Raw genomic sequence first — 72,089 nt, forward strand, 5'->3', positions numbered from 1 at the left:
CAAGAATGGTAACTTTCAAGATGGCAGTTTCTTCATCAGCCCATGTTTCATAGGGCTTGCAATGTAACAGAAACCTCTCTAAACCTCATAAAGCATTGAGCATGAGTTAGAAAAAAATCTTATTATAAGACACTAATATTTTTGAGGGTTTTTTTTTTTCTGTAGCCTATTTTGATGTTAGAAACATACTCCATTTACATATCCAATTCCTTACAATATTTAAAAGTACTAGCTATAATTCCACTACTTCCTTTCGTGTTCAAAAACAAATATTGAATCCATGTGAGGAAGAGGAACATCTCAACAGAGGAAATCCAGACCCTAATCTCATTTTTTTACAAATAGATTATTCAAAATTACTATTCTTTAACAATACCAACACCTCGTGACAAACTTCAAAACTGATTAGGATAAACCAAGATATTGCAGTTGAGAAAAGTTGATATAAATAATATAGTTCTATATAGAACTGGTACTTTTGCTTTGCTTTTCAGAAACTTTTGTGTACAGATAACACATAGATTGTCATTATAAAAGAATCAAACTATACATAATGATTCAAAGCAAAAAATGAAGTTCTTCTTTCATTCCCTTTCCACTCATCTTCTTCCTTCAAGTCCTCTTACTGTGTATATTTATATATATACATACATACACACACATACACACACATACACATTGCAGATGCTTACAATTATTTTTCTTTATATAAATGCTGTTATTCTACTGATGCTCTTCTTGGACTTTCTTTTGTCTCTTAAAAATAGACCTGAAAATTGTTCCATGTTATTATTTATAGGTCTCTATCATTTTACTAAACCTTGTCATAGTTTCCCATAGTCTGGATCTACCAATTTTTACTTAACCACTGTCATATTGATGAGATTTAAGGAGCTTTTATTTTTAACATTATAAACAAAGCAATGCTGGGTTGCACATCCTCTAAATAAATCTTTGTCTGGTTTTATCCTGAGTTACTTTAACCTCATGAACCTCATGAGTTTTCAGGTTTCATTTTTTTTATATAACATAGAATTTATATCTGAGTTGCTTGGAGATTTGCCTTATGCCCTAAACACTCTGGACCTCTTGACTTTTTTTTTTTTAAAGTAGGTTGATTATTTTTAATTTCTTTTATGGTTATTGAATTATTCACATTTTCTTCTCCCTAGTTGAAACAAACTTAGTAAAATAGTTTTTTTTTTTTCAAGTGGATTGCCCATTTGTCTAGATTATGAAAGTTGCCGTAAAGTTGCATATCCGATCTGTTATAATTTAACTTCCTCTCTACCAGTAGTATATCCTCATTATAATTTTTCATATTCTTTCTTATCTTTTCATTTTTTAATATTTGAATATAGTTTGTGCATAGAACCTTGGGTTTTTATTGATGTTGTAATTCAACTGCTTTTAATTTATTTTGACCTTTGAACTGTGGTTGGATGCATTTAACTCAGAATATTAAATACTTCTGACATCTATGTTTTGTAAATGAAAACTTTACTCTGAGTAAGCTTGGAATCACTTTTTTTTTTTTTTTTTTAACATCACAATTCTTTAGCTACTGCAACAGTAACTTTCTGGTGTTCAGTTTATCAGAGAAAAAAATGTGCTGATACTATTTTTGTCCCTGTGTAGGGTCTTATTATTTTCCTCCATAAATTGCATGTATTTTTATCTCTTCATTTAAAGTGATGTGGTGCTTATTCAATTACTTTTACCTGAAAGAGTCAATTCTTTTAATTTACAAATTCAGGATGTTTTCCAGCTCAGGTACAATTTAAGAGATTTTGATCTGGATTATTTTCTCTGCTTCAATGTCCTAATTTCAACTATAAATGATATTATTTTTCTGGTTTAGTTTTTCCATTTTTATCATCCCCCATATACTTCTTACATTTACTAATCCATTTTTAATTACTTCTTCTTGTGTTTTGCTTTCTTTCCTTTCTGGAAGAGTAACTCAAGTTAAACCATCATAACAATTATTTGATTTTCTCTTCTACTGGTTCTACTCTTCACTAATGAAAACAATAATTTTCCTCCTATTTATCCACTTAGGTTTCTTTGTACTTTATACTTTTCTGATTCAACTTTCTTTTCATTTCTGTCTCTCTGTTTTTCTAGTATTCATTCTTGGAACTCAATTTTCTTATTCCTATAGAGACTGTCAAATATTCTTTTTTTTTTTTTTTTAAGATTTTATTTATTTATTTGAGACAGAGAGAATGAGAGACAGAGAGCATGAGAGGGAGGAGGGTCAGAGGGAGAAGCAGACTCCCTGCCGAGCAGGGAGCCCGATGCGGGACTCGATCCCGGGACTCCAGGATCATGACCTGAGCCGAAGGCAGTCGCTTAACCAACTGAGCCACCCAGGCGCCCGAGACTGTCAAATATTCTTGCTAATCTTTAATTCCATTTTCTATCACAAATAAATTCCATAGATCTATCTCTTTGAGACTTTACTATAATGTTCATTGTATACAAGGAAAACCAACCACCTTTTTTACAATTACACAAAACATTAGAATCTGTTATGATATGACATTATAATGTCAAACATTGGGGTTAATACAGAGCATGAAATCAGCGATAATACCTGACTTGCTAAAATGTTAACACAGAGGCCGCTGAGGGCAGGGAAGGTTTCAAAGAAGGGCGTGGGCCTTTGGACTGCTGACGCCTGCCTGAGCACTCTGCTGTTGGAATGCTGCAGGGAGTTGACTTCCTGAAGCTTTCTCAGCCCAACAGCCGCGCTGGGAACTAAGAGATGTATGCATTGTCCCTTAGACTCTGTTTAGCAGAACTCCTAGAACACGCAGATTAGCATATCTTTCCCGTAAACAGATCCTCCTAGTCTCAGTAAGACCCCTAGTCACACATCACGTGCTTGAGAAACGGTGATAAGGATCTGTGATTATCCTGAAGGACTAATAAAAGCCGGAGCAAAGAAGGGCAAAGGGTTTTCGTTTCTGAGCATTGACCCCCTTGCCTTCTCCTCTCTCTCATGGCAAAGTTTGGAGTAATCTCATTCGTCATCTGTTGGTACAGGGATTGCTGGCCATTCCCGGCAGTCAAGACTTTCAAAGTGATTATACAATTTAGTTTTTATTCTGTTAAATATGTTTATGAAATAGCTCCCATTTTATTGAGAACTATAAAAGGCATTTATGGATAATTATATATAATACTAACATAGTGGAAATGTGTTTTTTTCATAATTTACAGACAGGGGAACAATGGCTCAGAAAATTAGTGACTTGCTTAAGATCTCTTAGCCAGTATAAGGAAAAAGTTCAGATTCATAAAACATAACCTTAAGTCTTTATTTTTACTGTATATCTCATAAAGCTATTCAGTAAAAGTGATTTTATAGATTATTTTGAGCAAAAATGGGTGAATACAAAGTTAAACATTTTCTTTGTCATCTCAAGACAATAGTATTAACATTTGTATAACCATTCAAATTAGAATTTTATTTCTAATTTTTAAAAAGTTGATCATTATTACTTTTATTATTATCTTTAGTATTATATACTTGAATGTAAATATAAGGTGATAATGTTTTCTTTGACCAGAATTAATGGAACTGAAAAAAAAAAGTTACCAAGGAATAGGGTTTTAATATTTTTAAAAACAACACTTCAATATTAATGGTGATGTTTAAAGGAAAAAGCAATGTAGAGGAATGTTTTGATTTTGTAGTTTATATAAATAAAAACTATCTGAAGGTCATGGTGAGAGGCAAAATAAATATAACCTTTACAACAATTAGTTATTAAGGACTTCAAAATATATTGGTGAAATATGTTGACAATTTGTTATGATATGGAAACACCTCTAAATGGCAGAACAGATGCTTTAGATGACTTTTTCCTTGAATGACATATGACACTGTCAGGGGGAAAAGGTGAAATTTGCCTCCAGAACTGAGGGGCAAAACATTTTGCATGGAGTGAAAAAGATAAAATCATTTGAATGTGTAACTGGTCAAGGTTAAATCTGAAAAGCCAATTCTCCAAAGAGCTAAACTTAGGTCAATTTAATTTTTTATGTATAAAGGTGTTGAAAAAATTATACGATATCTTCAAATGACTTTAAGCCATTACAAAATCAAAACATTCCTCTACTCTCCCCAAGTAGGGCATGCCCTGGAGATACATTGCAAAGGCATCGCTGAAGTGGGCCATCTTGGAAAGCAGAACACAATTGTCCAGAAAGGTTTCTATCTGGAAGAATACTAAATGATACCTTAATAGGCCAGGAAGGAATTAAAATCTGTCTGTGTTGATAGAAGCTGTTCTATTGCATATGCCTTGCCTGCAACAGTTAGAGAATTTAAAATTTCTTGAATTTCGAGTTACTGTTTGACCACCACTATTTGCTCTAGTGTGTTTGGTAATACACTGCAAATCTGTTAAGTTAATGTTTTTCAAGAGGTCATGAAACTTATTCCTTGGTTTAAAATAAACGTATCACCTAAAGAATTCTAGGCAGAACAAAATCTATCTGTTGGTTTGCAGGTTCCTTAGGAGCCTCCCTGGTATAATTTGAAATCAGTCCCTGTTGGTGGAGGATAGGGAGAGACAAGAAGGAGATTGGTAGGTGGCAGATTTAATAAGCAACAAAGCTTACATACGAAGTTTGCTAGGGTGGCCACAAAATGAATAGGTCTCCTACTCACCCACTTAATTTTAAAAGTTTATACTGTGGCCTTAACTGGGTTCAGTCATGTACACTGTCTGGATAGTTTTAGGGTCTCAGTTGATGCAATACCACATCACTATCTTAAGACTATGTCCTTGGAGTGGCCTCTGAGAGCAGGGAAAGCAAGCAGAATGCATTTTCAATGATGGGGGGAGTGTAAGGGGCCTCCAACTGCTGGGGTCCAGCTCATGGGTCAACCTATGGTCACACTGTCTCGATGACCTCCCCAACACTATCTTATTTTACTAACTTTCAGGTTTTGTTATGAGAAGGGAAGCCAATCGAATATCTTGAACACAATGTATACTTTAGTGAGTGTATCTATTGTCCATGGCTGCATAACATATCATGCCCAAATTCAGTGACTTAAATTGACAGTGACTATTTTTTTATGATTCTGTGAGCTGACTGAGCTCGGGTTGCTGATTTTCTGCTCCACATTGTATAGGGTGAGATTACTTTGATTGAATCAGCTAGATTGCCAGGTGAGGCTAGAATGTCCACCTTGCTCCATGTGGCCTCTAACAGTTTAGTCCTGGCATGGACTTTCTCACTGCATGATTGCCTAGCCTTCAAGATGAAGGGGCAGAAGCTGACAGTTCTCTTAAAGCTTGAACTCAGCTATTCCAAAACATCACTTTAGTTTCATTTTATTGAATATAAGGCTGGCTCAGACTCTGTCACTTGATGTTAAGTGGTGACATGCATGTACAGAATTGGAAGGAATTACAGGTTACCCTGTTACAAGACTTCCTAGTACTGAGCAGGTGCTAAAACAAAGAAGAAAGTTGCTATCTTGGGCTTAGTTATTTTCAAATTATTTTTCTTTGGAGGACTGACATGAAACACGAGGAAAACAAAATATAATTAAGATTACCTTTATTTTTGAAATAACCTTACTAATTATTCTGATTTCAAAATAATACCATCTAATGGAAAAATCTAATTAAAAAATGAAATAAGTATAAAGAAAAATTTATCTGTAGTTCCATCATCTAATGGTAATCACTGTTAATTAGCATTTTATTAAATGCCACTCTAGAAATGGTAGTTACACCATTTTCAATTATAGAATTATAATATGATTAAAATTAAATATAGATACATAATATAATTAGATATTTTCTACTTTGCTGCCTCTAATTGTAATCATATTTAAGAATTTCACCTTGTTACATAAGTGACCATAGAAAAGAAATAAAAGTATAGTATTCATCTATTATGTATGATGAGAAAATTATCACCTTCATAGAAACTTGAGTAATTTCATGCTTTTTCCTTTAAAAGTTTTATCAGCTGGATCATGATTGTATTCCTTTTTTAACTTTTAAGAATCTAATTATTATTATTTTTTTAAGATTTTATTTATTTATTTGAGAGAGAGAGAATGAGACAGAGAGCATGAGAGGGAGGAGGGTCAGAGGGAGAAGCAGACTCCCTGCCGAGCAGGGAGCCGGATGCGGGACTCGATCCCGGGACTCCAGGATCATGACCTAAGCCGAAGGCAGTTGCTCAACCAACTGAGCCACCCAGGTGCCCCAAGAATCTAATTATTATTATCATTATTATTATTTTTGAAAGAGAGAGAGAGTGCATGTGCTTGGCGGGGGGAGAGGGAGAGGGAGAGAATCCCAAGCAGGCTCCATGCCCAGCATGGAGCCTGATGTGGGGCTCGATCTCACAACCCTGAGATCATGACCTGAGAGGATATCAAGGGTCCGGTGGCTCAAACGATTGAACCACCCAGGCACCCCCTAAGTATTATTTTTAAACATGCATGTTCAAATATTGCCATTCTTTAATTTTAATTTTTCAAGTTTGTTTATAGGTTGCTTCTAAAAATTGAAAATCAATAGTGGGACTTGTATTTTTGCAGAAACAAGTCAGTTGCCTGGACCAATAGGAAGCAAATTCGATGCTAGACACTATTTCCATGTAGGTTAAAAAAAATTATCCAAATCACAAAGTTGAATGGATTTTCTTTTCTTATTCAACAAAACTTTACCACATTTTAGTTTGCTTTATTACTTGAAAAATTTTTTCTTTTTTATATTTTTGTTATTTTTCTCACATTTTTCTAATTGCTTTTTCTCTTTTTGTACATAGGAAAGGTATATGTCTTCATCATACCATTAATATCTTTTAGGTTCAAAGTTGTAGCATATTTGAAATGGAATACACTTACTTCTTGAATAAATTTTTCATAGAATGCACTAAGTTCTTTGTTCAATTTGAACCTTTGTTGCTGTTCTTGTTTTTGGCTGATGTCCAGCTGTCATTCTAGAATTTCTATTCAGTATATAGAACAGGTATATAATGTGTTGGATTGCTTATCTTGTTTTTGTGTGGTCCTTTTCCATTGTGCCAGATTATGTCCTCAAGTAATATTTTTTTTTCTCCCCCAGAAAGAGTTGGTAAGATGTAAGTGTTCTGATCTCTTATGTTTTTTTAAAAATGGTTTTATTTTAGTGTTACAGCTTTTTGTTAGATTGGCAAAGTAAAGAAAGTATATGTTCAAAACTTTCTGTCTCAAATTTGAAAATTTTCCATCATCATAGTGAATAATAAATTCACTATTACTGATTAGATGGCTGATTCTAATTTGATAATTTTTCCATCCAGGCTCTGTGTAAGCCATTGGATCTCAGTAATAGCTAGGATATCCTTTTTTGTGTATATGTGTGAAACAAGTAACTAATCTCTAGGCATCTATAGTCTAAGGAGGACTTCCTCTCAGATTATGATTCTGGATCTATTTTGAGAGAAGATCAAAGAATATTTGCTGACAAATTGGATGTGGAGTACAAGAGAAAACATCCGTTTTAACCTTATGCTTTTTGGCCTGAGCAGCTAGAAGAATCTATTGCCCTTTATTTAGATAGGGAAGAATATATATATATTCTTTTAATGATTATATATATTATATTATTTATTATATATAATATATAATATATAATATAATATTATATTATATTATATTATATATATGGAGAGAGAGAGAGGGAGGGAGCTGTTCATTCATTCAGCAGTTTTTGTTGAACATCTGCTGTTGGCTAAGCATTTTTTTCTAGGCTCAATTTTGTTAATATTGGGTTGTCTCTTAGACATCCAAGTAGAGTTCATGTAAAGGCCTTGTTTTAAAATATAAATTTGTAAATCCTCATCATACACATGTATTAAAATCTGGCTGAATGTGATCCACTAAAGATTAAATATAACTAGAGAAGAGACCCAAGGACAGAGCCCTGAGTTACTCTGATATTTAGTAATCGGGGTTATAAGAGACCAGCAAAAGAGATTGAAAAGCAGTTGCCTGGGCGCCTGGGTGGCTCAGTTGGTTAAGCGACTGCCTTCGGCTCAGGTCATGATCCTGGAGTCCCGGGATCGAGTCCCGCATCAGGCTCCCTGCTCAGCGGGGAGTCTGCTTCTCCCTCTGACCCTCCCCCCTCTCATGCTCTCTCTCTCTATCTCATTCTCTCTCTCAGATAAATAAATAAAATCTTTAAAAAAAGAAAAGCCGTTGCCTGAGTGGTAGAATTCAGGCATATGACCTGAAAACCACATATTTTAGGAAAGAAGGTGATCAATTATCTCAAATGCCATTGATAGATCAAGCAATATGAATATTAAAATATGATCATTAGATTTAACAATATGGAGGTGCTGAGACATTGATAAGCGTAGTTTTGATGTAAAAATGGAAGTGAGGGGTGCCTGGGTGGCTCAGTCAGTTAAGCATCCAACTCTTGGATTTGACACAGGTCCTGATTTCATGGCTCCCAAGACTGAGCCCTGCATTAGGCTCCCTGCTCAGCAGGAGTCTGCTTCAACGTTCTCTCCCTCTGCCCCTTCGCCCAGTCTCTCTCTCTCTCTCAAATAAGTAAATAAATCTTTTTAAAGAAAAAATTGGGGGTGCCTGGGTGGCTCAGTCAGTTAAGCATTTGCCTTTGACTCAGGTCATGATCCCAGGCCTAGGATGGATCCCCTCATTGGGCTCCCTGCTCAGCAGGGAGTGTGATTCTCCATCTCCCTGTGCCCTTTCCTCCACACATGGCCACTCATGCTCTCTCTGTCTCACATTCTCTCTCTCAAATAAATAAATAAAATCTTTAAAAAATAAGTTAATTAAAAATTAAAAAATTAAAAAAATAAAAAGGAAGTGAAAAAGTTCCTTAGAGTGACAAAAAAAAATAATGTAAGATGAAAAATGAGATATCATATATATAGATAACCATTTCAATAAGATGAACAATGAGATAGCATATACAGATAACCATTTCAATAAAAATCTTTCAAGGAAGGAAAGTTATACTAGGAGGCATATCCTTCAACTCAACAATTTTGTCTGATAATTTTATTATAATTCTAGATAGGTATATATGTATAAGAGAGAGAAACGCATTTCACAGTGACTGAGCTTATAGTATCTGAGGAAAACAAAGCAAAAATTAGTATTTAAAGTCTCTAATGATGCAGCTTGTATCACCCCAAAAAAAAGGATCTGAGAAAAGTTAATAGATCAAAGTAAACTCCATCCACTTGAGAACCATTCTTCTCTCAACTTAAGCAAGCTAATTTTAATCATAGGTCAATGATATGTTAGTACTATGAACCCATTTCTTGACAGTGGAGGAAGAGTTCAAGACAAAATATTAGCTTATAATATGAATGTATCATAAACATGTGGTGAAATTATGACATAATATACACTATGACATAATGTTTAAAAAGGCATTTTTCTAATGGTTATACAAGCCGACTTCAGACCATCTGAGGGAATATGGGATAAGATAGTGATTGGAGGGTTGTGATCTTGAAAAGGGCTTCCGCTCTCATGGCAGTTTATTAGATTTCCATTTAAATCACGATTAAAGAAACATTTTCATAGCTAAACCAAGTTTAAAATAATTTGAAGTAGTGATGAAGAAACAAGTTTTGCATTTAAGCTATACAGAGTCACACAATGTAGGTTTAAAAATTGCAGAGGAACCATCTAGGACAAAGTACGGTGGGAAGAATCTCCTTCCTAAATGGCTGGAGCATAGTGAGCGTGGGGTGGGGATTATGAGATGAAGGTTGTGAGATAATGAAAGCCCAAATTATGAGAACACTGTTTACCCTAACCTTACTGGTTGGTAGGTCTAAGTTCCAAGGGGTGGATTTGAACATGGGGAATAACATGATCTGATTGACAGTTCAAAAAGAGCGTTCTGACCTCTGCACAGAGTGTGAGCAATTGACACAAACAAGCACAAAGATTAGTTAGGAGGGTATTCTGTCTCTCAATGGAAAGATAGCAATGGTTTGGATCAATGCTGTCAAGCTTCATTAAGAGTGTGGAGTGAATGCCCCTTCCATATTAAGGCAAAGCTCTCAGGAATAATGGCAGTGCCCAGGAAAAATGATGCCAGGACAAAGGAGAAAACCCTTTAAAAAGCAAGAGGAAGTGAAATACTGGCTACATATACTAGAGAAGTGAAGAATATGAAGTACTGATAGAAATATAAAATAGAGAAATCATATAGATTTTATTTCCCTCTGAATTCTCAAGGAAGAGGCAGGGTAGAATATTCACTTGGACATCAGGGATACTGTGCTCTCTAGACACAAGACTATGATGGCTCCTCATTGGCAGGTTTCCTTAGGAGAAATTGGAGAGCTTACACAACTCAGGGACGAAACTTTCTTCAAACCTAAGATGATGAGCTATTGGTAGATCATCAGCAGCATTATAAAAATACAGTGAAACAAAACAATACAAAATAAACTGCAAAATCTTCATTGTGTTTTGAATACATGAGGTGATAGGTTCTGAACACATATCTGGTAATATCTAGCAACAGGTAAAGGATTACTTTCTTTTCCCTCAACCACATCAACACTATCCTTCCCATCTAGCCCCAACATTAGCTTTGAACAGCAACAAAAGCATTCTGATAAATGATACTCAGGAACAGCTGGACAAAGATGGACAACAACTAAACATTCCTTGCTCATTTGCTTCCCTTACAAACTTCCTGGAGAAACACTGTCTCCAATATGAGTTTATTCATTGCTGACAGTTGAATAAATTTACCTCAGGTACTCATTTTGTTGTCCTTTCTAACCTTCTCATTATTTCTCTATCTTGCCTCAGGATGATCATGAGCCAAAAACTTACTTGTGTTCGTAAGTATAAGAGAAGTATGAGCAAAAGCAGTATATTCAGAAAGAAGAAAACCCACAAATTGTCAAGTAAAATTGACCATAATAATTAATCTGTGAAATTTTTGTTAGTTTAAAGCCTTTTTGAGAATATTTTCTAAAACATCCATCCACTCCCTTTTCTTAAAAATCTCTTGTTTTACTCAAACGTTAGCATTCAGGATATATTAATAATCTATTTCTGTTTTAATTAAATAAATTCTGCTTGCTCTAGAACTAACTGAAGGTAACTAATCGATACCCCTTGATGTGACAACTAGATTTTAATAGTTTTATTTACTATATTAAAAAGCACAAATATCTATTTTAGGTATATAATTACTTCGCTTGTTTACAAAACTACACTTCATATATACTACTGTTCCTGTGGAAACCTGCATACACAAATTGTACCAAAATGATTTTACAATACACTATTTTTCTTTTTCTCTATCATTCTACTTTTATTTTTATTTCTATACGTTCAATATAGAAAAATTTTATGCTGCATGTTTGCTCTCCTAGTGATACAATTTTCCATGAGACAGTAGGAGCTTAACTTCACAGTAGAAGAGGAACAAAGCAACATATGGTCCAACATTTTCATGCTGGGAAAGGACAGGTTCACCCTGTGAGGAAAAGAATGGATGGAGAGCTTGAACTATGGTTTAGTCTAGGGTTTTCAAAGGTGAAAAGAAGAGACTCAGTGAATACAAATATAGAGAAGCAATAGATTCAGACTGAGCAGAGGAAATCCACCATTTTAGTTGTTTGTTAGGTTTTTTTTCCCATTGTTTCAACTAATTTCCTAGAGTAAGCCAGGGCTTTTAGAAGCACATCAATTTCTCCCATACACTGTCATTATATCTGAAACTATTTGAGAATGCTTTAGTAATTATGCTGAGATTTTTTGTGGTTGATACTCCTCTTGGAAAATAATGTAAGCACTGGGTAATAACTTGAACAACAATTAGTATATTTAATTAAAAATATTAAAGATATCTCATGGGTGCCTGGGTGGCAGAGTCGGTTGAGTGTGGGACTCTTAGTTTCCACTCAGGTCATGATCTCGGGGTCCTGAGATCAAGCCCCAAGTCAGCCTTCCTGCTCACTGGGGAGTCTGCTTGAAATTCTGTCTCTTCCTCTCCCTCTGCCCCTCCCCCTGCTCGCACGCTTTCTCTCTCTAAAAAAAGAGAAAAGGAAAAGAACCCGCTCTTTCCATTCTTTCTATGAACTCACTTCCTCCAAATTTTAAAAAAGAAAAATATCTCATATCCGCTTTTTTAATAGGAATAAATGATAATGTATACTATAAAATATTGTATAACTGTTAAATAAAGTTGCAAATATATATATGCTTGTTGAAAAAATACACCATTTTAAAACTGGCAAGTTTTAAGTAGTTAAACAAGTGTTAACTTACTCATCAAGCACATATGGAGTAGGCTCTGTACATCTTTTGCATAGAATTATCATATTTAATCCCATGAGTAATCCCAAAGGTACATATTAATCATACTCACTTTTTTGTAAGTTAAGAAACTGTGGCTAAATGAAGCTAAATGTCTTATTCCAAGTAAAAGAGCAACTAAGTGGAGGAGATAGTTTAGAACTATCTGAACCCAAAGTTCATTGATTTCCTTTTTTATGACACTACTTAATGGATCACTGTGATACCTAATAGGAAGCCCCGATGACATTTTTTGAAGCTCTAAAATAATTCACGTATATATAATGGGTATGTGTATATACATACAATTTGAATTGGGGCTATGAATATATATTTATGTATATATGTCACTTTATAAAGTATATGTTTCTAACAAGATATTAGGAATTACTCTAATTGTAACTTTTATTTTGTAGCATGTGATGATTGTGATGATAAAAGTTCTTTGGTGAACAAAATGTCCTAATTGTACTGTATTCTTCATCTTAATTGTATCTGACTTCACATAATAAATAATAGGCAATAAAACAGCAGTATGATGATAATGGTATATAGAATTATATATTAGAATATTTAAATCGATTACCTTTATGTAATTAGTGGCAATTTATTTATATAAACAAATCATAATCAATATCTTGTCACAGGGAAATCTAATAACACTCCTGACATGTGACCTCTGTTCAAGGAAAAGAATTTGGTCTTGGTCATTGTTTTCTAATCCTTTTTTCTCTTGACACATTGTAAAATGAAGTGAGCATAATTAATTAATTGGCCCTAGAAATCATTTGTAAGTAAAAGTTTGTATCTGGATAATTAGACAGTGAGGCCTATTTTCCTTAGAGTGAGAATAATTTCCTCCTTTACATTCATAAGTGATTTGACAAAGACTGGCAGAGGAACAATGGGAAAGACCAGAAAATGATCCCATTCTTCTCTATCTCATATGCAAACACTTGAGAAGCCTATTTAAAATCTCCACCTAAAGACAGAAACAATGTCAGTTGAAATGAATGGGAACACTGAGATCTTTACTTCAAAAAGATTAAGAATCTGTCAAAGGTAATTCTGATAGTTCACGCTGGTAGAGAGTTGCTTAGAATGTAATATATTTCCACACGGTAGGAAAAGAGGGACCTGAAGGCTGCACTGAAGAATCATGAAGCAGGGACGCCTGGGTGGCTCAGTCCTTAAGCGTCTGCCTTCCTTCCGCTCAGGTCATGATCCCAGCATCCTGGGATCGAGCCCCGCATCGGGCTCCCTGCTCCGCGGGAAGCCTGCTTCTCCCTCTCCCACTCCCCCTGCTTGTGTTCCCTCTCTCGCTGTCTCTGTCAAATAAATAAAATCTTAAAAAAAAAAAAAAAAGAATCATGAAGCAATTACAAGGATGGGTGGGCAATGTGACCATTAGGTCCTCCCCTGGCCTCTAACAGAGTTCTAAGGAAGCCTTGACTTTCTTGAAGAGCGGCAGACAGACCGAACTTGTGGCCCGGAAGCCTAGTCAGCAGCAGGTTGTTTCACAGAGCTGTGCCCTGGTGGGACACTGATGAGAGCGGGCAGGAGAAAGGCAGGGGGTGTAGATAAGCAGATTAGAAGAGCCTGGCTTAGAACAATTACCAAAGATGTGTTAATCACTCCCTCTTCATTCTCCCCCGGAGTCCTGTGCAGTCCACAGAAATTAATATACCAGTATTAGGAGACATAATCTAGTTTCGGAAATACCTAATTTACAACTAGCCTGTGGGAGAATTTGCCTTACCACTTCACTCAATTCTCCACCTTTTTTTATGAGGTATTAATATTATCGCTGACACAGTGGAAGAAACTGCAGCTAAAGGAGGTGCCATGCTCAATTATTAAACAAAACTGAATCTCTATTGTCTGCCTTATTAAATATCATCAGAATAATGCTGATTTAACCTAAAATGAAAACTTTCCTTCTACCTCAGGCCACAATTTTTTTTTTTTTCCCTAATAAGACAAATATCCAGATCTATGTCTAAAGAGTCATGGTGTATAAAATAGCTCTCCTTTCTCTGACCGTGTCCCCAGAAGGATCTAATTCCCTTAGATGATTACTCAGATAATTACCAATTGCTACACTTTTTTTTTTTTTAAGATTTTATTTACTTATTTGAGAGAGAGAAAGAACGAGCAGTGGGGAGGGGCAGAGAGAGAGAGAGAAGCAATAATTGCTACAACTTTTTGAGAACTTTCTCTTCCCTGTTAAAATAACAGCTAACATTTGAAATTTGTTATGTGTGGTTTTAAATTGTTTTTTTTTTTTTTAAAGATTTTATTTATTTATCTGAGAGAGAGAATGGGAGACAGAGAGCATGAGAGGGGGAGTGTCAGAGGGAGAAGCAGACTCCCCGCCGAGCAGGGAGCCCGTTTAAATTGTATTTTAACTCATGTCATCTCCACAAGGACCTTATTATTCCTGGATTACAGATGAGAAAACAGGGCCAGGGTAGCATGCCTGAAATCACATAGAGAGTAAATGGGGGACTCAGACTCACAGGCAGGCCATTTAGAATCTGCAGTCCATTATTGTAATCACTGTATCATGCTAACTGTATGTTTGTCTTTGAGCGTTTGTACAGATTCTGCCAGTGCTAAAAGGCTCTTCATTATTCACTTCATGCTTGCCCTGCCCATGCTAACGTATGTTAAATCGATTCCAAAGAGATAACTGATTTCATAGTCCTCTCCAAAATTTAAATTTATACCCAGGTTGTGCTTAAAAAGTTGGTCTATAATTGGGACGCCTGGGTGGCTCAGTCGGTTAAGCGACTGCCTTCAGCTCAGGTCATGATCCTGTAGTCCCGGGATCGAGTCCCACATCGGGCTCCCTGCTCAGCGGGGAGCCTGCTTCTCCCTCTGCCTGCTGCCCCCCCTGCTTGTGCTCTCTCTTTCTCTGTCAAGCAAATAAATAAAATCTTTAAAAAAAAAAGTTGGTCTATAATTAATCCTGTGAGTTACTATTAAGTCTTGCCCGGATTATCACCTCCTCAATGTGGCCACCAGCACCTCCTACCTCTGGCAATCCGGTATTTCCCTTTACTCACTGTATTTATTTCCGAGAGCTGCCATAACAAATTACCACAGATGTGGTGGCTTAAAAACAACAGAAGTTTAAATAATCAGTGGCGTGAAGGCTACAAGTCTGAAAAAAAAAAATGTGTGGGGAGGGTATGCTCCCTCTGGAGGTTGCAGGAAATACCCTTCTTTGACTCCTCCTTTATAGGGACTTCAGAGAGTCATTGGCTTGAGGCTGCATAGCACCAGTCCCTGCGTCCACCTTCCCATGGCTTTCTTCTCCGTATATCTCTGGGTCTCAAATGTCCCTCTGACTTTCTCATACAAGGACACCTGTTACTGTTGGGGCCCAACCTAAGTCCAGGATGATTTTATCCTGAGATCCTTAACTTAATTACATCTAAAAGGACTCTTTTTACAAAGAAGGTCATGTTCACAGGTTCCTGGATTAGGACTGGGACATAACATTTTGGGGCCACTATTCAACTCACTACACTCATCTTGTCTTTTCTATTATCAAATCACTTACTACCTTTCATTAAAATTCATACTTATTAGATATATTGCTTATTGTTTATTTTTTTCCTTGATAGCATATACACTACCTAAGTCAAGAATCTTTGTTTATACTGCATATAAAAAAATAAAATCCAAGTTCCTAGAATAAAATGTATATTAATGCATATTTAGAAAACATATTTTAGAGCTAGGATTCAAAATACAGGCATGCTAAATCTCAATGAAAATCTATTCTTGGAGTCAAGTTTCTTCCTTCCCGCAGCTTTTCCACAGCTTCAACAGATCTGTATATTCCTAACAGAATGACAAAGCCTCTACTATGCATTGTGTACCCCCCGCAAGCCTGGATATTAGTGGACATTCAGCCATGCAACAAGAGCTTAGCAATGGTTACACGGAATATTTAAACCTTTTCTAAGGCAGAGATACCGTGTTCACTAATTCTAGAAATATTATGGAGCACCTTTTATAAAGTAAATCTTGTGCTTGGGTTTAGGACAAGTTAGAAGAAGATGGGCTCATCACCAGACTGTTGTATTCCCTTGAATACGGGGCAATTACATGGAGGATTTCCAAGCAGTTAACAAAAAGTATTTTGACTAATGATCAGCAAAAGTGAATCCAAGAACCCTGACTAGAGGCCTGGGAGAGCTTTGGTACCTCCTCCAGCTAGAATTATTCTTAATTCTAGCATAAACACTATGAGTTAAAAACCTGAGATCTAAGAAGTTGTACTGCTTTCATATCCACCTAAGGAGAGCTTCAGAGGTAAAACATAACTTCTTTTCCATATTCTTTCAGAAGCCATCAGCAAAAACCAGAGTCTGCTGAAAGCTCTGGTATCTTCTGAGAGTTCAGCCTACTCTAACTTTTAATCTTGAAACACTTAAATTATATGCAGTTCACCCATTCATTCAAAAGTATTTGTTGAGCACCTATTATGTATAATATATTGTTCCAAAATGCCAGGTATAGAGCAGAGAACAAAATAGATAACAATCATTGCTTTAAATAATCTGATGTCTATATATTAAGGAGACAAGATAAGATAAATAAATAAAACGTAGAGAACCATAAGTAGTGACAAATGCTGAGGACAAATAAACAGAGAAAGGACAGAAAGTGTGAACGTAAGGGGAAAATGTTATAAACTTAGAGCTGACAGCGAAGTCAATGTTTTCTTGTATAATCCCTTTAAAATATGAAATATAAAGAATTGTCACTGATTTTATTTAATAATAGTGACACTTTAAAATGCTACTTAAAGCCTATGGGAATAAAATAATCCAAGCATAATTATTGATCCAATACAAAGGCCTAAATAGGGGGATGCTGATTAGGTTGAAAATATCATTCTGCAACATTACCATGACAAAACAAATATTTTCAAAATGTTGTTGCAGTATGACTTTGAGTAAATCACTGGAATCAAGATAGCTCATGCTAGCTCCTTGAAATGATAAGCATGCAATTTCATTTGCATTAATTCACAGATGAGAAGCAATTTTCGAGGCAGATGAACTTATTTCAAGGTTATTTTGTGTTACATCCTCTTTTGACCAGAACAGAAATCTCTCTTAAAAGAAGAAATACTAGATGCATGTGCTAAGCAAGGATTTCTAGTCCCCAATTTTATCCATTTGCAATACTTAAGAGGCATTTGTTGAGAGTTTAAATCAAAAGAGTGACCAAAAGAGATGATGGCTGGTATTCTTTTTCCAAGCAGAAAATGGCAGTTATATTATAAGCTTTTATTTTCTAAGTTTATCACAATAATTTATAATTATTTGCTCAAAAAGCAACAAACATCTGTTATTTTCAAGACTCCATTCATAGGCAATAGTAAAATGTACTAAATAAGCATTCATTAAGAACTAAGTTTAAGAATTCCACTGACAGTTTGGAGATAGACATGGAATAGAAAATGATGTATCTTTTGTTTCGGTAAACATCTAATCAAATATGTCAAAAAATATGTACATGCCTAAGTTTTCTTTAATTTTTAAAACTTTTTATTGATGTAAAATATCCATGCAAAAAAGTACACCTATTCTAAGTATATAATTAGATTAATTATCACAAACTGAAGACATTCAGATCATCAGCATGCATATGAAGTTACCAGCCCCTCAGGAGTCATCCTCATGTCCCTTTCTAGTCATTAATTCCTCAAGACATTAACTGTCATGAACTTTATCACTGTCTATTAGTTGCCTGAATTTGTTATGTAAATAGAATCATGCAGCGTATATTCTTTTGTACCTGGAGTTGTTACTTCAACACACAGTTTATGAGATTAGATATATCATTGCATTCAGATCTAGATTTTTCAGTCTCAGTGTTGTATAGTGTTCCCTTGCAATGAGCACACCCAAAACTATTTTTCTCATCTATTTTTTGATATTAGTGCTGTTCCCAGTTTGAGATATTGCAAAGGGTACCACTAAAATCATTCTAGTACACATCTTGGATGAGCATATTAACAAATTTCTCATAGGTTTATATCTAAAGAGGATTGGCTGTCCATTTTATGGATGGATGTAACTTCAGTGGATATCGTCAGTTTTCCTAACGGAGTTATACTGATTTACATTGACACCTTTGTTGTATTAGACACTCAGTTGTTCCATGCTCCTGCCAGTACTTGGTAATTTCCTGTCTTTTTAAATCTTACCATTTTATTAATAACACATCGGATATTAATTTGCATTATCTAAGACAGGATGTTTGAGTAGTGTTTTTTTCTAGCCATTCTTCAAGCCCTCTCCAGGTTGCCTGAGGGAATATGGGATGAAGGCTTGACAGGCGCTGGGCTGTTGGCAAGGGCTCACTGACCTGTCAGTTCCTTAGGTTCCCACTTAAGCAATTATTAAGGAACTATTTCCATGTCTAATACAAATTTGAGCATCACTGATTTAGAGAATCAAGCAGAAACGAGTTTTTATTTTAAATAATACAAAGTCAGATAAAAGTATCCTTCGTCTTGGTATTTTCTCGTCCTATGGGGCATAATTCCCTCCTAGTTTTTATGCTTATGCCTTTAGCCTCTCCTTTGTATCTATTTCAGTTTTTCTTCCTATTTGGTATTCAAAGGCCAGTTCACCTTCAAGTAACATGCTTATCTTGTTTCTTATTCTACGCTCTCTCTTTCTGCACAGTGCCTTCTCCGGTATCCATCACAGGACTTGAAATGTATGGTGCAATGAATGGCATAAAGTATTCATGGCATGAATGAATAAACGAAGAGAAGAGAATGAATAAGTGATAGCATTTTCACCTAGCTTCACTTACCACCTGCAACCTGATGTCTAAAGCTCAATCTCTAGACTGGACTTCCGAACATGGAAATGCCATGTAATGTTATTCTTCTTTTATTTATTTATTTATTTAATTTTTTTTTTACTTGACAGAGAGAGACACAGAGAGGAAACACAAGCAGGAGGAGAGGGAGAAGCAGGCTCCCCACTGAGCAGGGAGCCCTATGCGGGGCTCGATCCCAGGACCCGGGGATCATGACCCAAGCCGAAGGCAGATGCTTAACCAACTGAGCCACCCAGGCGCCCCTTTGTTATTCTTATTTTAATGTCAAAGTCTTTTCAAACTTTAAAATAGTCCTTTTCCCCCCCATTTTAAAAATCATATGCTCCCAATTTAGATCTCTTAAAATAAATTCAAATATGAGGATTGTTTTTTCCAATTAAAAAGGAACAGGCTTGTTTTGCAAATTTAGTGAATGGATGAAAATGAAAAGAAGGAGCTTAATGTGCTCAAATTGGGAGACATCACTCTCCTCTCTTTCACTTTGTCATTTATTGCTGTTCTCCATCACTGAGGATGGTTCCACCATTCTTTGAATTAATGAAGTAAGAAATGCGAAGCTCTTCTGGGCCTTTCCTTTCACTTAAGCAGCGTCCTAAGAGATAAGCATATTCTCTCAACACTCCTTCACAAGTGTAACACTCCATCAGCAGACACTCAAAGTTTTCAAGTTGAGTTCATATTTCAGTCTTTCATTGTTTTTCTCCAGTGTCACTGTATGTAAGACATCTAACATTATCTTCTCAAGAGTTGTCTAATTTATGTTCTTCATTGGTAGCTGCTAAGATCTGAACGTTTGTGTCCCTTCCAAATTCATATGCTGAAATTCTAATGTATAGGATGATCATATTTGAAGGTGGGGGCCTTTGAGAAATGATTAGGTCATGAGAGTAGAGCCTTCATGAGTGAGATTAGTGCCCTTATGAAGGGTCCCCAAAGAAATCCCTCACTTCTTGGTCATGTGAGGACACAGCATGAAGGTGCCTTCTGTCAACCAGGAAGTTTTCTCTCACCAGATACTAAATCTACCAGTGTCTTGATCTTGTACTTCTCAGCCTCGAGAACTGTGAGAAATAAATTTCTGTTGTTTAGAAGCCACCTAGTCTATGGTATTTTGTTAAAGCAGCCCGAATGGGCTAAGACAGGTAGCTGAAAATTCTTTCTTAACTTTTTAATAATCTGGTATGTGAAGTCCTATCATGTTGCAATTTTTTCTTCAGGATCAAATCTGACATCCTTCTCACTGGATTTTTTTTTTTTTAACTACTCCTCCTATCTTTATAGATAACAAACTACTTCCAGAGCTTATCAGAGCACTAATAAAACATGATTTCTGGGTGTGTCTTTGAGGGTGTTTCCAGAAGAGATTGACATTTAAATTAGCAGACTGAGTAAAATCTGCCCTCACCGGTGTGGGCAGCCATTATCTAATCTGTGGAAGACCTGAGTAGAACAAAAAGACACACGAAGGGTAAATCCTTTTTCTCTCTCTCTTCCTTAATTTGGGCATCATCTTCTCTTGCCTTTGAACATCAGAGCTCCTGGTTCTCAGGTCTTAAGAATCTGGGGCTTACACCAGGGGCCCCTTGATCCTCAGGCTTTTGGGCTTGGACTGAATTATACCTCCAGCTTCCCTGGTTCTCTACCTTTCAGGCAGTAGATTGTGGGATTTATTTGCCTCCATAACTGTGTGAGCCAATTCTTAAAATAAATCTCCTCATGTACATATCTATTTATCCTATGGGTTCTGTTTCTATGGAGAACCTTCATACAGAGATTACGTTACAACCAACACCAGTCTTATTTTGGAGAGATGATAGAGCTTGTAGATTCAAATTATTTACAAGCACCAAGAATTACTTGCTCATTTCCACTCTAAACTTGGATCAATTTATCCTGAGACAGAGACTGAATTTGAGGGGAAGGGAAAGAAGTGAGGGATTCTGGATCAGCACTGATCCAAAAATACTCAGGCAACCAAAACAAAAGACAAAGACAAACCTCGCATAATACTGCTCTGTACTAACTTTGGAGTTTCGTCAAATTTTGCTATGTAAATTCATGGCTTACAATACTAGCTTAGAGACAGGATATGCGGAGCAGGGAGAAACTATGATAAAAAAAAAAAAAAATTAGAGCTGCCAACGTCTGACAACTACATGTAATGAGCCTTTGCTTGTTTGAAGCAGATCTCCCTTTGCTCTACAATGAACTTTGGTCATGCTAATCCCATTGCTTATGGCTAGGTTTACAAATCCCAGGGGCCTGACTCAAAAAAAGAAGCACACATTTTTCCAAATGGTATACAGATTGCAAATGCCTGTCTTAATACATATGTTCAATAGGCATATAGGCATCTTGCAAGTGCTAAAATGCCTTGGCGGTGTTAGGACTTGTTCCAGTCTGCTGGAGGCTCTGCAACCGTTGTTACCCTTACTGACAGCCAGACTGAGCAGTCACTATCTGGAAGACAAACTGTGACAATGTAAGCAACGGCTCTTAAAACTTCAACTCAGAAATGACATTTTCACCCCTATTTCGAAATAAAATTGAAACTATGATAGTAGATGATACACATGAAGATGTAGTAAAATGTAGGTAAAAATAATTAACAACGGATGAAAATAGGAATTTTAAGTTCTTTTTGGTATTTCATAGCCCTTTATTACTCTTAGAATATATAGAAATGGCTTAGTATGTGTTCCATCTCCTGTATGGTCTTTTCTTTTTTCCTGGCGATACTATGAAAATTTACTTTACCTTTGATATCTGTATTCCAATGACAGTGAACTTCCTTTTACTCTAAACCTTAATACTTGCTATTCACATAGATTGGAATATCCTGGAATATTCATCTAATCAATGATACTCATGATGGTATTTAACTGTCTCTTCATCAGAAAAAAAAAATGCATGCAAATTTGTAATTCTACTGAAATGCCTTCTGCTTCATAATTAGATTATAGAAAGAAGTGCTAGATGGAGGCAGTCCTCTGATGACAGAAAGAGAATGGTAAGAAGAAGAAAGAAAAAAAAAATCCAGAGAGGAAAGTAAATGCTGAAGTTGAGATTGTAAACTGTATAGTGACTAAAATGTGCTATACATTTTAGATTGAAATAAAACAGTAAATAGAAATACCCACAAATCGTAAGGTTTACGGATCAATTTTACTAGCTCATAGATGACGAAAAACATTAACAGAACCACAGAAGCAAACTTGTATCTCCTTCCAGTCTTTCCACACTCCCAAGAGTCACTATCATTATGACTTCGACTGCCATTTTTTCACATAGTTTGCTTTTTCAGAACATTACATAATTAAAATCACACAGTATGTAATTTTTTATGTCTGGTCACCTCTGTGTTACATTTTGTGTATGTGTGAAAGTCATCATATTGCTTTGTAGAGTTGTAGATTTTTTTTCATTGCAATATAACATCTGATTGCATGAACATCTCATCATTTACGTATCTATTTAATGATAGATATTTAGGTTGTTTTCATTTCAGTATTACTGTGGAAGTACTGGGATGAACATTTTTGTGAGACCCATTTCAGGTATCTGACCTCAAGAACTGAAAGATAATAAGTTTCTGTTGTTTTAAGCTCCTAAGCTTATAATCATTTGCTATAGGAGCATTAAGAAACTAATACCCTTGAAGTGACCAGACAATTTTATACTCAAAAGCAAGCAGAAATCATTAAAGATGCCTAAGATTGTATATACATAATAGGTTAAAAAGTCATTTTCTGTTTGCACCTATGAAGTTCCACAGAACAGTGGCATTGTGTTGTGTTAGAAATTTTATCTGAAAAATGGTAATAATTTCAGGCTAATTTATATCAGGTGGGGATTAAATGGGATATCTTACATAATGTATTTTGCATTACTAAACATAAATTACATTTTACTGTTGAGTTAAATATGAGTTTAATATATTTATTTTGTACTTTCTGTTATGCATTATATTTAGCACTCATTGTTTTTTGTTTTTGTTTTTAAGGATTTTATTTATTTATTTGACAGAGAGAGAGACAGAGAGAGAGGGAACACAAGCAGGGGGACGAGAGAGTGAGAAGCAGGCTTCCCGCAGAGCAGGGAGCCCCATGAGGGGCTCGATCCCAGGACCCTGGGATCATGACCTGAGCTGAAGGCAGATGCTTAATGACTGAGCCACCCAGGTGCCCAGCACTCACTGTTTTTAACAAGATGCCTTTCAATTAAGAATTCAGTCTTGTAGAAGAATCATTTTATATCACATTATCATGCAGAATTTTCTAAACATTTGAATTACAGACTAAACAAAAGGAAAAACTCATAATTGCAAATGAGGATTTCTAGAACTTCATTAGGGAAGATATTCTTTTTTTTTTTTTTAAAGATTTTATTTATTTATTTGACAGAGAGAGAGTTAGCGAGAGCAGGAACACAAGCAGGGGGAGTGGGAGAGCGAGAAGCAGGCTCCCCGCCGAGCAGGGAGCCCAATGCGGAGCTTGATCCCAGGACCCTGAGATCATGACCTGAGCCAAAGGCAGACACTTAACGGCTGAGCCACCCAGGTGCCCCAGGGAAGATATTCTTGAGTTACAATATATGATGGATGCCCTTCATTTTATTAAAAAGTTAATATGTGGAACATACGCAATAGCACGGAGGACCATGAGGAAGGGAGGGAAATCTGAAAGGGGAGAAATCAGAGAGGGAGATGAACCATGAGAGACTATGGACCCTGGGAAACAAACTGAGGGTTTCAGAGGGGAGAGGGGTGGGGGGATGGGGTAACAGGATGATGGGAATTAAGGAGGGCACCTGTGGTGATGAGCACTGTGTGTTATATGCAACTAATGAATCATTCAACACTACATCAAAAACTAAGGATGTACCAACTGAACATAATAAAAAAAATAAAAAGTTAATAGAGTGGTTTTTTAAGCTATTCGAAGACTACCAATAAAATAAAGATGATATTTGTTACAGGTGTAATCAGTTTATTACAGATTAATAAAAAAAAAAAAAAACCTTGAATAAAGTGGTTGAAAAATCTGAGGACCTAGAAGATGATACAAACAACTGTAGTGTAGAGAGAAACAATGTTTTATAACCTTCAAGATTTCTGGGGAATCATTCTTTTCTTTTTTTTTTTTTTAAAGATTTTGTTTATTTATTTGACAGAGAGAGACACAGCGAGAGCAGGAACACAAGCAGGGGGAGTGGGAGAGGGAGAAGCAGGCCTCCCGCGGAGCGGGGAGCCCAATGCGGGGCTCGATCCCAGGACCCTGGGATCATGACCTGAGCTGAAGGCAGACGTTTAACGAACGACTGAGCCACCCAGGCGCCCCAGAATCATTCTTTTCTATATCAATGCATCCTCATGGTTACATTGCTATTATTCCAGATTTTTCTAACTAAATTGTGTCATTGGATTTATCATATGACCAATTTGCAACTTAAAAACAATACTGATGTTTTCTAAAGAGTATGTGCCAACAGGAAATAATTACTTAAACAAGCACTATCTTCTCAGTTTAATTAATCAAGCCTTTCACTTAGTCTTTGGAGTATAATTAAATCAGGTAGCCTCAGAATGGACTGCTTGCTTGTGCTACTTAGAAAATATGCTTAACCTCAACAATTTTGCCCGTCTTTCAGCTCAACTGCTTTGATTAACAGCCCAAGTCAGTTTCTAGCCTTTAATAAAAAACTTTGTTCATGAGAACCTGGGGTATTGGGCAAGAGCTTGAACAATCTTCCTAGATCTATTTTCATTTGTCATTAATAACTTTGTAGCCATTATTCAAAATTATCCAGATTTGTGAAATAAACTTAAAATTCCAAATAATTTAAAAATATTCAATAATCTCTAACACTGGGTATTGGACAAGCAAGCAAGTCATTGGCAAACAAGCAAATCAATATTCCCAAAAGAAAACTCACCACACACACACATACACCGCCCACCTCCACCAAAAAATTTTTTTAATATGTTCAGTTAGCCACTGTATAGTTCATAATTAGTTTTTGATGTAGTGTTCAATGATTCATTAGTCAAATATTTCATTTTTAAACATACATATAAGTAAGATCTCAGTTTTTTCTAGGCTTAATTAGGTTTTCTTTCTTATTGCTTCTTAATACACCTTTGTTATAAATTAATGGCTGTATTATATGCTTGTAGAAGCTTTATAAAATTTATTCCAGAATTTTAGTTTCAATAACTTTAGTTTTCTTTTTCCCGATATTTTCATGGCATTTTTTTTACTTTAGTGAACTTTATGAATCATATTGACCTTAAGACATTCCCCTACATTTGACATTTTCTTACTTACCAGATGGCACTGTTTTATTTTCCCCAAATGTTTACATGAATGTATAATAACTTGTATAAAAACAATAATCTCTGGAATGAGATCAGTTATTCCTTTACATAAAGAAAAATAACGAACAGCCAAAATCATGATCTTATTAACATCCTATCCAAAATCAACAGTGATACTCTATTAATGTAATTTGTCTTGTAAAAATTTGTGGCTTTATGTTCTATTGACACCTAAGCTGAATATTTCTTTCAGTTTGAGAAACTACAGTAGAGGGGGGACTCCTTATAGTAACTAAGAACATGCAAGATCTAGTTGTTATTAGGAGAAATAAGCTTTTGGGGTTTTTTTTTGTGTGCACTCCTTTTGTTCCTGAGTGGCAAGGTTACTTTTGGCTGAAACCCACTGGTCAATTTTTCCTCTGGCGTGGAAAAGTCAGAATTAATGGGGCAGGAAGGAGTGTCTTAACACATTGGATCTGTACTACATATGGTATCAAGTAGTCATAGAAGAATTCTTCATTTGCAGTTTCAATAACTTAGATAGGAGTCATCCTTCATACTTTTAATGAGACATTCTCTTTCCTTTTAAACAAGAAATCATGTAAAAATACTTTATCAAACCACTAATACAGGATGAAATGTCAACTTTTACACTTTTGTTTTACAACAAACAACAACTTTTAGATTAAAAGTTGATCAATATTTCCAATGTTGCTTGAGGAATAAATGCTTTAAGAAAGGGAAATGTTCACACCAAGAGTACATTCAGAAGACTCTACCCTCAGAAAAACGTATTATCACCATTCTTTGGTTGGAGTCCCGGGAATCCACTCTTTGTTCTAGTCTTTCTGAATCTGGGAGTAACAGATCTGTGAAGCATTTGTAAAAAGTTATTGGGAAATTTTATTTGTAAATTGTATACTATTTTAGCTCTATCATAACACTGTAATGACGTAGTTTAAATCATGGAGTCTGAGTGGATCCTGATGATGCAGGTAACTGATTTTCATTAGTAAATCAAGAAATAGAGAAAGGTCACCATGCTTCTAGAGGATAAAGCAAGTTTAGAACCCTGAATGCCAGGCAAACTGAAGGAAATGAGAAGGTTAAAATTTCAAAGCAGGACAGTGGGAACTGACACCTGGAAACTTAGATAATAGGGCATTTATAGAAGGTATTCCATATGTGCACACAGGGCTCAGTATCCAGAGATTAAGATCAGATATAAGGACAGAGCTATACACAGACATCATTTTGCAATTACTGCCTTACTCTAGCCACCAGTCCACTTCAGTCCTTTCTAGAGGATCTTCCTCTTGTCTCCAAATCATTTTCTCCTATAAGTGTACTATTTATACTTAGAAAATACTCTATATGAGTTTTTAGATTTTATCTTTATAACGTTCATACTTCATAAAATTATATTATTTGCAGCAGAAAGATTTATGTCAGTTCATAACCTTCTGTGACCATACTTGCAGACCCTGATATTCTCCTTCAGTACAAATATTTTTGTTATGAAAATATATAAAAACAATTAATAGTTTATTTTAGTATGTAGTAAAAATGTATACAGTACCAAAATTCTTCTTAAGTTAAGCCATTATACAACAATGGAAATTCTCATCAGTCACCCTAGTGCTGATATAATAAATACTGGCATAATTTTCTTATATATAGGATGGAAAACACACCAATATTAGAATATTTAATAAGTAGGCCATTAGTTTGAAAGACATATGGGCATCAGCAATAGCTCCCAATTTTCTAATGTTGGCAACTAGATGGATCATAGTGATATCAACTGAGGTAGAGAATATTGCAGGAAGAAAAAGTCCTAAAGGATAGACAGTAAATCTTGAAATACTGGCACTGAAATTCTTGTGGAATATCAATATAATAGTTTATGGGAACAATTTGCATAATAATTAAGAGGGTAGATACAGATCTGAGACTCCTTAATCTATGGAATTGATCAACTATGAGAGTGTATAAATCAGTTAAGATGATTTTGTAAGAATAATGAGTCGGATACAAACATTTGAGACATGTGAGGGAACAACAAAATTTTAAAAATCAGAGAGATGAAGAGTAGTCTAGATAAAAGACTAGAAAAAATATTCACAGATTTTATGGAGAACCAAGAAGGTATGGTATTGGGCGCCTGGGTGGCTCAGTTGGTTAAGCGACTGCCTTCGGCTCAGGTCATGATCCTGGAGTCCCAGGATCGAGTTCCGCATCGGGCTCCCTGCTCGGCAGGGAGTCTGCTTCTCCCTCTGACCCTCCTCCCTCTCATGCTCTCTGTCTCTCATTCTCTCTGTCTCAAATAAATAAATAAAATCTTTAAAAAAAAAAAAAAGAAGGTATGGTATTACAGAAGCCAAGAAAATAGAGTTTGGTAGTAATAAAGTTGGGAATCCTAGTGCCAAACTCAGAAGGCATGCAAAAACTTAAAGATATATCTCTGGAGGCAAGGGAAACAAAAGCAAAAATGAACTATTGGGACTTCATCAAGATAAAAATCTTCTGCACAGCAAAGGAAACAATCAACAAAACTAAAAGTCAGCCTGTGGAATGGGAGATGATATTTGCAAATGACATATCTGATAAAGGGTTAGAATCTAATATCTATAAAGAATTATCAAATTCAACACTCCAAAACCAAAAATCCAGTTAAGAAATGGGCAGAAGACATGAATAGACATTTTTCCAAAGAGGATATCCAGATGGCTAACAGACACATGAAAAGATGCTCAACATCATTCATCATCAGGGAAATACAAATGAAAACCATGATGAGATACCACCTCACACCTGGCAGAATGGCTAAAATTAACAATACAGGAAACAACAGATGTTGATAAGGATGTGGAGAAAGGGGAACCCTCCTACACTGTTGGTGGGAATGCAAACTGGTGCAGCCACTCTGGAAAACAGTATGGAGGTTCCTCAAAAAGTTAAAAATAGAACTACCTACTCTAATACCCAGAATTGTACTATTAGGTATTTACCCAAAGGATACAAAAATACAGATTTGAAGGGGCATGTGCACCCCAATGTTTATAGCAGCTTTATCAGCAATAGCAAAATTATGGAAAATCCTCAAATTTCCTGATAAATGGCTAAAGAGGATGTGATATATATATCATATATGTATATATATATATCATATATATATGATATATATATATCCTGATCCATATATGTGAAATATATATACATATATATATATATATATGATATATATATCCTGATCCATATAAATGTCCTGATAAATGGCTAAAGAGAATGTGGTATATATATATATGTATATATATATATATACATATACATATATACATATATATATATATTACTCAGCCATCAGAAATGATGAAATTTTGCCATTTGCAACAATGTGGATGGAGCTAGAATGTATTATGCTAAGCAAAATAAATCAGTCAGAGAAAGAAAAATACCATATGATTTCACTCATATGTGGTATATAAGAAACAAAACAGATGAACATAGGGGAAGGTAAGGGAAAATAAGGGAGACAGGGAGAGAAGCAAAACATGAGAGACTCTTAACTATAGAGAACAAACAGGGTTGCTGGAGGAGGTTGCTGGAGGTGGGGGGATGGACTAAATGGGTGATGGGTATTAAGGAGGGTACTTGTGTTGAGCACTGGGTGTTATATGTACTTGATGAATCACTAAATTCTATTCCTGAAACTGATATTGCATTATGCTAACCAACTAGAATCCAAATAAAAATTTGAAAAATAAATATTAAGTAAACAAGACTTGACACACCTTTACTATTTTGTAAAATGAAGTAATTCTTTTTTTTTAAGGAGGTAATTTTTGATGACCTTAGTAAAAGCAACTATAATAACATGAAGATATTAGATGAAGATTCAATTTCTGTAAATTCGTGAGTGAATAAAAAGTAAGAGTGAGTAGGAAGGGAAGGAGAAACAGCAGATGCTAACAAAGGGTAAAGACAATATCAGAAGAGTGCTTATTATCAGTGCAGAGAAAAAACATACAGGTTAAATGTAAAGAGTCATTAGAGGAAGAAGATGACTGATAGAACAAGATCCAAGAGAAGACAAGAATGAGTGACTGACAAAGCAAAAAAAAATACAGATATGTAAAATAAGAGATATCTTTTACTCTGAAACTAGGCAGAAGAAATTAAGATAGATATCTAGGTAGTGAGAAGGGTGTCAGGAATTTTAGGAGACCAGGTAAAATAAGCTCTAGATCTGTAATTAATCAGGCTTCAAGACAAGGGGGCATAATGAGAAAAAGTGGGGAAGTGTTTGTGGCACTAGATCCTTTTCTATTTGAAAAAGTTTATAAAAGTAGCCAAGATTTAAAATCAGGTTATAGTGACTGAATCTGAAAATTTATATTATTTTCTCACAATACCTGATGCATGTGTTTAAAAGTAATTGAAGTAAAATATAGCAAGATAAAAGGCTGGCATAATCTCAGGTAAACACGGTGAAAGGAGAGGGGTGTAAGAGAATTAGGAGTTTGGTTTCAGTATAATTTTGATCTAGAGAATTAGGCAAGAGGATTGCAGAATAGGAACTGATAAACTGAGGGATACTGAACTATGAAAGCATTAGGGATATCTAGGGAGCCAGGATAGGATAGCATTTAAGAATATTACTTGATATCAGTTCTCCCCTTCTGTGTTTGCCACTTACCATAGAATATTTGGTTTATTTCCATTAACCAAATGGTATGAATAATAAAATGTACTTCATAGAATTGAGATGATTAAATTTTTGTAGAATGCTTAGTATAATACTTTGCAGAAAGTAGATGCTCAAAAACTCTTTACTATGATAATTACTGTGATTTTCCTTTCACAAATTCTGCCAGATTGATTACTTCCTTTGAGTGGTGTTCTCCTGTGTGATTCATTAGCTCCCAGCTAGACTACAGCCATTTTCCCAGGTGAACCTCTTTCTTATTAGTCTCTCCCTACTAAAATTTTATGCTTCTGCAGCTATTTTAATCCTTTAAAGAAGACATGGACTTATGAAAGTCTTCTGCTACAGGTATTTCACTTTGTTCTACTGACCAAAGAATAACCAAATTCCTTAATTAAATGCTAGTACAATCATGTCATTAGTTCATAAACCATTTCAAAAGTAAGTCTAGTCTGTAAAAAGTAAGGGCCTCAACTAATTCAGTAGTTGCTGAATACACACACACACACACACACATTTATTTTAATTAGTAAGAACATTTAACATGAAGTCCCTTTTAACATATTTCCGAGTGCACAATGCAGTTATTACTAATTCTAGCCACAATGTTGAACAGATCACTAGAACTTATTCATCTTGCATAAATGAAATTTTGTATCTGTTGAATAACAACTGTCCATTCCTCTATCCGCCCCCACCCCTGGCCCTGGCAACCAGTCTTAATCTCTGCTTCTATGAGTCTGGCTATTTGAGATAACTCATGTAAGTGGAATGATACAGTACTTGTCCTTCTGTGACAGGCTTGTTTCACTTTCCATATTGTGCTCCAGATTCATACATGTTGCTGTATATCGCAGGATTTATTTCCCTTTTGAAGCTGAATAATGTTGCATTGTATGTTTATACTACATCTTTATTTTCCATTCATCTATTGATGGACAGAAGTTATTTTCACATCTTAGCTTTTGTGAATAATGTTGCAATGAACATGGAAGCACAAGTATCTCTTTGAGATCTTGATTTTCATTATTTTGGATAAAAACCCCTACGTGGGATTTCTAGATCCTATGGTGGCTCTTTTTTTTTTTTTTTTTTTTATTTCAGGTTAGTTAACATATAGTGTATTATTCGTTTCAGGGTAGAGTTTAGTGATTCATCAATTGCATATAACATCCAATGCTCATTACATCAAGTGCCCTCCTTAATGCTCATCACCCAATTCCCCATCCCTCTCAACCACCTACCTTTCAGCAACCCTCAGTTTGTTTCCTATATTTAAGAGTCTCTTATGGTTTGCCTCCCTGTTTTTATCTTATTTTATTTTTCATTCCCTTCCCCTATGTCCATCTGTTTTGTTTCTTAAATTCCACATATGTGTGAAACCATATGATACTTGTCTTTCTCTGACTTATTTCTCTTAGCATAATACACTCTAGTTCCTCCACATCAGTGCAAATAGCAAGATTTCATTCTTTTTGATAGCTGAGTAATATTCCATTGTATGCATGTATGTGTGTGTGTGTGTGTGTGTGTGTACCATATCTTCTTTATCCATTCATCTGTCAATGGACATCTGGGCTCTTTCCATATTTTGGCAATTGTGTACATTGCTGCTATAAACATTGGGGTGCATATTTCCCTTTGAATCACTATTTTTGTATCCTTTGGGTAAGTACCTAGTAATACAATTGCTAGATGTTAGGGTAGTTCTATTTTTAACTTTTTGAGGAACCTCCATACTGTTGTCCAGAGTGGCTGCACCAGTTTGCATTGCTTATCATGGTTCTGTCTTTAATTTTTAGAGGCACCCCCATACTGTTTTCCCTAGGGGCTGTACCATTTTATATTATTACCAATAGTGCACAATAGTTCCAATTTCTCTACATTCTGGCCAACACTTGTCATCTTCTGTTATTTATATCATAACCATCCTAACAGATGTGAAGTAATATCTTATGATTTTGATTTATATGTCCATGATAGAAAGTATCTTTTCATATACTTGTTGGCCGCTTCTAAGTCTTCTTTTAAGAAATGTCTATTCAATTCCTTTGCCTTTTTTTAAAAAAAAATGGGTTATCTGTTTTTATATTGAAATGAAGCAATTTCTTATAAATTTGAATATTAACTCCTTATCAGATATAAAGTTTGCAAATTTTTTTTAATATTTTATTTATTTATTTGAGAGAGAGAGAATGAGAGACAGAGAGCACGAGAGGGAAGAGGGCAGAGGGAGAAGCAGACCCCCTGCCGAGCAGGGAGCCCGATGCGGGACTCGATCCCGGGACTCCAGGATCATGACCTGAGCCAAAGGCAGTCGCTTAACCAACTGAGCCACCCAGGTGCCCGCAAATATTTTCTTGCATTCCATAGACTGTCTTTCACTTTTCTGTCTGTTGCTGTGCAGAAGCTTTTTAGTTTGATGTAGTCCCATTTGTTTATTTTTGCTTTTCTTGTCTGTGCTATTGGTTTAAATACAAGAATTAATTGCTAAGGCCAATGTCATAAATATCTCTCCTTAGGTTTTCACCTAGAAGTTTTATAGTTTCATATCTAATGTTTAAGTCCTTAATCCATGTTGAATTGTCTTTGTGTCTTTGGTGTAAGATAAAGTCCAATTTCATTATTTTGCCTGAGAAGACCCAGTTTTTCCATCACCTTTTGTTGATGAGACTATCTTTTTTCCATTGTGTATTCTTAGCACCCTTGTAAAAGATCAGCTGACTGTATCTGTATAGGTTTATTAGTGGGCTCTTTATTCTGTTCCATTGGTTTACATATCTGTCTTTATACTACTATTGTACTGGTTTAATTACTAATTACTATAACTTTGCAAAATACTTCAAAATCAGGAAGCATATAGTACCTCCAGTTTTTTTTTTTTTTTTTCTTCTTCTTCAAGATTTGGCTATTTGGGGTCTTTTGTGGTTCTACAATAATTTTAGAATTCCTTTTTCTATTTGTATAAAATATGCTATTGAAATTTTGATAAGGATTCTATTGAGTCATAGATTGCCCTACATAGTGTGGACATTTTAACAATATTAATTCTTCCAATCAATGAATATGGAATGACCTTCCATTTATTTGTGCCTTGCTTAATTTCTTTCAGAATAGTTTTATGGTTTCCAGTGTGTAAGTCTTTCACCTTAAATTTATTCCTAAGTATGTTATTATTACTATTTTTTAATTTTTTAAAAAAATTTTTTAAAGATTTTATTTATTTATTTGAGAGAGAGAATGAGATAGAGAGAGCATGAGAGGGGGGAGGGTCAGAGGGAGAAGCAGACTCCCTGCTGAGCAGGGAGCCTGATGCAGGACTGGATCCCGGAACTCCAGGATCATGACCTGAGCCGAAGGCAGCCGCCCAACCAACTGAGCCACCCAGGTGCCCAGTATATTATTATTTTTGATGCTATTGTAAATGGGATTGATTTTCCAATTTTCTTTCTAGATAGTTAATTTTTAGTACTTACTAACATAGTTTTTTTTTTTTTTTTAAGATTTTACTTATTCGAGAGAGAGAGAGAGCAAGAGAGAAAGAGAGCGCACAAGCAGGGGGCACAGAGGGAGAGGGAGAAGCAGGCTTCCTGCTGAGCAGGGAGCCTGACACAGGGCTTGATCCCAGGACCCATGGACCATGACCTGAGCCTTAGGCAGATGCTTACCTGACTGAGCCACCCAGGCGCCCCTGGGTGATTTTCGTATGAAGACTTTTTTTTATCCTGAAATTTTAATGAATTTATTAGCTATAAAATTTTTAATATGGAATCTTTAGGGTTTTCCATATATAAAATAATGACATCTGAAAATGAAAATAAATTTACTTCTATTCTGATTTGAATGCAAATTTGATTTTTTTTCTTGCCTAATTGTTCTGAGTAGGACTTTCACTACTATGTTGAATACAAGTAGCAAGAATGGTCATTCTTACTTTTTTCCCTGATCTTTGAGGAAAAACTTTCAGTTGTTCACTGATGAGAAATTTGGTATCTGTGGGCTTTTCATTTATGGCCTTTATTATGTTGTGGTGATTTTATTGTATTACTAGTTTGTTGAGAGCTCTTATCATGAAAGGGTGTTGAATTTTGTTAATTGTTTTTGCTGTATCTATTGAGATGATCATATATTTTTTTTTCCTTCACTTTGTTAAAACGAAGCATAACATTATTTTTTGTATGTTTAACCATTCTTGTTCTGCAGGAATAAATACCATTGGTCATGTTTATGATGCTTTTATTGTAGTATTGGATTTGGTGTGCTAGTATTTTGTTGACTATATTTGCATCTATGTTCATCCAGGATATTGGACTTTGTTTTCTGTTTTGTTTTTAATAGTATCTTTGTCTGGCTTTGGTATCAGGGTAATGCTGGCCTAAAAAAAAAAAAAATGAGTTTGGAGACTTCTGGGGAAGATGGTAGGGTAGGAGGATCCTACGACCACCTCACCCCATGGATACACCTACATAACACATACGTCAGAATAAAAAACCCAGAAAACAACCCAAAGACTGGTAGAACAGAGTCTCAACAGAAAATGTAGGGAAAATTAAGTATATTTATAAAAAGTAGTCAAGGAGGGGCACCTGAGTGGCTCAGTTGGTTAAGCATCTGCCTTCGGCTCAGGTATGATCCTGAGGCCCTGGGATCGAGCTCTCATTGGGCTCCCTCCTCTGTGGGGAATCTGCTTCTCCCTCTCCCTCTGCCAGTCTCCCCTACTTGTGCTCACTCTCTCTCTCTGTGTCAAATAAATAAATAAATTCTTCAAAAAATTAGTCAAGGAATTCACAAAACAATGTAAAGTATGACACCATATACCAAAAACGTGGTCAGGAGAAGAGTAAAAGTTTAGTGCTTTTAGAATAGCTTCAAACTTAAGAGATCATCAACTGAATACAGATAGGGATGTGCATAAGATGTTACATATAAACCTAATGGTAACCACAAATTGAAAACCCACAATAGATATGCAAAAAATAAAGGGAAAGGAATCCAAGTATATCTCTAAAGAAAACCATCAAACCATGAAAGAGCAAGAGAAGAAAGGAACAGAGAAAAAAAAATACAAAAACAACCATAAAATAGGTAATAAAATGGCAATAAGTATATACCTATCCATAATTATTTTTAATATAAATGGACTAAATGCTCCAATCAAAAGATAAAAAATGACAGAGGGGATAATAAAGCAAAAGCAAGACCTATCTATATACTGTCTACAAGAGACTTATTTCAGACCTAGAGACACATTCAGATTGAAAGTGAATGGATGGAAAAATTTCATCATGCAATAGAAGTGAAAAGAAAGCCAGGGTTGCAATACTTAATATTGGACAAAATAGACTTTAGAATCAAGACTGTAACAAGAGACAAAGAAAGACACTACATAATCATAAAAGGAACAATCCAACAAGTAGATAAACAACTATAAATATTTATGCACCCAAATACATAAAGGAGCTATTAACAAACATAAAAGAAGTGATCAATAGTAATACATTAATAATAGCAGACCTTGGGGCGCTTGGGTGGCTCAGTAGTTAAGCGTCTGCCTTCGGCTCAGGTCATGATCCCAGTGTCCTGGGATCAAGCCCCGCATCGGGCTCCCTGCTCTGCGGGAAGCCTGCTTCTCCCTCTCCCACTCCCCCTGCTTGTGTTCCCTCTCTCGCTGTGTCTCTCTCTGTCAAATAAATCTTAAAAAAAAAAAATAATAGCAGACCTTAACCCCACACTTACATTAATCGATAGATCATCCAAACAGAAAATCAACAAGGAAAGAGTGGCTTTGAATGATACATTGGACCAGATGGATCTAACAGGTATAGTCAAAACATTCCATCCCCGAACAGTGGAATACACATTCTTTTCAAGTGCACATGGACTATTCTCCAGAATAGATGACATGTTATGTCACAAAACAGGTCGTAACAAATTTAAAAAGATCAAAGTCATACCATGCATCTTTTCTGACCACAACGCTATGAAACTAGAATCCAACCAAAGAAAATAATCTGGAAAGAACACAAATACATGGAGATTAATAACATGCTACTGAAGAATAAATGGCCCAACCAAGAAATCAAAGAAGAAATAAAAAAAAATACATGGAGACAAATGAAAATGAAAAGACAACAGTCCAAAATTTGGGGGATGCAGCAGATGCTGTCCTAAGAGGAAAGTTTATAGCAATACAGGTCTACCTCAAGAAGAAAGAAAAATCTCAAATAAAAACCTAAACTTACATCTAAAGGAGCTAGGAAAAGAACCCTAAGCCAGTAAAAGGAAGAAAATAATAAAGATCAGAGCAGGAATAATTGAAATAGAAACTAAAAAAACAATAGAACAGATCAGTGAAACAAGGAGCTCTTTTTTTTAAAAAAGATCAACAAAACTGATAAATGTTTAGTCAGACTCATCAAAAAAAAAAAAGAGAGGACTCAAATAATCAAAATCAGAAATGAAAGAGAAGAAATACCAACTGACACCACAGAAATACAAAGGATTATAAGAGAATATTATGAAAAATTATATGCCAAAAAATTGGACAACCTAGAAGAAATGGATAAATTTCTGGAAACATATACCTCCCAAAACTGAATCAGGAAGAGATAGGTCATTTGAACAGACCAATTACCAACAATGAAATTTTATCATTGATTAAAAGAACCCCCCCCCCCAAAAAAAAAGTCCAGGAACAGATGGCTTCACAGATGAATTCTATCAAATATTTAAAGAAGACTTAATATCTATTCTTCTCAAATTATTCCAAAAAATAGAAGAGGAAGAGAAACTTCCCGATTCATTCTATGAAGCCAGCTTACCTTGATATCAAAATCAGGTGAAGACACTACAAAGAAAGGAAGAGAACTACAGGCTAATATTCCTGATGCAAATAGGGTAAAAATCCTCAACAAAATATTGGCAAACCAAATCCAACAATACATTTAAAAAAATCATTCTCCATGATCCAGAAGGTCTTATTCCTGGCATAAGGAATGATTCAATATTTGTAAATCAATCAACATGAAACACCACTTCAACAAGAGGAAAGATAAAAACCATATGATAATTTTAATAATGAAAAAGTACTTGACGAAGTACAGCATCCATTCATGATAAAAATCCTTAAAAAAGTAGGGTTAGAGGGAACATACCTCAACAATAAGAAAGGCTATATATGAAAAACCCACAGTTAACATCATACTCAATGGGGGAATAACTGAGAGCTTTCCCCTAAGATCAGGAGCAAGACAAAGATGTCCACACGCACCGCTTGTATTCAATGTAATATTAAAGTTGAAATCCACAATTATCAAACAAGAAAAAGAAATAAAAAAACATCTAAATTGGTAAGGAAGAAATAAAGCTTTCACTATTTGTAGATGATACAATACTAATGTATATAGATGCCACCAAAAAACTACTAGAACAGATAAATGAATTCAGTAAGGTCACAGGATACACAATCAAAATACAGAAATCTGTTGCATTTATATCTACTAATAATGAAGTAGCAGAAAGAGAAATTAAGAAAATAATTCCATTTATAATTGCACCAAAAATCATAAATTTCTGGGATTAAACTTAACCATGGAGGTTAAAGACCTGTACTCTTCCACTGATGAAAGAAACTGAAGATGACACAAACAAATGGAATGATACTGCATACTCAAGGATTGGGAAGAACAAATATTTTTAAAATTCCATACTACCCAAACCAATCTACAGATTTGATGCAATTCCTATGAAAATACCAACAGCATTTTTCACAGAATTGAACTAATAATCCTAAAATTTTTATGGAACCACCAAAGATCCCAAATTGCCAAAGCAATCTTGAAAAGAACAAAACTAGCAGTATCACAATCCCAGATTTCAAGACATACTACAAAGCTGTAGTAATCAAAACAGGAAGACACTGGCAAAAAATAGACACATAGATCATATGAAACAGAACAGAGAGCCCAGAAATAAACCCATGATTTTTTTTGCCAATTAATCTATGATAAAGGAGGCAAGAATATGAAATGAAAAAAAAGACAGTCTCTTCAACAAATTGTCAAAACTGGACAGCTACACGCCAAAGAATGAAACTGGATCATTTTCTTATACCATATGCAAATGCAAACTCAAGATGGATTAAGGATCTAAATGTGAGGCCTGAAACAATAAGAATCCTAGAAAAGAACACAAACAGTGATTTCTCTGATACTGGCCATAACAACATTTTTCTAGATTTTCAAAGCAAGGGAAACAAAAGCAAAAATAAACTATTGGGACTACAACAAAATAAAAAGCTTCTGCACAGCAAAGAAAACAATCAACAAAACAAAAAGACAACCTACAGACTGGGAGAAAATATTTGCAAATGATTTTTCTGATAAGGGGTTAGTATCCAAAATATATAAAGAACTTACACAATTCAACACTAAAAACAAAACAAAACAAAATCCAAAAAACAAAAAACAAAACCTGCCAAATAATTCAATTAAAAATGTGCAGAAGCCATGAACAGACATTTCTCCAAAGAAGACATACAGATGGACAACAGACTCATGAAAAGAGGCTCAACATAATTAATCATCAGGGAAATGCAATTCAAAACCACAATGAGATATCACCTCATTCTTCTCAGAATGGCTAAAATAAAAAATACAAGAAACAAATATTGGTGAGTATGTGGAGTAAAAGGGATCCTTGTGCACTCTTGGTAGGAATGCAAACAGGTACAGTCACTGCAGAAGATAGTATGGAGGTTCCTCAAAGAACTAAAAACAGAATTACTATATGATCCAGTAATTGCACTACTGGGTATTTACCCAAAGAATACAAAAATGCTAATTCAAAAAAATATATGCACCCCTATGTTTATTGCTGCATTATTTATAATAGCCAAATTATGGAAACAACTTAAGTGCCCATCAATAGATGAATGGTCAGAGAATAGGTGATGATAGGTAGATAGATAGATAGATAGATAGATAGATAGATAGATAGATAGATAGAACGATGATAGATATTGATAGATAGATGTGATATATATATATGTATGTGATAGATATATGATAGATATCTCACATATATCTGTCTGTATCTATACACACAATGGACTATTACTCAGCCATGAAAAAGAATGAAGTCTTGCCATTTGCAACAACATGGTTGGATACAGAGGGCATAATGCTAAGTGAAATGAAAGTGAAACAAATACCATATTATTTCAGTTATATGCAGAATTTAAAAAACAGAGGGATGTTGGGTGGGGGAATTGGTGAAATTGGCGAAAGGATTAAGAGTATACTTAACATGAATAATGTTGAATTGTTGAATCACTCTAATGTATACCTAAAACTAGTATAACACTCTATGTTAATTATACTGGAATTAAAAAATAAATAAATAAATGGAAATACATCTTGTGTGCTCATGGGTTGGGAGATTTCATGGAGTAAAGTGGCAGTACTACTCAAAAGGATCTGTGGATTCAATACAAGTCCTATCAAATTTATTTCTTCTGCATTTTAGAACTGCTGTCAACCCCTTACAGTACATTCTTTCAGACAGTGTAGCTTACATCTTTTTTTTTATTCTGTTCAGTTAGCCAACATAGAGTACATCATTAGTTTTTGATGTAGTGTTCAATGATTCATTAGTTGCATATAACACCCAGTACTCATCACCATACGTGCCCTCCTTAATACTGGTCATCCGGTTACCCTATCCCCCCACCCCCCTCCCTTCTGTAACCCTTAGTTTGTTTTGGGGAGTCCAGAGTCTCTCATGGTTTGTCTCCCTCTCTGATTTCTTCCCATTCAGTTTTCCCTCCCTTCCCCATGGCCCTCTGTGTTATTCCTTATGTTCTACATATGAGTGAAACCATACAATAATTGTCTTTCTCTGCTTGACTTATTTCACTTAGCATAATCCCCTCCAGTTCCATCTATGTTGATGCAAAAGGTAGGTATTCATCCTTTCTGATGGCTGAGTAATACCCTCTTACACTGTTGGTGGGAATGCAAGCTGGTACAGCCACTCTGGAAAACAGTATGGAGGTTCCTCAAGACATTAAAAATAGAGCTATCCTATGACCCAGCAATTGTATTAGTAGGTATTTACCCCAAAGATACAAATGTAGTGAAAAGAAGGGGCACATGCACCCCAATATTCATAGCAGCACCCACAATAACCAAACTGTGGAAGGAGCCAAGGTGTCCCTCAACAGATGAATGGATAAAGAAGATATGGTTCATAGTTTGCATCTCTTAAACTTAGATTGGGTCTTTTATATATTTTCCATTTTTCTGATTAATGTTTTGAACTTATGGATTACTGTTTTAAGAAATGTTTTAATGTCCTTCAAAAAACATGAGTTTGGAAGTGTTCCCTCTTCTTCAATTTTTAGAAGAATTTGAGGAGGATTGCTGTTATTTCTTAAATGTTTTGTAGAATTCACCAATGAGTCAAAAATAAAAGAATGGGGGCGCCTGGGTGGCTCAGTTGGTTAAGCGACTGCCTTCGGCTCAGGTCATGATCCTGGAGTCCCAGGATCGAGTCCCGCATCGGGCTCCCTGCTCAGCGGGGAGCCTGCTTCTCCCTCTGACCCTCCCCCCTCTCATGTGCTCGCTCTCTCTCTCAAATAAATAAATAAAATCCTTAAAAAATAAATAAATAAATAAATAAATAAAAGAATGGATAATACCAAGCAAAACTTCAGAAATATATTATTAGGAGAAAATGAAATAAACAAGAGAAAAGGAGTTAAATGGGAAGATCACATTATCTTAGTTATTTTTTAAAAAAATATGAATTCGCTTTGAAGATATAATAGAGATAATATTTACTAAATAACAAAAATGTTCATTAAAGTTGTTATAATTACAACATACTATTGAAGACTCTATTATCATCACCTTTTACATTTTTTCAGCCTGTACATTCATTTTACTTTTTACTGTGTTAATGTGGTCTTTTACTTATGGTTATTTTATTTCATTATTTATTTATTTATTTCATTTCTGCTGCAGTAATATTAGTCTATACATATTTTCCTCTTTAATATATCTAGTCTCTTTATACTTAAATTTGTCAAATATATACCCCCTATATGCATCTTTTTTCCTTATTTGTATTTAATTTGAGAGCATCCATTAAATGCTATCTAAAAAAAATGTTTTATTTGGCAACCTATTAATTAAAGTATATTTTCCTGCACCTCGTAAATGTTGTTTTACTCAATACCTTTTTATTAATGTTTAGAACACTCAATAAAACCCCCTGCACAAGTAAAAATTGGCATGAGTGTAATGGTTATTCTCTTCATTATAAAAACACTTATTCTGATCAGCCACGATTAAGACAATTCTGAAATGTGCAAATTTTGTATAAAATTTTGTAAAAATTAAACTTTTTCCTTTCAAATAAAAATACAAAGAAAATAAAATATGGAACTGTTCTATTTGTAATACTTGAAAGGAATAAGAAAGGCATTTGTAAAATTAAAATTAGTTAATATACATGTCATGGCAGTGTGGTATGGTGGGAAATGACCAAAGTTTGTGGTGAGAAACCCTTGGACTTATTTTCACTTTGTCCCTAAATAGATGTAGAAACTTGTCAAATAATTTTACCTCTATCAGCTTCCTCTGAATCTAAGAAGACTGTGAACTAGTAGATATTTATGGCAGTTCCTAAAAACTCGATGACTTTGGCAATGTAAGCTTCTGTGTACTAATCACTCTACCTTGAAGACTCATATCTATTTCACAGAGATTTGAGCAAATGAAATGCTTTGCTGGAGATTTTAGTAGATTCTTTCAAATACGTGAACTATCACTTATCAAAACTTCATTTAGCTAGATAGGCCGTTCAAGTGGCTACTGACATTATCAGTGAGATGAACTGGCTTGAAGGGGATCAGAAGCACAGTAATATAAAAAGTGTAAAATGCTGAAAACAGCATCCATTTTGCATTGTTGGACCTTGACTGGATATTCCAGTACTATTAGTTATTGACAGGATCTCTGTCATCTCTGCATTACAGAAAGCTTTTTCAATGGTATAATCAACACCATTGCTAAATTTGTTGCAACACGGTAGTTAAAATATAATAATGTATAATTTTTCATTTGAAGAAAAATAATGCAAAGTGTTTGAAGATTTCTGCCACTTTGATATACTGTGTGTGTGCTTTTTAATATATTCTCATTTTCTTTTATGCAATACTCATAGACATAAAACAGTATTCCTTTGGTTAAACAGCCTTTCAAATATGTGTTATACATCATTCTTCTTCTGCTTGATTTTACTGTATGAATTAATTTTGCTTCTTTTTGATACTTTTATTATCTTTTCTCACTTTCTTTATTCAAAATGGGCTTTATACATTTTAAATGTTAACTGGTTTGTCCTTGGTAATTCCCTTTACATCAAAGTTTTTCTGCACTATGCCAGACATCATCTGACATGCCTTTTACAACAAAGAGATGGTAGGTAGACTCTATTAACACACACTAGGCTTTTGATGACCACAGCCCAAATTTTTGGTTTTAAGGGAAAGACGGAGGATAAAATAGTCGTATTTTAGTTTATGTTGTACTAATCAAATCTTGAGGTCCTACAGAAATAATTTAGATTCCCTGCTTGTTATAAAACCAATTAATGAAAATAAGAGCTCTGACTAGAATTAAAATTTACATTTTCTAAATTGTCTAAAACCATTTTCCTTTCTATCTTATGCTAAAACTTCTGTACTATTTTTTTATTGGAATTGCATTCTGTTTTCACAATTATTATTTTATTCCATAGAAGTTACAGAATTCAAAATACAAATAGGTAAATTAGGAGTCTGATGGGATAGCAGAAAACTGTTAAAATTATTTTTACAACATATTGTGGGACATGTTCCAATGTATGCAGCAGTTATTAGAATGAAAGAAAAATAATGCTAGTTACTATAAGGCAGATAGCCAGGTAGGTCAAATAAGAAGAGGTATATAGGGGCGCCTGGGTGGCTCAGTCATTAAGCATCTGCCTTCAGCTCAGGTCATGATCCCAGAGTCCTGGGACCCAGTCCCACGTCGGGCTCCCTGTTCGGCGGAAAGCCTGCTTCTCCCTCTCCCACTCCCTCTGCTTGTGTTCCTGCTCTCACTATCTCTCTCCCTGTCAAATAAATAAATAAAATCTTAAAAAAAAAGAGGTGTATATCCCATGTTATTGCCAAACTGTCCCTTACAAAATTTTCACCAATCATTCATGACTGCATTTACATACATTTAAATTTAATATCATTGCTCCAAAGAGAGAACTTTTTCATATATATTACAAAATATATTTTAAAAATATGTTAAGCGGGGTGGCTGGGTGATAGACATTGGGGAGGTATGTGCTATGGTGAGTGCTGTGAATTGTGTAAGACTGATGAATCACAGACCTGTACCTCTGAAACAAATAATACATTATATGTTTAAAAAAAAAAAGAAGAAGATACTAGGAAGGGAAAAATAAAGGGGGGGAATCGGAGGGGGAGATGAACCATGAGAGACTATGGACTCTGAGAAACAAACTGACGGTTCTAGAGGGGAGGGAGGTGAGGGGATGGGTTAGCCTGGTGATGGGTATTAAAGAGGGCACGTATTGAATGGAGCACTGGGTGTTATATGCAAACAATGAATCATGGAACACTACATCAAAAAATAAATAAATTTAAAAATATATGTTAAGCATATAATCATACTTACAAATTGCTTCTATTTTTCATTAGTATAAAAATGATGATTTATTAGGAGCATGTGATACACATTTTATATCCAAAAACATATTATGGCACTTTTTTCTTTGATAGTCAAAGTCACTGATGATAAATAGATAAAAGATTCATTAAGGATTATTAGAAAAATATTGTTAAAATGTACCTACTACCCAAAGCAATCTATATATTGAAGGCAATCCTTATCTGAATTCAAATGGCATTTTTTGCATAAGTAGAACAAACAATCATAAAATTTGTATGGAACTATAAAAGATCCAAAATTGCCAAATCAATCTTAAGAAAGAAAAACAAAACTGGAAGCATCAGTTTCTGATTTCAAACTACATTACAAAGCTATAGTAAGCACACAGTATTATATTGGCATAAAAACAGGTGAATATATCAATGGAACAAAATAGAACTCCCAGAAATAAATCCATGCATATATAATCAATTAATTTACAACAAAGTAGCCAAGAATATACAATGGGGAAAGTTTTTTCAAAAATGGTGATGGGAAAACTAGACAGCTACATGCAAAATAATGAAACTGGACCCCTCTATTACACCATATACAAGAATCCATTTAAAATGAACTTGAAGACCTGAAACCATAAAACTCCTAGAAGACAACATAAGCAGTAAATTCTTTGACGCTGTCTTGGCAATGATTTTTTTTTTTAAGATTATATTTATTTATTCATTAGAGACAGAGAGAGGCAGAGGGAGAAGCAGGCTCCCAAGGAGCAGGGAGCCCGATGCGGGAATCGATCCCAAGACCCTGAGATCATGACCTGAGCCGAAGGCAGATGCTTAACCATCTGAGCCACCCAGGCGCCCGATTTTTTTTTTTTTAATTAGACCCAAAAGCAAAGGCAACAAAAACAAAAATCAACAAGTGGGACTAAATCAAACTAAAATATTTTGCACAGTAAAGAAAACCATCAATAAAATGAAAAGGCAGTTTACTGAATGAAAGAAAATATTTTCAAAGAATACATCTGATAAGGGGTTAATTTCTAAAACTTGTAACTCAGCAGCAAAAAGAAGAAAGAGGAGAAGGGGAAGAAGAGGGAAGAGAGAGGGAGGGAGGGAGGGAAGGAGGAAGGCAGGAAGTAAGGAAGAGATCTAATTTAAAAATTGGCTCAGGAACTGAATAGACATTTTTCCAAAGTAGACATACAGATGGTCAACAAGTACATGAAATGGTGCTCTACATCGCTACTCATGGGGCAAATTAAAATTACAACTACAATGAGGTATTACTTCACATGTGTTAGAATTTCTACTATCAAAAACACAAATATTAACAAGTGTGGGTGAGGATGTAAAGAAAAGGGAACCCCTGACCATTGCTGGTGTGAATGCAAATGATGCAGCCACTATGGAAAACAGTATGGTGGCTCCTGAAAACATTAAAAACGCAACTACCACATGTTCCAGCAATCCCACTTCTATATATATCCAAATGAAATAAAACAGGTTATTGAAGAGAGAGCTTTATTCCCATGTTCATTGCAGCATTATTCACAATAACTGAGATATGGAAACAACCTAAATGTCAATCAATGGATGAATAAAGATATGACATTAATATATATAATAGAATATTATCCAGCTATGAAAAAGAAGGAAATCCTGCTCTTTATGACAACATTGATGGGCCTTGAGAACATTATATGAAGTGAAATAAACTAGACAGAGAAAGACAAATACTGTATGCTACTGTTTAGAACCTTTAAAAAAAAAAAGTCAAAATCATAGAAACAGAGATAGAAAAGTTATTGCCAGGGTCTGGGGGGTGGGAGAAACAGGGAGAGATTGGGAAAGGGTACAAACTTTCAACTATAAGATGAATAAGGTCTGAGGATCTAATGTAAAGCACAGTGACTATAGTTGATAACACTGTATGTATGTAATATTGAAATTTTCTAAGAAAATAGAACTTAAATGTTCTCACCAAAGTAAGTAAGTAAATAAATAAGTTTGATGGATGTGTAGATGTGTTAATTTACTAGAATGTATCACAACATAATAAAGGTCATATGTGACAAATTCACAGCTAACATCATAATGGTGAAAAACTGAAACCTTTTCTTCTAATATCAGGAACAAGATGAGAATACCACTCTTGCCACCTATATTCAATATAGTACTGAAAGTCCCATATTGCTGGAACAGTTTGGCAGGAAAAATAAATAAAATGCATCCAAATCAGAAAGGATGATAGAAAATTGTCTCTTTTTGTAGATGACATGATTGTAAAGATCCCACCAAAAACTGGGTCAAGTAAAGTTGTAGGATACAAAATCAACATATAAAAATCAGTTGCATTTCTATACAGTAACAATGAACTACCCCAAAACAAAATTAAGAAGACATTTCTTTTACAACAGCATAAAAAAAAAAAAAGATAGGGATAAATTTAAACAGGGAGGAGAAAGATCTGCATATTGAAAACTATAAAACATTGATGAAATTAAAGAACACACAAGTAGAAGGAAAGAAATCCTGTATTCACAGATTGGAAGAATTATTATTATTAAAATGTCCATACTGGGGAGCCTGGGTGGCTCAGTTGGTTAAGTGTCTGCCTTCAGCTCAGGTCATGATCCCAGGGTTCTGGGATCGAGCCCCACATTGGGCTCCCTGCTCAGTGGGATGCCTGCTTTTCCCTCTCCCTCTGCCTACCTCTCCCCAGGCTTGTGCTTTCTCTCTCTGTCAAATAAATAAATAAAATCTTCAAAATAAAATAAAATGTCCATGCTATCCAATATAAGATACAGATAAAACAATCCCTATCAAAATTCCAATGTTATATTTCACAGAAATAGAAAAAAATAATCTAAAATTTGTATGACATGACAAAAGACCAATAATAGCCAAAGAAATCTTGTGCCTTAAGAACAAAGCTGGAGGCTGCATACTACCTGATTTCAAAATACACTACAAAGCTATAATGATTCAAACAGCATGGTACTGGCATAAAAACGGGCATATAGACCAATAGAACAGAATAGAGAGCCCAGAAATGAATCCACATATTTACAGTCAACTAATGTTCAACAAAGATGCCAGGAATACGTGATGAGGAAAGGATAGTGTCTTCAATAAATGGCACATGGAAAACTAAATATATCTATATAAGGGAGGTGTATTATTCATCCTTTAAAGAAAGGAAATGCTATCATTTTTGAAACATGAATGAACTTAGAGGATGTTATCCTAGGTGAAATAAGCCAGACATAGAAAGACAAAGAGTGCATTATTTTATATGGAATCTGAAAACTTATAACTCATATATGTAGAGAGTAGAATGGTGGTTGCTAGGGGCTGGGAGGTGGAGGAAATGGGAAAGTATTGGTCAAAGGGTACAATGCAGGATTAACAAATTCTGGAGTTCATATTACTGTATTGCATACCTGAAATTCACTAAAAGAGTAGATCTTAGGTGTTCTTACAACACATGCATAAAAGGTAACTATGTAAGGTGATGAACCTGTTAATTAGCTTGATGTGATAATCATTTTACAGAATATATGTATATCAAAACATCATGTTGTACATCATGAGTGTATGAAATTTTTATTTGTAAATTATAACTAAATAAAACGGGAAATTTTTAAAAGAAAAAAGCAAAGAAAAATGACAGAGCTAGGGGAGGAATATTGAGAAATAATTTTATTTAAGCCTCTGATAGGGACTTAGAACAATTGATTTTTACTCTATTATTTTATAGCTCTGAAATCTTCTGAAGGTAAAAAGAATACATGCAATTATTCCTTTTACACATATCTTTTTTATTTAACTGATATCTTGCTTTAACTTTCTGATTCATATCTCTCAAGTCTAAAACAAAAGACTTTGGAACATTGCTTGACTTCCTCCAGTAATGGTGTTCTCCTAAAACTCTGTTCTTTTATGCCCTCTGTACTAGGAACACTTACTGTTTCAAACTAGAAAAAGACCTCCCATTATTCTAATTCACAACATGAACAAATTAATTTAATAACTGCAATACTCTATATGCCAACAGAATTTTTTATTGTCTCCTAAAATAAGCTGATTTAATGACATTTTATTTTGCATAAGAGTCATTGTGTTATGTTTTTAAATATTTTTATCAAAGCATAATGTTTAGTTCATCTTTCTTAAAGGTAAAATAGTTATGATTTTATGACCTCTTATTCTATTTTAACATGAGTAAATAAACATCTCATTGGATTGTTTTCATAGTCTCTATGAGATACAGTCAGTGTCACAGGCCAGAGTGTAGTACTATAAAGAATAAATAACATAAACAAATAAGAAGTAAAATCCACAAATGTCAAATAATAAATGTTAGAATGTTTGTATATAAAATAAAAGTGTCCCCTCTCATCCCTACAGCAATTACTTTATGCCCTGAAGCATGAGATATGACTATGCACATTTTAAAAAGTTATAATGATATTAGTGGCTTTAAATGCATTGAGTTATATATTTTTTAAAGATTTTATTTATTTATTTGTCAGAGAAAGAGAGAGCGCACAAGCAGGGGGAGTGGCAGGCAGAGGGAGAAGCAAGCCCCCAGCCAAGCAAGGAGCCTGATATAGGACTCGATCCCAGGACCCTGAGATCATGACCTGAGCCAAAAGCAGACGCTTAACCTATTGAGCCACCCAGGTGTCCCTGAATTCTATTTTTTAAATAGCATTTCACTATATGGCCTTCCACAGCAGTCAATTGCATGGCAAGATACTCTATGGTTTTTTTTTTATGCTTCCTGAAATCTTTACTTCCACTAGGCAAAGAAATTCAAGTCACATTATTTCTTTTTAGAATTTTCAGATATATAAACCTTTTTGAATAAAAAAAATTATATACCCTTTTACTTTGAAAATAATACATTTTTTATGAGCAAATGGAAAATTTATTGGGAAAGATAAAAAAAAAGTCAGACCTTGAACTGAGTCCTCTAAGCATCTTTAAAAGTCAATTTTAAAAAATATGAGCTCAAAGATAGTAAAATTTTTCTGTAAACTGAATGTTGGCACTGAACATGACTGAAATATTTTTTTTATTATAAATTCACTCTTGGGACTGGATTGAAATGGGCCATATGTTAGCACAAATTTCTTTCCCTGACTTTAACTTGGATAGTACCAAGTACCACTCAATACAGCCTAGAGCCCATTTCTAAGATTTTGATTCAAAAATTAACAAAATCATAGATTTTTCTGAAGTTGAAAATATTTTTGGGCGCCTGGGTGGCTCAGATGGTTAAGTGTCTGCTTTCGGCTCAGGTCATGATCCCAGAGTCCTGGGATCGAGTCCCGCATCGGGCTCCCTGCTCCTTGGGAGCCTGCTTCTCCCTCTGCCTCTCTCTCTCTCTCTCTCTCTCTCATGAATAAATAAAAATAAAATCTTTAAAAAAAAAAAGAAAATATTTTTTTATTACTAAAATGAGGATTCACATCAGTGATAACAAAGAACCTTAAAGGATTTTGAGAGTCAGCAAAATAAAATAATAGAAAATAAAAACTCCTTAACTAGAGAACACTGAAGCTGCTAAAAATGAGTGAAACAAAGCTCTATTCTCTGTATAACCACAATATTGCAATTCCACAATATTTACTGTATTTAGTTTGATATTTAAAGCAATTCTGATAATTAGATAGAAAATGTATTTTATCCCCATTTGACAACTATGAAAATTATTTTTTTAATTTATTCTTTTATTTATTTTTTTAAAGATTTTATTTATTTGAAAGAGAGAAAGCACGGATAGGAGGAGGGGCAGAGGGACAGGGACAAGCAGGCTTCCCACAGAGCAGGGAGCCCAATGAGCTGGGGCTCAATCCCAGGACCCTAGGATCATGATGTGAGCTGAAGGCAGGTGCTTAACCCACTGAGCCATCCAGGTGCCCCACAACTATGATAGTTCTAAGAGCATTTTGTCACATAAATAGAACAAGCAATTCTAAAATTTGTATGGAAGTACTTAAGACCCAAGAAGCCAAAGCAATCTTGGGAAAGACAAACAAAGCTGGAGGCAACATACTCCCTGATTTCATTCTATATTACAGAGCTATAGTAATAAAAACAGTATGGTATTGACATAAAAGCATAGATCAATGGAACAGAATAGAGAACCAGACATAAACCTATATATAGATGGTCAATTAATTTACAACAAAGGAGCCAAGAAGATACAATGGAGAAAGGACAGTCTCTTCGATAAATGGTGCTGGGAAATCTGGACAACCACATGCAAAAGGGTGAAACTGGACCATTATCTTAGACCATACACAAAAATTAACTTACAATCGATTAAAGACTTAACCATAAGACATGAAACCATAAAACTTCTAGAAGAAAACAGGAAGTAAGGTCTTTGACATAAGTTTTGGCGATGATTTTGTTTTTCTGGTTTTTTTTGGATTTGCCACCAACAGCAAAGGAAACAAAAGCCAAAATAAACAAATGGGATGACATCAAACTAAAAAGCATCAACAATGGGAAAGGCAACCTATGGAATGGGAGAAAAATACATGCAAAAAATTTATCTGATAAGGAATTAATATTTCAAATATACAGAGAACTCATAATTTAGTAGCAAAAAACCAAACAATCCAATTAAAAAACAGTCAGGGGAGCTGAATAGACATTTATCCAAAGAATACACAGTTGAACAATAGTTATATGCAAAGATGTTCAACATTACTAATCATCAGGGAAATGCAAGTCGAAATCATAATGAGATTATCACCTCACATATGTTAGAATGGCTATTATCAAAAAGATAGATAACAACTGTTGGCAAGGATAAGGAGAAAAGGGAACCCTTAAGCAATGTTGGTGGGGACATAAATTGGTGCAGCCACTATGCAAAATGTGTGGAGATGCCTCAAAAATTAAAAATAGAACTACTGTATGATCCAGCAATTCCACTTCTGGGTATTTATATGAAGAAAATGAAAACACTACTTCAAAAAGATATCTGTACCTTTATGCTCACTGCAGCATTATTTACAAAAGCTGAGGCATGGAAACAACCTAAGTATCCATGGACCAATAAGTGAATATAGAAAATGTATTGTGTGTATGTATATATACATATATATATGTTTATGTATATATACATACACACACACCTACATACATTGAACATCATTCAGTAATAAAAACAACAACAGGGGCACCTGGGTGGCTCAGTCGGTTAAGCGACTGCCTTTGGCTCAGGTCATGATCCTGGAGTCCCGGGATCGAGTCCCGCATCAGGCTCCCGGCTCGGCGGGGAGCCTGCTTCTCCCTCTGACCCTATCCCCTCTCATGCTGTTTCTCTCTCTCTCTCTCTCTCAAATAAATAAATAAATAAAATCTTAAAAAAAATAAAATAAAAAAATAAAATAAAAACAACAACAAAAAGGAAATCTTGCCATTTGTGGCAACTTGGGTTGAAATTCAGGGCATCATGCTATGTGAAATAAGTCACAGAGAAAAACAAATACCACATCATCTCACTTATATGTATCATCTTTAAAAAAGAAAAAAAGAAAAATTATAGATACAGAAAACAGGTTGGTGGTTGCCAGAGATGGAGGGCAGAGGGTGGGTGGTGTAGGTGAAGTTAGACAAAAGGTACAAACTTATTCATTACAAAATGAATAAGACCTGGGGATGTAACATACAGCATGGGAATTATAGCTGTGTATTTGAAATTAGGTATTTGAAAGCTACTAAGAGAGTAAATCTAAAAAGTTACCACCACAAGGAAAAAAAATTGTAACTATGTGTGGAGATGGATGTTAACTAGACTTATTGTGATCATTTTGCAATATTTACATATATCGGGTCATTATGTTGTAAACCTGAAACTAATATAATGTTATATGTCAATTACATCTCAATAAAAAAACACAGAAAATTGAAATTCAGCAATTAAATGACTCTCATATTTTGAAAGATAAGTTATGGTCAAGACTGAAGTCTCCCAAATTCTGATTTTTTGCTCTTTTCTCTGTTGCAATATTCATGTTTACCACTAGAATTGTGCATGCAATTGTCACTGTGTGCCATCCTTTTCAAAAAGATTGGGGGGTTTGTATTAGTTTTCTATTACCATGTAACAAATCACAAAACTTTAGTATCTTAAAAGAACATATATTTATTATAATTTTTGTAGATTAGGAGCCAGGTTCAGCTAGAGTGAGTTCTGTGATTATAACAATAATCAATGTGTCGACTGGATTCTATTCTCATCTGAAGAATGCACTTTCAAGTTCACTCAGTTTTGTGGGCAGAATTCATTACCCTGTGGTTGTAGGGCTGAGGGTACCAACTATTTGCTGACTGTCATCTGGAGGCCACTGTCAGTTCCTAGAGACCACTGTCACTTGCCCTATGAGCCTCCCAACATGGCCACTTACTTCTTCAAAGACAGACAAAAGTATCTTGAGTGAGTCTGTTAGTAGGACAGAGGCTTACGTAACATAATTATGGGGTGAGATAGTTCATTACCTTGGCCATATTCTATTGGTGACAAGCATGTCACAGGTACTGTCAACCCTCAAATGGAGGAAATTATGTAGACATGAATCCTATGACGTAGGTATCCTAAGAGGAGTAGCATAGGGTTTGTCTATTGCAGAAATACTCCCTCTGGTAGGATAAATTGATAATGATTATTAATATGTTATATTGGTGTGACTAGAAATTATTTTGTATGCCAATAGGCCAAAAGAGGTATTAAATTTAATTAAATCCTAGCCTCCAATCTCATCATAATACATGGATCAAGAAATACTTTTTTTAAAAACAATATTCATTCAAGCCATGAAATGCTAGGTATGTGAGATTCTTTGACCATGTACTACAATGTAAATAGCATCCTTTCTTTCTGGACTGTCTGAAAGGATGGAAAATTGTTTAAGCTCCTATGTTAAAGAAGTCAATAACCCTAATAATTCAGTGGGATGTTTGGCAAAAATGAAGTTGCCTTATAGATTATTATAGCTTTTATATAATTTCAGCTATAAAACAATAAAGAATACATACTGACCCATATTCAGGTATATTTTAAAGCTCCCTAATTAAAACAAAAGAAAAAAATCCCCAATCATCTTTATTTTCCTTGATGGTTTGTTTCATTTCATAATAGTGCACATGGCTTAATATTTTTCTTCTCTTTTGCCTACAAATCTTAGTACTATTTTTTTGTTGTTGTTTTCTTTTATATTTGTAATATAACAATGACTTTTGGTTTTCAAATTATTTTTTGACAGGCTGGATGGGATCATTTGGCTTTAGGATGTGTTTCTATATCATATTTAATTTTGTATGAAGCCATTTGAGAAAATGTAGGAAAAAGAAGTATATTGAAGGTATTCAAATACTCCCTGTAATTTCCCTAGAATTGGAAAAACGAAATGTTAAAAAATTGCAGGAAAAACATCCCTTGTGAAGTATTCTTGCCATTGCATGAACTGATATGTTTTCTATTAGGAAATTGAGAGCATTAAATAGTTTAAAATATAATTTGATTATTTTAATTAAGGTTACAGAACAACTTGAATTTAAAACATATTTTATGAATGTTTTATCGAATCAATAAATATACTAAAATATATAACGTGTTTTTATATTTTTTGATAATAAAAAATAATCAACAAGGGTACATTTATTCATCTAGAATATGCAATATTCAAAAATGATTCCCATTAACTCAAAATCAAAATATGCTCTATCCAATGTAAAACACTGGCATGTAAATTAATGTGAAAACGGACTGGGCTATAACCTCTTGACAAGTTCTCTTTTTTTTAAGATTTTGTTTATTTATTTGACAGAGAGAGACACAGCGAGAGAGGGAACACAAACAGGGGGAGTGGGAGAGGGAGAAGCAGGCTTCCTGCTGAGCAGGGAGCCCGATGCGGCTCAATCCCAGGACCCTGGGATCATGACCTGAGCCGAAGGCAGACGCTTAATGACTGAGCCACCCAGGCACCCCTCTTCACAAGTATTTTAATGAAGTAAAAATGAGAATGTTTTAACATGTTTTTATACAAATTTACACTACATAATTCAAATTGTGGTAGAATGTATTTGGTAACCAGTCTCAAATATGCATTAATATGACTTGGGGGGATTTGAATATAGTAGAGGAAATTAATATACTTAAACCTAACAACCCTATTGATTTTAATATATGTTTAAATCAGAAAGGAGATCAATAACCAAAATCCTGTAAAATTTGTATTTATATCTATCTATATCTATATATCTATATCTATCTCTATCATTTATTATCTATTTTTTTTTTTTTTTAGAGAAGAGAGAATTTTAAGCAGGCTTCATGCCCAGTGTGAAGCCTGACATAGGCTCGATCTCACCACCCTGATATTATGACCTGAGCTTAAATCAAGAGTTGGATGCTTAACTGACTGAGGCACTCAAGTACCCCTATGAGATATTTTTTAACACCACATTTTTCCCCATCCTTTCCATTCAATCTCATTTCCCTTCCAGAGGAAGACCCAACAAACATGGAAGTTCTCTCCTTCTCACCCCTCACAGTGAGTACATAAGGAATTGCCAGGGATCAAAAAGATTGAAATTCTCCTCTAGACTACTTCAAGATTCCCTCTTTAATAACTTCTGGCAATATTAACCAGTCCCCCCGAGGTATTTCAATAACAACTTTTCCTTTCTTCTGAAAGAGTACTCATTTTATTAGTCATGGAGCTGCAATTATGGTCCCAGCCATCTCTTCTTCCTTACTCCCACCATGCTCTCAATTGTACCTTATCTCCCATCAACTTCTAAATGCATGTTCTTCTTATATTATGCTATGTGTTTCCAAGTGTTCATGTTCTTGAACCTCTGTTTCCTCTAATCTTTGCTTGGAATTGCAACATCTATTCATCTTCTAGAGCTTAGCACAAGACTGGTCCCTTGTGGGTGTCTTCCCCTGATCTAAGGACAGAGAAGGGTGGTTCTTCTCTTTGCTATTTTTAAAATTTACTCTTTGTATTTTATAAAACTTACATATGTTTTCCCACTAAGCTTTAATGTTGTAAAGGGCATTAACTACATCTGTATTGTACCAATTTTATACACTAAAATCTTGCTAATAACTTCCCACATTTTAAATCCCCGATGAAAAACAAAATAACTTAGTAGAAAGCAAACTAGATATAAAAAAACAAAAAGATAGACTGCAAAACTTCCATGCCATTGTTTTCCTTGTGATAAGTTGAAATAAAAATAATGCCTTCGCCAACGAGTTGCCCAGTATACTCTATGCAATATTACAAAATCAATGCAAAATACAAAATCAGTTACTAACATATAAAATCTCTATGCCTTAGTTCCTTTTCCTTTTATATATCATAAATGGGCAGTATTGGTTATGTTGTCTAATGCTTCTGTAAAATGTTATTTGTATTAAGAGTACAGATTCACTTACCTATGCTAGTTCTTAATACAGTGTTTATAATAAACTCAAAAAATATGGATTAAATGAATGGACAAAACTCTTGCATGTGAACTGTGTACAACAAACATAGTCTAAGCTACCTCAAACAAGGAGCTTTCATGCCTTGTAATTTCTAATACTATTTTACCCAGAAAAATATTTAACAAGCTAAAAATTGAGGAGATCCCACTATAAGTTTCTTATCCAAATTTTAAAATTATAACTTTACGAGGTGAGTCTTGAGACATGAGACAAAATGAAAAGACCCCCATTTAATGAATTTAAAACACTCCTTGAAATATTTCATTTCATACCTCATTTCATACTTCGTACACTACATCTTCTGATCCCACATATATTGTATTCATAACAAAATAGTTTTCTTCTTTTGTTTTTCAGAACTTGTATCTTTCTCTGCCTGTCTTGCTTATTGATGTGGGAAACTTCTACTTATCCTTCAAGATTTAGTTAATAATATTGTCTATATTGTAGCCCATCTATGCCCTCCAAAATAATTCTAGTATACTATACTGTATTTCTAATTTTTAATTTAATGATTTATATCTAAAATTGAGATCTAAATTCTTCCAAGGGACACATATTATTTCCTATTTATATTTGTTTAATGTCTGTCACATGTTCCTAGAACAAGTTGTCTAGCAATAGTATGTGATGAATTAATTAATGTATAGATAGGAAATATATAGAAATCTCTAAAAATAAAAATTATTTTATTTTTAACTATATCTGATTTTTTTTTGTCTCAGAAGATGGTTAAATGTTTTCAACTTAAGAACATAGATACTATTGTCTAATTTGAAAAAATGACATGGAAAATGGTATCATTTATATTTCAAGTTCTCAATGAATATTCACTCATTCAAAAGGCTTTTATTTGTTTCTTATTACATGCCAGATACAGTTCATGGTGCTGATACAGTGCAGAAAAAATTGAATTAATCTGTTGCCTCAACAGTTTGTAACTTTTGAACTAGAGGAAGGACATGTATGTGTGTGTGTAAAAATAAAGTATATGTATTTCCTATAGTGATATGTACATAAAGGAAGTAAGCAGAAAGGAAATAAGGAGTGTTGGAGTGAAGGTGAACATAGGGTTGAAATTTCACATAAAGAATGTCAGTGAAGGGGCGCCTGGGTGGCTCAGTCGGTTAAGTGTCTGCCATCAGCTCAGGTCATGATCTCAGGGTCCTGGGATTGAGCCCCGCATCGGGGTCCCTGCTCAGCAGAGAGTCTGCTTCTCCCTTTGCCCCTCCCCACCTATGCTCGTTCTCTCTCAAATAAAGAAAGAAAGAAGAATGTCAGTGAAGACCTCATTGAAGTTTACTGGAGTCCAGATCTTAACAAAGTAATTGAGTGAAACTTATGGAAATCTGGATTAAGATCATTAAAAACAGGGTATCAGAGAAATACAAAGATTCTGTGGTGCGAACAAGTTTCTTGTGTTTGAATAACAGCAAGCACGTTACTGTGGCTAAGATAGAGCAAACTAGAAATAAAATAGAAGATGTAGTGGAGTTGTAGGAATAGTTTAAGAGTAGTAGGAGTCTAGAGGTAATATGAGATGTAGTGTAGGATCTAGTACACCATAAGAAACACTTTGGCTTTTGCTTTGAGTGAGACAGGAAAACTTTGAAAGCTGAAGATCTAAGAATTGAAGTGATCTGATCTCCATTTTTAAAGACTCCTCTGATTGCTTTGTTGAGAAATGACTGTAAGGGGTTAGGGCCAGAAACCTAGAAACCATTTGGGAACAGCGTTCATTAATCTACACAGTGACAATAGAGGATGGACTGAGGTTGTGCCAGTAGATTTGGTGACAAGTGACTAGATTCTGGAAATATTTTGAAGATAAAGCCAGCAAGAATTACAAATGAGCTGAATTTGGATAATGAAATAGGAAGTCATCAAGAGTGACTGTAAATACCATAGCACTAATTCAACAATATTGAAATCTAAGGTTTTGAAGATACATTGAATTTAATGCCTATGTGCCTTACTTTAAGTAAGCATCAAAAATGTAACATAGAGGTGACATTAAAGGAAAGATGTAATTTTAAATTTCTTGAGGTACTACAAATCAAATTTATACATGGGTCCTTTAGTTCAAGGTTTATAATATTATTTCCTGTGTACATCTACAGAATTTAAAGGCAAGACTTTGGAGGGAACTTGAAGTCTGATTTTTGGAATGCTATTTAACCCAGATCATGCCTAGCTCTTATTTTTTAAGCTTTAACTTACTGTCATTTAATCAAGATAACCACAGAATAAAACACCTTGTTATGTGCTCCCAAAGCAACTCACATTTTACCCTATTGTGCTCCTCAACACATTGCATGGTTACTATTTGCCTGTCTTCTTTTTAGATAGGAAACTATAGAAGTAAAGGTATTCTATCTTTTTGACCACTAACTGCTCAATATCTAGCACATTAGTAAGCATATGGAAGAGACTCAAAATTATTTGTGAAGGCATTAATGTGATTAATTCCACAAATATTTGTTGAGTCACTACTATAACCTAGGCATGATGCTTACATGCTGATGATTCAAATTGAAAAAGATTCCATCTTGCTTACCCTCTAACCAAGGAGACAGATACTTAAGTAAATCCATATGAAAGACAAATAACAGTAACATATGTAAGGCACATAAAACATAAAAGAGGAGATAACCCTATATATGACAGAATTTCAAGGAAGTTGTGATAGAATAGGTAAAATCTGTGCTGATTCTTAAATGACTAAGTATATATTTTTTTTCTTGATGGAACATTTATTTGTGTGTGTGTGTATGTGTGTGTATGTATACATGTGTATATGTATATTCAGAATATATACTGAATATTCATATATAAGAATATATATTTGAACATGTACATACATATTGATAATACCACAAGCTTTCAAAGATCTCCTAGATTCACTCCTGTTATTTAAATATGTTTTTATTGCTGTTTTTTTTTGTTTTACCCAGTAATATCTTAAACTATAAGTATATTCATATCTGCCTCTTTACAAAATCGTTAACTTTCTGTCTCCTCCTTTTCCTTTTCCTTATCTTGCACTTCGCCTTTCCCCATCCCTATCTCTCCTTTTATTTTTTCTTCTATATCCTTTTCTTCCATCCTTCTATATCTTTCTATATTTTGAATAGAACTGAATTGAATATTTCCCATAGAATCACCTAAACTACTGTCATGTGCAATTATTTGTACTTTCCAAAGGCTAAAAATGTATTTCAAATATATTAATCTAATAATTTAGTGAATACCAATCCCATATTCAAGAACACAGCTGAGATTGTTGCTTTATAAGAGCAAATAATTCTTTAGCCTATACTTTTCAGTAGACACAACCTGATTACATAAGAAAAATCAACAATAGATCAGCATAGAATATTACACAAAAGTTACTTGGAAACAAACAGTAATAATATGTTTCATATTTCTATACCTCAATGCATTGTTTTTATTAATAACCTAATAAGAGCTATGACCTAGCTGTGTTAGCCTGAATGATCAATATAAAAGATGTAGAAAGGAATCCTCTGCCAATTTCCCCCACAAAGCCTGAATATCAATGAGTTCTTATACTTTATAATATAATTTTTTAATTAATTTATTTATTTGAGACAGAGAGATACAGAGAGAGAGAGAGAGTAGGAGCAGTGGGGAGAGGCAGAGGGAGAGGGAGAAGCAGACTCCCCGCTGAGCAGGGAGCCTGATGCGGGGCTCGATCCCAGGACCTGGAGATCATGACCTGAGCCGAAGGCAGACGCGTAACGACTGAGCCACCCAGGCGCCCCGAGTTTTTATACTTTATAAATATTTTCTGGGTTGCAATTTGCAAAAACTTTCAAACAAACTAGAGTGAAAACGTGGAATATATTATAGAAAGTTGTTGGAAAAAATACAGGTTTCAGAGCATCTCTTCAGAACTCAAAAAGTACACCACTTGGTAATGTCTACTTTACATGACATCATTCTCTTAACTTCTCCACTTAGTGGTCACATTCCTATTAAAACATCCAAGAAGACATTCTCTATTCTAGTCAGAAAAAGTGTTGACAAGGTGTTGATTGTCTCACCATGCACTAAGGGTCTACTGAAGTGTAATTCAATGAAATACTCAATGGGAAGAAAACTTTTAACATGGAGATGGCCAAATAACTCTTCAAAAATAAGCTTAGTCTGGGTGGATATGCTCAACACTGCATTTTTGAAGTTGGTTTCCTTTGTGGCATAAAAAGGGTAGTATGCTAGATTATGTCCATAATCACCACTATCAATAACTGAATTTTCTAACATTTTATCCTAGTTACAACTTGCCAGTTTGCTTGCCAAAACTTCAAAGATGTTGCCAGAAGGCATGAGACTCCTGTCTTAACTCAGTATAACAGGCAGACAGAACTTCATGTTTTCATGAATTCCCCTGGTGATGCAAAGGTGTGTGAGATGGATGCTATAAAATAATTAGGTTTGTATTACAGCTGAAAAACCCTAGCTTAAGAAAGCTTCAAATTCCTAAGGCAGCTACTAGCAAGTCTGCTCAGCATTTGCCCCATTAGGGGAACATTATCCTTATTCCGGACAGCTAAAAAATCTATATTTGCCCAGGGGAGAGATGCAGTCTCCATCTTCCAGGACCGTTTACTATACAAATATCCTTGAAAAAATAACCTGGAAAAAAAATGCTGTCACAAGACAGGTAGGAACACAAGAGACCCATAGAGAATTGGCTTCCAATAATATCATCACCACTATCACCACCACACATATCTATCCTTCTGGCTTGTGCTCAATAAGGTACACATCCAATAGAATCACACTTCTGCCCATTCATGGATGTGATACTCTCTTATCCTGAAATGCCCGTCCCCCCAGATCTCATTACTCTCTTTGGCAAAATCAAATTTAATAAGGCCTAAAATTTGAGATAAAACATCAGGAACATTGGATGGCAGAATTTGGGCCCCGGATTTTTAGAGCCTGAAGTAATAAATCAATACTAAGAAGATAAATTTTTTTTAAAGATTTTATTTATTTATTTGTGAGAGAGAATGAGAGACAGACAGCACGAGAGGGAGGAGGGTCAGAGGGAGAAGCAGACTCCCCGCTGAGCAGGGAGCCCGATGCGGGACTCGATCCCAGGACTCCAGGATCATGACCTGAGCCGAAGGCAGTCGCTTAACCGACTGAGCCACCCAGGCGCCCAGAAGATAAATTTTAATAAGAAAACCTAAAGTTCTACAAGAAGCACTTGATAGGAAAGTATGACTTTGCATAACAGTATACAGTGAAAGATTAGCAATCTCAACAGGTAGTTGGCACATGAAGCAACTCAATCTTCAGCTGTATTAATTCCAATAAAATGCATAGATTGAGAAAGTTGGTTGTTTCACTGCCCTTTAGTTTGCAAAATATTGTTTACTTGCTTTTAACTAAGGGCATTTCCAATTTTACATGCTTATGTTTATGCATTCTTAGAGATATTTCTTCTGTCTGGAGAGAGAGACTTCTTATCATAGTGTCATATAGTTTCAGATAATACATAAATCAACATTTGATATTATTAGTTTTCTCTTGATAACATCTAATAATTGTGACAGAAAAATATATTAGTAGTCTCATCATTGAAATAAAATTATCAATAAGCATCATTTGATGAAATTTAATTAAACCTCAATAAATGAAATAATTATTTTAAGGATATTTTCTGTAGAATTTCTAATCAACAATAATTTTACTTCTCTCTAAAACTACTCTTTTAAGCAAATGTTAGCCTAACAGATCTAAGAGCATATAATTATTTCACAAATTTAATCTTTAATCTTAATACACAATACACATGAACTCCACAATGACTACGGCAATACACTGACATCAGGATATCAATGAGCTACTGAATGTAGGACAAGTCAAGCCAGTTCATATGAGATACTGACCTTACGTTAATGATACCCCAAAACTACAAAGATAGATACTCATCAGTCTTATGATATATTTAGTTCATATCCACTAATTGCGCCCAATGAAAAATCATTGTTTTAGAAATTTATATTTCAGTATATTAATAGCATTGTCTAATTTTATAACCTTAAATCTACTTCAACATTTTGAAACTACATAATAAGACAGAATTTGGAAAGTAGGGAAAAGGTTCATAGTTAAGCCAAAATACAAATCCTGAGAGAAATGGATGCAGATGTGAAATATAAACGAACTGTAGGTACTGTCAAAAGGCAAAAAGTAAGCATATAAAGCTTTGCTATCTACATTTTACCTACATGTAAAATTTGAAACTCCCTTAGTTAAAACCAAATAAACGATATGTACATTTTAATTATAACATATTTAAGAAAATTCCAGAAAAAATATATGGAAGTACATATATTCTCACTATGTTTATTGTCTATAGTATGTGCTGCAACTGTTGGTTTATGGGTCTTCATATTCACTGGCTTTGATGACACTGTGCCGATGGGCATATTTCAGTTTTTCTTATATTTATATTCCTTCTCAAATATGATACCCTAAACTCCTTCTCTCTTGCTCTTGTTCTTGCTTTGTGTATGTGTGTGTGTGTGTGTGCGCATATGTATCTATATGTCTATATATAGGACATATATAGATATTTAATTATTCTCTTCTAATCCATATATTTATATGTATTTATATACTTACATATAAATACAGAGAGATAGATCATATATAGACAAAGATAATAGGTAGATGGACTGGCATGCATATACATTCTCATACTGTGAGCCTATAAAGATTAAATGAGCAGAGGATATAAAATATAACTTTATGCATTTCAAAAATATTGTCCAAATACTTGCACTGAGGAAGCTCATTTATAAGCTGCGCTATTTTTGTTGTTGTTTTCTATTGCATCATTTGCTTCAAAGGTAATTTTCAAAATATCCAGAAAATAATTTTGTGCTCAAAGGGATTCCAAAAAATCTGTTTCAACACTTAAATTGCTTTTAGAGATATATATGTTCAGTCAGCCACTCATCAATTACATTCAATGTATTCGCATTATAGCTTAAAAGAGTATTTGAATTCTTTCTGATTTATGCTGTAAGACCAGCCAGAAAGCTAACAGCTGTGTTGTATGGAAAATTGAATTGTGAGTTGTCTCTTTTTTAAAACCAGGTCTGGATACAGTGTAGATATTGTCCCCACTTTTCCTCACCAAAATCATAGAGCTAACTTTAGTGATGGCATTAAGAGCACATACGGAATTCCAACATGAAAAGAGAATATTTAATGAGAGAATATGTAAAACAAATTTATAGAATTTTAACTTATATGGTATTATATATATAATTGTATATATTATAGATCATAAATGTATGTATAATCCATGATATGTTGTTAAGTGTTAGTGTCAAAAAAGATAAATATATAGCAACCCAAAAACTACATAAAGCGTATGGCTAGGGAAAATATCTGTTTATTATATTCATATAATTTTGCATAACAGTTGGTTATGGGTCACTACATTTAAGTGATACTCAGTTATAAGAATTATTTTATCTTATTTTATCATTGAAAAGTCTATCAAAACATTAAGTTTGATATGCTGATTAATAAAAACAAGGGCAAAAACCAAAATCTCCTGACATTAAGCCAGGACTAAATTTATGCAGAGGGAAAATCTATTAACATCTCTCTAGTCTGACTGTTAATGATTTAGAGCTATACCTTCACATACGATCCATTTTACATACTTAAAACACTTAGCTGGGGAAATAGCCTTGTAAGCTACAATGATACCATAGCTTTTTTTTTTTTTTTTTAAGATTTTATTTATTTATTTGACAGAGAGAGACACAGCGAGAGAGGAAACACAAGCAGGGGGAGTGGGAGAGGGAGAAGCAGGCTTCCCACCGAGGAGGGAGCCCGATGTGGGGCTCGATCTCAGGACCCTGGGATCATAACCTGAGCCGAAGGCAGACGCTTAACGCCTGAGCCACCCAGGCGCCCCATGACACCATAGCTTTTGCATGAATCGAGAAACTGTTATTAGGGATTTCTTTCCTATATAGGAAATTACTGGACAAGGGGTTAGAAAAAGTAGTTTCCCGGGGCACCTGGGTGGCTCAATTGGTTAAGCGTCTGCCTTTGGCTCAGGTCATGATCCCAGGGTCCTCGGGTCAAGTCCTGCATCGGGCTCCCTGCTCAGCGGAGAGTCTGCCTCTGCCCCTCCCACCCACCTGTGCTCTCTCTCTCTCAAATAAATAAATGAAATCTTAAAAAAAAAAGTAGTTTTCCTCGGAATTTTTTCTGGAATGTATGCATTAGATGCCTCTTCTTTGTATCTGTTTGAGAGTTCAGGAAAACAGAAGTGATAAGTGAATTAAGAGAGCAACTAAATGGATAGAAGTAACACAAAATAGCAGTTAGGCACATCACAGATGTGGTGAAAGTGAAGAAATTACGGACAAATTTCACAGTTTATAAAAAGAAGGCATTTGTATTTGTTTATTTCTTTAGTGCCCTCTATGTGATGGACACTTTACACAAATAATTTAATGTTTCTCTTCATATATACATTTATATGTATGCATGTGTATATATAATATACATGTGTATATGTACAAATATTCAAATTTTTAGATGGAAATATGGAGGCTTTGAGTGACTTCATGATTTTGCCAAATTAGACATATGATTATCAAACTTAAATACATTTGGCAGCAAATTTCAAATCCCACTTACAACCCCATGCTGTCTCACAAGGCTCTTGTCACTTATAACAATTCCTTAATTGTCAAAACAACTTTGCAGAATTAACCCTTATATTTTACTATTTTATTCAAAAAATGATATATATTGAATTGATATAAAATACTGTGAACTGTGAACTTCAGAGTCAATAATTTTTCCAATACTATGAAGCATTCTTTCTATTGCAGAATACAACCACCTCCACTGTGGTTTAAGCAATCCCTGTATGCCCTTATAAATCAATCCCCTGCAGCTTTTTATTTATTTTTTGTCTTCTTTTTTTCTATTTTATTTATTTATTTATTTATTTATCCATGCAGAATGTGCCCTCTTTAATACCCATCACCAGGCTAACCCATCCTCCCGCCCCCTCCCCCTCTAGAACCCTCAGTTTGTTTTTCAGAGTCCATAGTCTCTCATGGTTCATCTCCCCCTCCGATTCCCACCCCCTTCATTCTTCCCCTCCTATCTTCTTCTTTTTTTTTAACATATAATGTATTATTTGTTTCAGAGGTACAGATCTGTGATTCAACAGTCTTGCACAGTTCACAGCACTCACCATAGCACCTAACCTCGCCAATGTCTATCACCCAGCCGCCCTATCCCTCCCACCCCTCCCCTGCAGCTTTTTAAACAATTAATATATAGGTTGTAGTGAGATTAACTGATAGATATCCCCTTTCCCTTAACAGTTTACACTCATGATGTTAGGGTCCATGATTGTATGTCTATGGATGCCCCAAATCTATCAAACAACTTGGCAGTTACTCAATAAGTACTGCTTTAAAGAAATTACACAATTCAGCAATTGTCAGGCTTGGCTAAAAGTAGAAGTCTGATCGTCAGCTGAACTGGTGTGATGTGGACAGCAATTAATAATAATTTTCAAATTAATGAATGTATGAGTCATTTTCATTTCGCTAGAAATTTTATTGTGATAACTACAATAGCAAAAAGTTGATGGTTATCTGAATAATGAATTGAACAGTAATTCTGTCATAGTTCAGTTGGAGTGAAATTGAAACACTTAATTGTGATTGACGCATGTATAAGAAACCAAGACTATCTGACACTGTGGACCTTGATAAGAATATATGAGCCTAAGAAGAGTTTTAATAAAAGGAGATATATCGGCACAGATAATGTTAGTATTTAGAATTAGGAAAACACAGTGAACTCAAATTTCTTATTCTGAAAAATAGTGACCAATCCTAAAATTGTGTCTTACTCATCATAGGTAGTTAATAATTTAATTCATTTTTTACATTAAATTAATCTATAAGAATGTCTCTCAATTCCTGTTATGATTGAAAACATCTCTTCTACTTATAAAAGTACTGATCCCATAGGCATTGAAGATTCTGCCCCCAAAAACTGATAGAAAAACAACATTCAGTGGGAATTATGAGAATTTCTTGTCAATCACTGTAATAGTCCTTAGACAGTTAACCATTGTGAGTATAATAATGTTGACCTGAAAAGATGTGTGCATGTGTTGCTGATATAAAAAGTGGGTAACTAATTTAATAAAAGTTTTGTGTAGGAAGCTGTTGTGAAGTGGGTATTTACCTTATCCTTTCTTTAATTAGATGTTAAAGGCCTAACTTAATTTAGCTGTCAAGATGTGGGTGTCACGTGTCATAAGGGACATGATGCTATAGAAGGAATGGCACAGTGTTTTCCTGGGAATCAGCTTCAACTCTATTGCATAGTATATTTTGACAAGTTTAATTTTTTGAGAACTTAGTCTCCTTAATGCAGTGTTTTGACCTGAACTCTACTGGTGATACCCAAAGGAATGCTTTTAAAAGAAAAAAATGTAAGCACCAATACATTTATTTAGCAAGTATTTAATGGCCATCTACTCTGTACCACGCCCAAGTTAGATGCTTAAAACATTTCTTCCTTTGTTTCCTTTAAGTTTTATTAAAAAAATCTAGTCACATTGGATGCTTTCTTTCCAAATTGTTAAAGAAAAATAAAGGAGATGAGAACATATCAAAAATGTAAACATTGAGCTTGCAGTGGAGTGGCTGACCTGGCCAAAAATTAAAGGGTTATAAAGGTATTCCTTTGCTAATGCAACTTCAAATTAAATTACATTCGTACCACATCACTAATTAAAGAAGTAAAGGAGTCAATCACTAATACGCATTATTTAGTAATTAGGCACAGTTAAATTGATATACATATATATATTTGAAATCAGTACTCAAAATATTTGCTAAACTAAACAGAATTTAAAGGCCCAAAAGAAAAAGCAATACTTTAAAAAATGAAGCTATATTTTCTATTTATATAACTCCTGGTGTATTTATAAGATTTATATGAATAAAGTGGATTTATTAATCTAAAAATATAGATAAATCATTTTTAGGTGGTTATTTACATGAGAATTAAACCAATCCTCATATTAATCTTACTTTAACAGAAAAGCATAGGTCCAACTTATGGTACTAATCACATCTTTCTTTATACCTTTGTACTATGGGAAAAAAGGCATACATTAAAGAACTGCTTTTACTATGCTTGCACAAGTATTTTGTTAAAATGTATTAATAATCATTAAGCCACCTCTACTAGGTGAATACAGCTTATGAATAAGACTTGAATGAGATAGGAAGTATTGCTGAGATAACTTTCTTAGTAATGTTTGTTTTACCCTTGAAATAAAGGAAATAAATATATACAAATTTACAAGCAGAATAAAAAATATATCCTATTAAATACCAAATGAAAGGTTCAAATTATTTACAAGTGTGTTTGTACTCAAAATTTGAAATGGAGTGTTCTCTTAGGACAGAATATCTGTACTTTAACATAAAGAAAATATAGAGCATGCTTTGTTTAATTATTTGCAAAGACTGGTTGTTTGGATATATATATGTGTTTATGTATACACACACACACACACTATACAAACACAATAATTACTATAAGTTGACTTGAGACATGACAGAAGAGAAGCATGAGTGTAAAAAAACATTAATTAATACTTCCAAATGGTAAACCTATTACATTTAAGAAAAAAATAGCTGTAACCCCACCATCAGAATTCTGTGAGGATAAAGAAAACCTGTGCATGGTACTTTACCAGCACATGATGTTTAAACAAAATTTTACTAATGTGGTTGGTTTTACAAACCCAACAAGAAAGAAACACAGTTTGATGATATAACTGCATTGCTTTTGCTTTCTTTGTGAATATGTGAAATATTTTTTCATGATCAGATTGAGTATGCCTTATCTAAGATATTTCAAACCATCCAGGAAGAAAAACACTCTTTTTGTGTTTCCTTAGCGGTTAGTATAAATCTCTGCTGTATCATCTACCACATCCTCCAAATTCATTACTTGTTGTCTTGTTCTCCCGTTCTCCATACCTGTCCAACAGAATTCTACCAATGTCCCCTTTTATCTTTGTAAATCAAATTGATTGGCTAAAAGGCATCTCAAAATAACATAGTCCAAACCTGATTCTTTTTATTCAAACCTATTCCTAATACAATTTCCCAATCTCAGTTAATGTCCTCAAGATTGAGGAACTTTTATTCTTTATGTTTATATTTATATATCTAAATGTATTCAATCATTCAGGAAATCCTTCCAATTAAATCTTGAATCTGTCACCATCAGCTTCTCTATCACTATCACCCTAGCTCAAGACACCATTTTCTTTTACCCAATAGATTATAAGGGCCTCCTATCCATTTTTCCTGCTTCTATTCTTGCAAATTTTTTTTAAGATTTTATGTATTTATTTGAAGAGAGAGAGAGCACGCACAAGAGAGAGTGAGCAGGAGCCGGGGGGGAGGGGCAGAGGGAGAGGGAGAAGCTGACTCCCCACTGAGTGGGGAGCCCAATGCAGGGCTCAATCCCAGGACCCTGGGATCATGACCTGAGCTGAAGGCAGACACCTGACCCACTGAGCCACCCAGGCGCCCCTCTGGTCTTGCAATCTTACTCTGTATTCTCATCATAGCAGCCACAGTGATCCTGTTAACATTTACTCATATGATGTCATTTTATTTTCAACCTCAGCTCCCTCCATGGCACTACATGTCATAAAAGGTCCTATAAAATTTAGTCATTTCTTAATTCTCTAACTTTACCCCCAGTCCTTAGCATTTCCTGATTCTACTCAGCCTCCTTGCTATCTCTGAACACTCCAAAGATCTCAAGGCCTTTACCTTATTTCCTTTCTCTGAAGTTTTCTTATGCAATCAGCCTGGCTCACTTCCTCAAATTCTTCAAATGTTTACTTAAATGTAACCCTCTCATTGAGACCCCATTTGACTGCCATACTTAGAACTGTAACCACTCTCTCCAGCACACTCTATATTACCTTTTTTGTTTGTTTGTTTGTTTTGTTTTGTTGGTTTTTTTCTCAAAGCACTTTATCACTTTGTAACTTACTACATGATTTACTTATTTGGTTTAGTCTGTCTTCCTCCAACTGAGAAGAGGTATTTTTGGTTTTGCTATTATTGTGTTGGTCCCTGATATATTCTCAGATAATGCCTGGAATATAGGCACTCAGTAAATACTGATCAAATAAATTAATTCATTTAAATATATCCCTTAATACCCTAGATCTTGAACCATTCCTTTCAACCATGTCTCTTTATGGAACAGCTGGGTCATCAGACATCACACTGAGATCATATCAGTTAGTTTTACCAAATGGATGTTACATAAGATCCATGAGTCTGACTATGGACTTAACCACATCAATGCTTACAGTGGTTTGGGCAGCAGACAATCAAGCATTTTTTCTTTTTCTTTTTTTTTTTTAAAGATTTTATTTATTTCTTTGACAGAGAGAGACACAGCGAGAGAGGGAACACAAGCAGGGGGAGTGGGAGAGGGAGAAGCAGGCTCCCGGCGGAGCAGGGAGCCGGATGCGGGGCTCGATCCCAGGACCCCGGGACCTGAGCCGAAGGCAGACACTTAACGACTGAGCCACCCAGGCGCCCCTCAAGCATTTTTTCTTACGGGTTCATCAAAATAATGTTATTCTTACTATAAGTCTTCAAACATCATTTTGGAAGCAAATTTTGATATTCTTGAGTGGGTATACAGTTGATAAAAAACAGTGGTATAAAAAGACACAAGTTCTTTTATATGTATCTGTTTCCAGGTTCAAACATAATTACTCTCCTTGGATATTTTTAATTCGATAAGTTAAAAAGTTTCCCAAAATTCTGAGACAGAAATCTACTATTAATCCACAGTTTTCTTACAATCTCTTCAAAATAGTGTGTGTGATAGATGGGATAAGGCATTCACTATTTGTCGCCTTGCCTCACTCCTTTGGAGATAAATAATGGCTTTTGCACAGCACTTCTAACTCATCTAATTCAGTCTGATTTGATAATTCCATTGTGAAGTATAGGTCATTCTGAATTGATTGCTTTGGGAAGTCTCAACAGATATTTCATATTCAGCAGATTAACATAAATAGCAGGCTGTGGTTTTACATCTTGTTCTAAAGGCCGACTATTATTTGAACCCAATGCTGCCCTATTTACCAGCAGAATGTAAAGCAGAATAATCTGTAGAACACCGTGAAAACATAGGTGATAGGCTATACTTATGAAAATTCTGATTTTATAGATCTGGATATACACATCAACACTTCTTAGGTAATTAATTATAACCTACATTCTCAAAGAGGATCATAGAAGTAAGGTAGGAATATAAACTTGGGAAAAATAACTTTATATTGTCTGGCTCATTTCTATTTGTTCCTCTATTTCTTGTTGCCCACTAGGGAAATAACTGAAAGTTAAAAATCTGTCCATGTTTGATTAGGTAGAGCTAAATGGCAATCCTAGGTTATAACCATTTAGCTGAAAAAAAAAAAAGATACTCTTACATGGAATTTCTTAGAATAAAATTATTAGGCAGCCACAGGGAGTTGTTCTTATTTATATTATTTTATCTAGTGAATATTTATATGTTATATACCATGTGTAAGGCTTTGTATTAAGTTTGGATGAACAAGGAAGTCAGTTCCTAATTTCATGGATAGTAGTGGTAGAATGTTGGTTAACTTATAGAAGTTAAAGAAGGGCTTTCTGAAGATGTAATACATGTAGCTTGAATTGATTTACATTTTTAAATACATTTTACCCACGATTTGGGAATGGATTTTTGGGGTCCAGTATGAAAACCATGGAGAGTGAGTAAAAGGAGTCTTCACTAGTTGACTAGAAAACACAAATCAGAGGGATAGGCATACATTCCTGACTTACCACGTACATAAATATGACAGGAACAATAGGAACTTACCACAATACAAACAGTAGGCCACTTGAAACAAGTACTAGCAAGTGTTAACAGACCCAGAAACTATCATAAATGCCATACTTTATAATTCATCTAATCCTCACTATACTCTTATTGTATAAATACTGTTTTTCTCATTTTATACATAAGAACATTATCGCACAGAGTTCACCATTGAAAATTATATATCTAGTAACACAGCATAGATATGAGCCCAGAAATTTCATTCCTAAGCCTAAGCTGTTAATGATTGTAAAGCATCCATGATTTTACTACAATGCTATGGAAGAAGACTAGCGAATTACAAGGTGTTTTGATCAAACTTTGCTTCATAGTGGACCCAAAAGAATCTTGGAGTCATCTGTAATTATCCTCTCAGTTCCTGAGTATTTGCTGCATATCCTTAATTCTAAAGTTGAAATGGAGAAGAAAAAGACCCAGTTTAGCCAACTCAGTTGTGAAAGAGAAGAACAAATTCAGAGGACTGACATTATTTCAAGAATTACTATAGAGTTACATTAATCGAGACAGAGTGATATTGTCAAAAGAACAAATCAATGGGATGTAATAAAGAGCCCAGAAATAGACTCCCACAAATACAAACAACTGATCTTTGAAAAAAGGGCAAAGGCAATACAACGGAACGAGGATAGACTCTTTCACAAATAGTGCTGGAACAACTGGACATCCACATGCAAAAAACTGAATCTAGATACAAACCTTACACCTCACAAAAATTAACTCAAAATGAATCATAGACTTAATTTATAATTATGTAAAATACATAATTATAAAACTCCTATAAGATAACATAGGAGAAAACCTAAATGACCATAGATATGGTGATATCCTTTTAGACACAATGCAAAATGTTCCATCCAAATAAATAAATAAATAAATAAAAAGCTGGACTTCAATAAAATTAAACCGTTCTGCAAAAGACAATGTCAAGAGAATGAAATGATAAGTGTCAGAATTGGAGACAGTATCTGCAAAAGACATATCTCATAAAGCAATACTAAAATACACAAAGAGCTCTTAAAACTTAATAAGAAAATGAACAACTTAATTAAAAGATGGGTAAAAATCTTAACAGACATCTCACCAAAGAGGATATACAAACAACAAATAAGCATATAAAAATGTGCTCAACATCTTATCTCATTAGGCAATTCCAAATTTTAAAAAATAGGTAAATAAATACATGCATAAAATAACAACTACTATTACACACCTATCAGAATAGTCAAAATCTGCAACTAATGATACCAAATGCTGGCAAGGATGTGGAGCAACAGGAAGTCTCATTCATTGCTGGATTTCTGGTAGGTATGCAAATTGGCACAGTCACTTTATAAGACAATTTGGCAGTTTTTACACAAGTAAATATGTGCTTACCACATGATCTAGCAATTATACTCTTGGACTTTATCCAAATGAATTGAAATTGATGTCCACCCAAAAACCTGAACATGAGTGCTTACAGAAACTTTATTCATAATTGCCAAAACTTAGCAGCAACCAAGATGTCCTCCAGTAGGTAACTGGATAAAGTTTGGTATATCCAGACAATGAAATATTACTCAGCAC

The sequence above is a fragment of the Neomonachus schauinslandi genome, chromosome 3 (assembly GCF_002201575.2).
Source record: "Neomonachus schauinslandi chromosome 3, ASM220157v2, whole genome shotgun sequence".
NCBI lineage: Eukaryota > Metazoa > Chordata > Mammalia > Carnivora > Phocidae > Neomonachus > Neomonachus schauinslandi.